The 72,089-nt window shown below is 43.4% G+C and overlaps 1 protein-coding gene, 1 long non-coding RNA gene and 1 pseudogene across 5 annotated transcripts in view; 1 reads left to right on the top strand and 2 right to left on the bottom strand.

Annotated features, from left to right (window-relative positions):
* Positions 1 to 7,458, top strand: part of LOC121450109 (carcinoembryonic antigen-related cell adhesion molecule 1-like) — a 13,104-nt gene extending 5,646 nt beyond the window's left edge. Inside the window, exons 5-9 of one of the 4 annotated variants that reach the window (XM_041654878.1) lie at positions 237 to 512; positions 1,589 to 1,864; positions 2,871 to 3,146; positions 5,355 to 5,480; positions 6,951 to 7,458. In XM_041654878.1, coding sequence (XP_041510812.1) covers positions 237 to 512; positions 1,589 to 1,864; positions 2,871 to 3,146; positions 5,355 to 5,470 — 944 coding nt within the window. In that variant the 3' untranslated portion in view covers positions 5,471 to 5,480; positions 6,951 to 7,458. The other 3 variants (XM_041654879.1, XM_041654880.1, XM_041654881.1) reach the window with 3 other exon arrangements.
* Positions 7,459 to 26,258: 18,800 nt separating this feature from the next.
* On the bottom strand, positions 26,259 to 28,220 carry LOC121450107 (annotated as a pseudogene).
* An 8,638-nt stretch (positions 28,221 to 36,858) lies between these two features.
* LOC121450128 lies at positions 36,859 to 68,006 on the bottom strand. Its single transcript, XR_005974549.1, has 5 exons — positions 67,847 to 68,006; positions 44,336 to 44,452; positions 40,200 to 40,329; positions 38,666 to 38,712; positions 36,859 to 36,910 (listed from the first exon to the last, which is right to left on the bottom strand). It is a non-coding gene; the product is annotated as an uncharacterized LOC121450128 (long non-coding RNA).
* Positions 68,007 to 72,089: the final 4,083 nt, after the last annotated feature.

Below are 72,089 nucleotides of genomic sequence, written 5' to 3'. Positions count from 1 at the left end.
CCACTATGAGATTTGTGAACATGTGGGCTGAAGGTTCTCTTAGTATGGATCTTGCATGCATACCCTGAGTATGTGATCTGGGTAGGAGGAAGATTTAGTTCTCTCTTTACAGATTGTTTCTTGAACCCAAACATGCAATCTTCCAGGGGGCCATGTCATTCTGTGGGCCCTGTGAGCTGGCTGAGATCTCTGAGGATGAAGGACTCTCAACTGTCCCCTCCACTGTTTATCCACAGAGCCAGTGACTACACCCTCCATCCAGGTCAGCAACTCCACAGTCAAAGAACTTGACTCTGTGTTCCTGAACTGCTCCTCAAATAACACTGGGATCTCCATCCATTGGCTCTTCAATGGCCAGAGTCTTGGGCTCACAGATAGAACGAATCTGTCCCTGGACAACAGCACCCTCAGCATAGACCCTGTTAGGAGGGAGGATGCCGGGGTGTATCAGTGTGAGGTCTCCAATCCAGTCAGTTCTGAGAGGAGTGACCCCATCCAGCTGGATATAATAGGTGAGTGACCTCCCCTCCCTTCTTACCTCACAGTGTTGGGGGTGGGGCAATTTCTTTATGAGCAGTGTGCAAAATGGGTAAAAGTCACAGGAGAAAAACATGGCTCAAGATTCAAATACAGTCAGCTTATTGATGGATGCATGTTAATCTTGTTACAAACACCACACAAGCTGAGCACGGTGCTGCCTGCCTTGAACCCCAGCCAGCACACTTGAGGCAGAGACAGTTGGACGTCTATGAGTTTCAAACCTCCCTGGTCTTTGTAGTGAGTTCCAGGTAAACCAGGGCTGCAGAGTGAGACCCTGTCTCAGAAAATACGTATCAGTATGGAAGATTAGAGCAGAAGGCTGTGGTCAACACTGGGGCCATTCATGTCTTCTCTGTAGTATTTAATCCATCTCTGTGCAGTAGGAAATAAATTTCTTCTCAAACAGAATTTATTTATTTATTTGTTTATTTATTTATTTATTTTGGTTTTTCAAGACAGGGTTTCTCTGTGTAACTTTGGTGCCTGCCAAGAACTCTCTCTGTAGAACAGGCTGGTCTTGAACTCACAGTACTTCACTTGCCTCTGCCACCTGAGTGCTGGGGTTAAAGGCATGAGCCACCATTGCCTGGTGCAAATAGAAATTCCTTAGTTTGGGATTTCTCATGGCCCCAATGTGTAGGCTTCAATACCTTTAAGATTAGCTGGGCCTTCTGAACCCCATGACACATTATTTAATGAAAAAGAAACAGAAGGCTGTTTTATAATGAAGGAACCTGACTGTTCACACTCACAGAAAGTGTGAGCAAGAATTTGCACAAAAATCAATGGGGATAACATTCTGCCAACCGTGAGATTTGTGGTCATGTGGGCTGAAGGGACTCCTAGTGTGGAACATGCACACATACCCTGAGTCGAGGGTCAATGTGGGTGGTCTGGGTAGGAGGAAGAGTCAGCTCTCTTTACAGGTTGTATCTTGAACCCAAACATGCGATCTTCTAGGGCGCCATGTCATTCTGTGGGCCCTGTGAGCTGACTGAGATCTGAGGATGAAGGACTCTCAACTGTCCCCTCCACTGTTTATCCACAGTGCTAGTAACTACACCCTCCATTCAAGTCAGCAACACCACAGTCAAAGAACTGGACTCTGTGTCCCTGACCTGCTCTTCAAACGAGACCGGGATCTCCATCCATTGGCTCTTCAATGGCCAAAGTCTGGAGCTCACAGACAGAATGAAGCTGTCCCTGGACAACAGCACCCTCAGCATAGACCCTGTCAGGAGGGAAGATGCCGGGGAGTATCAGTGTGAGGTCTCTAATCCAGTCAGTTCTGAGAGGAGTGACCCCATCCAGCTAGCCATATTAGGTGAGTGATCTCCCCTCCCTTCTTACCCCATAGTGTTGTGTGTGGGGCAAATTCTTTATAAGCAGTGTGTAAAATGGGTAAAAGTTACCAGGAGAAAAACATGAAAATACCATCAGCTTAGTCATGGATATATGTATATCTCTTGATAAACCCCACACTAGCTGAGCACAGTGCTGCATGACCTGAATCCCAGCCAGCCCACCAGAGGCAGAGACAGGTGGATGTCTATGAGTCCCAACTTCCCTATTCATTGTAGTGAGTTTCAGGTTAGCCAGAATAGTGAGAATCTGTCTCCAAAAAAAAAATTAGTATTGAGGATTAGAGAGGAAGGCTGTGGTCAATACTGTGGCCATTCACATCTTCTCTGTGGCATTTAATTCATCTCTGTGCAGCAGGAAATATGTTTCTCTTGAACGAGAAATTCTTTTTATGTATCTATTTGGTTTTTAGAGACAGGATTTCTCTGTGTAACTTTGGTGCCTGCCAAGAATTCTCTGTAGACCAGGCTGGCCTTGAACTCACAGAGATCCACCTGCCTCTGCCTCCTGAGTCCTGGGATTAAAGGTGTATAGTTTTAGAAATTCCTTAGTTTGTGATTTTACCAGCCCTGAAGTGCAGGCTTCAACACCTTTAAGATTAGCTGGGCCATCTGAACCCCATGACACATTATTTAACAGAAGGCTGTTTTATAATGGAGGGAACTGACTGTTCACACTCACAGAAAGTGTGAGCAAGAATTTGCACATAAATCAATGGGAAAAGCATTCTCCCTCCATGAGATTTGTGGACATGTGGACTGAAGGGTCTCTTAGTGTAGATCCCGTACACATACCCTGAGTCAAGGGTCAATGTGGAGGTCTGGGTAGGCAGAAGATCCGGCTCTCTCTTTACAGGTTGTATCTTGAATCCAAACATGTGATCCATGTCATTCTGTGGGCCCTGTGAGCTGGCTGAGATCTCTGAGGATGAAGGATTCTCAACTGTCCCCTCCACTATTTATCCATAGAGCCAGTGACTACACCCTCCATCCAAATCAGAAACACCACAGTCAAAGAACTGGACTCTGTGTCCCTGAACTGCTCCTCAAATAACACTGGGATCTCCATCCATTGGCTCTTCAATGGCCAGAGTCTGGAGCTCACAGATAGAATGAAGCTGTCCCTGAACAACAGCAACCTCAGCATAGACCCTGTCAAGAGGCAGGATTCCGGGAAGTATCAGTGTGAGGTCTCTAATCCAGTCAGTTCTAAGAGGAGTGACCCCATCCAGCTGGATGTAATAGGTGAGTGACCTCCCCTCCCTTCTTTTTCTATAGTGTTGGGAGTGGGGCAAATTCTTTATCAGCAGTGTGCAAAATGTGTAAAAGTTATGAGAAGAAAAACATGATTAAAGATACAAATACAGTCAGTTTAGTGATGGATGCATGTTAATCTCATGATAAACACCACACAAGCTGAGAAAGGTGCTGCACACCTTGAACCCCAGCCAGTACACAGAGGCAAAAACAGGAGGATGTCTATGATCCCAACCGCCCTCTTCATTGTAGTGAGCTCCAGGTTAGTCAGGGCTGCATAATGAGGTACTATTGAGAGAGAGAGAGAGAGAGAGAGAGAGAGAGAGAGAGAGAGAGAGAGAGGAGCAGGAGGAATAGGAGCACAAGGCCTGCACAGGTTACATTGTGAGACCCTGTCAATGATAACAACAACAACAATACATTGATCAATACAGCAATAGAAATGCAAAGTGATTAAGAGTTTGGGGTCTGAATCAAGCACACAGTGAACCCTCAGAATGTAGTAAAATATTCATGTTACTCTACAACCCTCCCATTCATTCAAATCTTCTTTTGATTATTTCTTACTCTTTAATATGAACACTGTAGACAGACACTGGTCTTATTGTGTTAAGTAAGGGATAAGGACAGGAAGAAACAGTACTTTTCTCACTGTAGACATATTTTTTCCAAGTAGCTTACTTCCAAGGTTTGTCTGATCCATAAATGTAAAATCCACAGATAGCAAGGACCTGAATTGATTTGTGATACATTTGCATATTCATTCACTTTGTGTGCATGACCCACGCCCATGTGTGGAGGTCAGATGGTGATTTGTGGGAGCCAATTCTCCAGGGACTGAGAACTGAACTAAGGTGGCTGAACCTGTCCTTTATCTGCTAAGGCATTTCACTGGCCCAAATTTGTTTGTACATTTACTTATGTGTGACATTTGGAGTAGACACTCGGGCAGGGGGGAGTATGGCAGGCTCTCCCACCAGATGGCCCATCTTGTTAGCCCATATACTCAGTTTCTAATCCTCATGCTGACATTTACACCATGACCTCCTTGCACAAGACTCTTTTTCCGTTAATTTTTTTGGTGGTGTATAATATGTGTGTGTGTGTATACATATATATGTGTTTGTATCTGTATATATACATATATATGCATATACATGTATATATATATATATATGTACACACACATATATGGATTGGAGATTTGACTCAACAGTTAAGAGCACTAGCTGCCCTTTCAAAAGAAGGGTTCAATTCCCAGCACCCATATTGCAACTTATTACTGTCTATAACTGAGTTCCAAGAAATTCAATACCGTCTATTGTCCTCCTCAAGTACCAAGCGTACATGTGGTACAAGGACATACAGAGCAAAATACTCATTTATAGATATCATCTTTAATTTTTAGATCTGCCATTGTAAAAATCTGAAATGGGCAGCTCAGTGGCAGAAGGTGTATTCATATTGCTGTGTAAACACCAGCATTGTTCATTTACAAAACTTCTCATAATCTATCCCACCCTACAATCCAGGATGTAGTTACTGGGTTGGCAGAAGGTATATTCATATTGCTGTGTAAACACCATCATTGTCCATTTACAAAACTTCCTGTAATCTATCCCACTCCCTACAATCCTGGATGTAGTTACTGAGTTGGCATAAGGTATATTCACATTGCTGTGTAAACACCATGATTGTTTCCAAAACTTCTCGTAATCTATCCCACCCCTACAATCCTGGATTCAGTTACTGAGTTGAATGCAATTCTCTAATCTTTTGAGGGGCCACAGTGCCATGTCTCATGGTTACATTTAAGCCTCCTATTGAGCAATGCCCCAGAACTCTAATTTTTTTATATATTCCAAAGCTCTTGCTTCCTGTCTGTGATTTTAATGGTGTGCGTCCTAAGTGATGTGGGTGGTGCTTTATGGAGACATTGATTTCCCTTTGGTCAGGGACTGAGAAGTGAAGTGGGGCCACAGGTGACCACTTATTCATGGCTGCCACAGCTGAGACACAGCGAGGGTGGAGAGACACTTGCTAAGAGACCCTCACTTCAGCTCACACTTCACCTTCCCACAGAAAACACATTCCCCAAGAGGGTGAACAGAAATCATCTCATGCTAAGAATTCCCCGGGCACACCACTGGAAAACATTTTTACTTCACAACTTCTTGTCTTTTCCTTCCCTGACAGCTGACCCAACACAAGGGAGTCCTGGCCTTTCGGGGGATGCCACTGCCGGCATCTTCGTTGGATCTGTGACTTGGGTGACTCTGATAGCAGCCCTGGCATATTTCCTTTGTTTCTAGAAGAAATAGGGTAAGACAGTCTTTCCTCTTTTGTGTTCTCCAACTCTTAGTGTAATGCTTGGGAGTGGGCAAAGACTTCTCTCCCTCTGCCTCTGAACTGGATCTCTTTGCCCCTCTGTTAACTCTCTGCTTCTCAGCACTGATCCTGTGGTTTCAGCCTCCCTGTCTCCATGCTCCCTGTCCTCCTGTTTCTTGAAGTCCATTCCCAAATATATAGAGAACAGATTGAATTATACCCCTTTATTCTTCAGACAGGAAGCCAAGGTCCGAGAAGAAAGGAGAGTGAGGGAATCCAAGGAGCAGCAGGAAGATACAGGTGGCATGTCCCTCTGACTGCAGCAGCAGCGGGGGGGGGGCAGTTAGAAGGAGGAGGACCCTAAGACCAAGCAACAGAAGCATTAAAGAGCTCTTGGTCAAGAAAATGAGTAGAAAAAGCCCAGCAGTGGTTTAGCATGCCATTAATCCCAGTACTCGAGAGGTAGAGGTAGGCAAGATCTATTTGAGTTCAAGACCACTTTTTCTACAGAGCGGGTTCCAAGACAGCCAGGGATACACAGAGAAATTCTGCCTCTACCTTTCTTCTCCCCCCCCCCAAAAAAAAACAGAAAAAAAGAAGGAAAGGAAGAAGGGAGGGAGAGAGGGAGGGAAGGAGGGAAGGAAGGAAAGGAGGGAGGGAGGGAGAGAGAGAGAGAGAGAGAGAGAGAGAGATTGTGTGTGTTTGGAAAACTCCCCACTCTGTGCTTAATTCCTGACCACAATTCCTTGTATTCTATGGCCCTTGTCAAGGGACTTGAACGTTTTGATCCTCGGTCTTATCACCTGTGAAATGGGCATTCTGCCCACCTCAGAAAAGAGACTCAAGGGAATAAACGAGTTGACACATGCACAGCACTGTGCACACAGAGACAACAGCGCATCTTTCTCTTCCGATCTGAAACTGCTCTGACCATAAAAAGGATGGATTCCATTCTAATGGGTCTGAGACCCTGTTTCCACCTTATATAACAATTTTACCAAAATTTTATCATTTCAGCATTTCAACTAAGTACAGGCATTGACTGAAGAGTGCTTTTAAATCATAAGGACACTTTCACAGTGTGAACTCTCGCAGGTTGAACACACTCATAAGCAGCAGGCAAGCTAAGTTACTTCACAACTACCCCCACCGCGAAAACACACTTTGCAGTCACTTCCCAACAAATAGCAGTGGCAGCCAGGATGGTCCATACCCTCGCTCTCTGTTCTGTGGCCCATCTGGATGTCTTTGTTGATTCCTCCTCTGTCCCCACGGCTGTCTCACCCTCTTCCTCAACCTGTCTCCTCTAGTGACCACACATCAGACTGTCAGACAGTGAGTGACGGGTGTCCTCTCCCATGGCTCACCCGGCACAGAGGCCACAGCACAGTGGGGCTGGATCACCAGCAAGGTGAGGCTCTGCCCTGCGGGACTGATGTCACTGACCAACACTCATACTTTCAGGGGGATGACGTGGTATACACCATCCTGAACATCAACGGCCAGAAACCCAAACCACCAACTTCAGCCTCCCCATCTCTAAGAGCCACAGAAACAGTTTATTCAGAAGTAAAAAGGAAGTGATCATGGCCTGTCATGCTGGCTGCACCAATGATGTATTTCCAGACTCTCATCCTCACTAGGAGATCTCTGTACCATGAGATGAGAAAACACATGTGTGTATGCGCACACACACACACACACACAGCTCCAGGCGGCAGTCTCTTCAGTATCAATAGAAGGAACAATGTATTCTGGAGCCTACAGGAAACCCAACTTTTCTTGGAATTGAAACTTGGCTGAGAAAAGGGCATCAAAGCTGCCCACCCTTCACTCCCCTAGCCATGGCTTGTTTAAATTGACCTATTCAGAGCACAGTCATTCTCCCCAGCTCCAGTCCTGTCCTAGCACAGTCTGACTTGAATTCCCATAACCCTGGACGTCACCTAAGTGCTAATGCCAAAAAACAAAGGACAAGCAAGAAATGGGCATTCCTGTGTCTTTAAAGCCCAATGTGAAGCCATGGTACATGGGAAGATCAAGGCTCAGCCAGAGGTCTCAGGAAATCCCCACGCCGACAACCATCATGCTTTCCTGGCTGTGGCATCAGGGTCTCTGAATGTTGTGCATTTACACCTGAGCCCACCTCTGAGCCTTTCTCCAGAAAACCCACTCAAAGCAGCTAGCAAAGCTCTTCGGCAGCATCCACTGCCATTGCTAACACAGAGGGCAGTTGCAAAGACAGCATCTCTAGCCTCTACCAGGAAGGAGTCCAGAAAAGCAGGGCTGGTGAACTGACAGTCTCCTGGAATCTGAAAACAGAACAGAAAGATACCCTATGTGGAGCATTGAGACTGTTTCAAAAGAAGCCACGTTTGGAGGTACTGGAGTTTTCTTCTCTGTAAGACAACCCACTATTTGAATTTTTGTTAACTGCTGACTTTGCTCAGTGTGTGAGCTGATAGGTCTGCCTTAGGGGCAAGAAGCCACTGCACCTCTGGCTCCCTTGGCCAGGATCAAAAGGCGTCTCAAGCCCTTTTGATCAAGAGTTCCAAAGAAAAATGAATAAATGAATAACAAGGCAAGTCACTTGCAGAACCACTGCCTAGTGTCGAGTTAAGGCTCGTACTTTCAAGAATTTGTCAGAAAAGACTGATATTTCCTTTCTCCATATTTTCACCTTTATTGCTGGGACTGGCCAGAGCCTACACAATATTTCTCTGACACTCTGGGCTTTCTTGCTCTCTCCCTGGAGCTCGCCCACCCCTACCCTCTGCAGGCCGCCAGCTGAACTCTTACCTGACTCAAAGGCCAGCCATTCCTCCTCCACTCCAACCCCTCTCCAGGTTGATACAGAGATTTCCAGCTTGTCTGCCTTGCTGTTTTGCTTTTAAACTCTAACAAAAACTGTCCTCGGCTTCAACAACTAACAACAGGCTTTCGTCATTCCCACCCCGCTCCTGGAGATCCAGGACCAGCCTCCAACTACAGTGTTTCTGCAGTGTCTCGGCCTGTGCATAGTTTGCCCTTTCTTTGGATTCTCGTGTTGACTTTTTTTTTTTTGAGACAGAGTTTTAGCATGTAACCTGAACAGGCTTCAATATCACAATAACAGTTTCTACAATCTCCCTCCTGCTGAGATTACAGCTCAGGCCACCAGGCCCAGCGGCTTGTGCATTCCCTGACTGCCCTACACTCTCAGGAATCCTTAGCCCCTGCTATGGTGTGTCTGGTCCACCATACACAGGCACTCAAGATGAAGACATTGTTTACATCCTAGAGAGCAGTGCACTGGTGCTCCCCTGGGAATGTGGGACACTTGCAGAGGGTTCTTTCCCAGCCCTGGGCTTTCAACAGCCTCAGAAACCTACTTTTCCCACCTGGGATGAATCCCAGCAACAGGAGAAGGAAAGGCCAATGTGCTCTAAGGAATCCTCTCTTCAAGATGTACCCCCACCCCAAGACATTTATTCTGGAGTTCTTGTACTCAGGGATTTCTCTCAGGGACTTCCAGCCTGTGTATATTTTCCTTCATTAGTTCTATTCTGGGTTATTTAAATTTGCCTGGCTAACGCCAAATCCGAGTTATTTGTAAATTTCCCCTATGTTCATAATAATATATCACATAGCTGGGCGGTGGTGGCGCATGCCTTTAATCCCAGCACTCGGGAGGCAGAGGCAGGCGGATCTCTGTTCGAGGCTAGTCTGGTCTACAAGAGCTAGTTCCAGGACAGGAACCAAAAAGCTACGGAGAAACCCTGTCTCAAATATCCAAAAAATAAATAAAGAAATAAAGAAAAATAAGATATCACATATTTCTGATTCTACTTTGTGGGTTTTTCTCTATTTTGTTTGTTTCTGCTTTTGCCATGCTTAGGGTGGATGCTAGGGTCTTGCATGCACTAGGCAAATGTTCTACACTGAGATACATCCCTACCTGGTACCACGTAGACAATGTCTTCCTTACATGTAGAAAACGACAACTGCTGGATGGGGAGCCAGAGTGAGCCTACTGCTGAGTAGTGTACAGTAGCTCTCTGACGTAGTTGTCTAGGAATTAGCTAAATGCACTGCACATTTATTGACAAAGTATATGTGCAAGCAACAAGCCAAGCCCTGAGCTGCCCAGAAAGAGCTGTTTACAGTCCTCTAAGAGAGGAGGGATTACAGGAACAAAGAGCCTCTCTGACAGAGCGGTGAGTGCCTGCCTACCGGGCAGGCCTCAGGGTCCCCTGTAAGGCAGCCTGGGCACCTTCAGCTCCAACGCCAGGCTTCCTGTGGGCACCTGGATACCCCCTCCCCTTGCTCCATTCATCCATTTGGCCCTGGATCATTGGGCTACCAGCGGCCCTGTTTAGTTGCTGAGGAATCCCATCAGGACGGGTGAGTGTGTGCTATCCAGGGGCGGACTGTCCCGGAAGAGAGCACAAACCCCCCTCCCCCAGCTCCTTCTGCAGGGCTGTCTTTCTTTTGCACGACCCAGCCCCCCCAGCACCCCTCCCCAACCCTGCCCTGCTGTATGCTAGGACCAGTGCTCAAGAACAGTTTTAAGCTCCTACACTAAGGCTACCCACCCAGAGCGGTGAGTGCCTGCCTACCGGGCAGGCCTCAGGGTCCCCTGTAAGGGAGCCTGGGCACCTTCAGCTCCGGTGCCAGGCTTCCTGTGCTCTTCTGGATACCGGCCCACCCCCTTGCTCCATTCATCTTTTTGGCACTGGAGCATTGGGCTACCGGCAGCCCTGTTTAGTTGCTGAGGAATCCCATCTGGACGGGAACGGTTCATGCTTCTACACTGAAGAGATATACCCAGAGAGTCAATCACAGCAAAGACTGGACCAAGACACCAGGCCTCTCCTGGCTCCATTTGAAGGAAGAGATGGGAAGGCGCCAATGCAAGAATTCCTCCAACAACCTGAAAGACAACATGACACCACCAGAATCCAGGGATCCCGAAATAAGAAGAATTGTACACCCTACTCCAGAAGAAATAGAAGATATCGACTCAAAAGTGAACTATATGAAAATAATAGAGGACCTTAAACAGGAGGTGAAAAACTGCCATAAACAATTAGAGATTACAAACAAAAAGGTAGAGGAAATGAATAAATCGCTCAAAGACACGCAAGAAAACCAAGAGAAACAAGAAAAAGCAATCAAACAGGTTAGGGAAGCGGTTCAAGACTTGAAGAATGAAATGGAAGCAATGAAGAAAGCACAAACCGAGGGAAGAATTGAGATGGAAAATCTGGGTAAACGAACAGGAACTACAGAGACAAGTACTAACAACAAATTACAAGAGATAGAAGAAAGAATGTCAGACACTGAAGATACCATAGAGAAAATAAACACACTGATCAAAGAAAACAGCAAAACCAACAAATTCTCATCACAAAACATTCAGGAAATCTGGGACACAATAAAAAGACCAAACCTAAGAATAATTGGAGTAGAAGAAGGAGAAGAAGGGCAGCTCAACGGTACAGAAAATATACTTAATAAAATTATAGAAGAAAACTTTCCCAACCTGAAGAAAGATATACCTATGAAGGTTCAAGAAGCATTCAGAACACCAAATAGGCTGGATCAAAAAAAAAATCCCCTCGCCATATAATAATCAAAACACAAAATATACAGAATAAAGAAAGAATATTAAGAGCCGCAAAGGAAAAAGGCCAAGTTACTTATAAAGGTAAACCTATCAGACTTACGCCTGACTTCTCTATGGAAACCATGAAAGCCAGAAGGTCCTGGATAGATGTACTGCAAAAACTAAGAGATCATGGATGCAAGCCCAGACTACTATATCCAGCCAAGCTTTCGTTCACTATAAATTTTGTTTAATTTTCCAGGATAAAAACAAATTTAAACAATACGTAGCCACAAATCCAGCCTTACAGAAAATAATAGAAGGAAAATCACTAACCAAGGAGTCCAACAATGCCCACAATAACTCAGTCATCTAGAGACCCTTCACCAGCGCAACTCAAAGAAGGGAAACACACAAATCCTACTACTAAAAAAATGACAGGAGTTAACAACCACTGGTCATTAATATCACTTAATGTTAATGGGCTCAACTCACCTATAAAAAGGCACAGGCTAAGAGATTGGATACGAAAACAGGATCCAACATTCTGCTGTTTACAAGAAACACACCTCAACCACAAAGACAGGCACCTACTCAGAGTAAAGGGCTGGGAAAAGGCTTATCAAGCAAATGGACCTAAGAAACAAGCAGGTGTGCCCATACTAATTTCTAACAAAGTTGACTTCAAACTTAAAACAATCAGAAGAGATGGAGAGGGACATTTTATACTCATAACAGGAACAATTCATCAGGATGAAGTCTCAATCCTGAATATCTATGCCCCTAATATAAAAGCGCCCACGTACGTAAAAGAAACATTACTAAAACTCAAGGCAGCCATCAAACCACATACACTAATAGTAGGAGACTTCAACACTCCTCTCTCACCAATGGACAGGTCAATCAAACAGAAACCTAACAGGGAAATTAGAGAATTAATGGAGGTAATGAAGCAAATGGACTTAACAGACATCTATAGATTATTCCACCCAAATAGGAGAGAATATACCTTCTTCTCTGCAGCTCATGGAACTTTCTCGAAAATTGACCACATACTCAGTAGCAAAGCTAACTTACACAGTTACAAAAAAATATTAGTAACCACTTGTGTCTTATCAGATCACCATGGATTAAAGTTAGAATTCAACAACAATGCTACCCCCAGAAAGCCTACAAATTCATGGAAACTGAACAGTCAACTACTGAACCATACCTGGATTAAGGAAGAAATTAAAGTCTTCCTTGAATTCAATGAAAATAAAGAAACAACATACTCGAACTTATGGGACACTATGAAAGCAAGGCTAAGAGGAAAGTTCATCGCACTAAGTGCCCACTTAAAGAAAACAGAGAAAGCACAGATTGGAGACTTAACAGCCCACCTGAAAGCTCTAGAAAAAAAAGAAGCAGACTCACCTAGGAGGAGTAGAAGACTGGAAATAATCAAACTGAGGGCTGAAATCAACAAAATAGAAACACAAAAAGCAATCCAAAGAATCAATGGAACAAAAAGCTGGTTCCTGGAGAAAATCAACAAGATTGAAAAACCCCTATCCAAACTAATCAAACGGCAGAGAGAGAATACGCAAATTAATAAGATCAGAAATGAAAAGGGGGAACATAACTACAGACACAGAGGAAATTCAGAGAATCATTAGATCTTATTACAAAAGCCTGTATAACACAAAACTGAAAAATGTAACAAAAAAATGGACACTTTTTTAGATAAATACCATATACCAAAGTTACACCAGGACCAGGTGAACAATCTAAACAGACCTGTTGGTCGCGAAGAATTAGAAGCTGTTATCAAAAACCTCCCTACCAATAAAAGCCCAGGACCAGATGGTTTCAATGCGGAATTCTACCAGAACTTCCAAGAAGAGCTAATACCTATACTCCTTAATGTATTCCACAAGATAGAAACAGAAGGGTCATTACCTAATTCCTTTTATGAAGCTACAGTTACTCTGATACCAAAACCACACAAAGACTCAACCAGGAAAGAGAATTACAGGCCAATCTCACTCATGAACATCGATGTGAAAATCCTCAACAAAATACTGGCAAACCGAATCCAAGAACACATCTGAAAAATTATCCATTATGATCAAGTAGGCTTCATTCCTGAGATGCAGGGCTGGTTCAACATACAAAAATCTATCAATGTAATCCAGCATATAAATAAACTGAAAGAAAAGAAACCATATGATCATTTCATTAGATGCTGAAAAAGCATTTGACAAAATTCAACATCCATTTATGTTAAAAGTCTTGAAGAGAATAGGGATACAAGGGTCATACCTAAATATAATAAAAACTATATACAGCAAACCGACAGCTAACTTCAAATTAAACAGAGAGAAACTCAAAGCCATCCCGCTTAACTCAGGAACACGACAAGGCTGTCCACTCTCACCATACCTCTTCAATATAGTGCTTGAAGTTCTAGCGATAGCAATAAGACAACATAATGGGATCAAGGGGATTCGAATTGGAAAGGAAGAAGTTAAACTTTCGTTATTCGCAGATGATATGATAGTGTACTTAAGTGACACCCAAAACTCCACCAAAGAACTTTTACAGCTGATAAACAGCTTTGGTAATGTGGCAGGATACAAGATCAACTCCAAAAAATCAGTCGCCCTCTTATACACAAAGGATATGGAAGCAGAGAGGGAAATCAGAGAAGCTTCATCATTCACGAGAGCCACAAACAGCATAAAATATCTTGGGATAAATCTAACCAAGGAAGTGAAAGATCTATTTGACAAGAACTTTAAGGCATTGAAGAAAGAAATTGAAGAGGATACCAGAAAGTGGAAAGATCTCCCTTGCTCTTGGATTGGGAGGATCAACATAGTAAAAATGGCAATTCTACCAAAGGCAATTTATAGATTCAAAGCAATCCCCATCAAGATCCCATCAAAATTCTTCACAGATCTGGAGAGGACAATAATCAACTTTATATGGAAAAACAAAAAACCCAGGATAGCCAAAACAATCCTATACAATAAAGGATCTTCTGGAGGCATTACCATCCCAGACTTCAAACTCTATTACAGAGCTACAGTAATGAAAACAGTGTGGTACTGGCATAAAAACAGAGAAGTCGACCAATGGAACCGTATAGAAGACCCGGATTTTATCCCACAAACCTATGAACACCTCATTTTCGATAAAGGAGCTAAAAGTGTACAATGGAAGAAAGAAAGCATCTTCAACAAATGGTGCTGGCACAACTGGATGTCAACCTGTAGAAGAATGAAAATAGACCCATATCTATCACCATGCACAAAACTCAAGTCCAAATGGATTAAAGACCTCAATATCAGCCCGAACACACTGAACCTGATAGAAGAGAAAGTGGGAAATACCCTACAACAGATGGGCACAGGAGATCGCTTCCTATGTATAACCCCAGAAGCACAGACATTAAGGGCAACATTGAATAAATGGGACCTACTTAAACTGAGAAGCTTCTGTAAAGCAAAGGACACTGTCACTAAGACACAAAGGCAACCTACTGACTGGGAGAAGATCTTCACCAACCCCGCAACAGACAAAGGTCTGATCTCCAAAATATATAGAGAACTCAAGGAACTAGACTTTAAAATGCTAAGTAACCCAATTGAAAAATGGGGCACTGAACTGAACAGAGAATTCTCAACAGAAGAAGTTCAAATGGCCAAAAGTCACATAAGGTCATGCTCAACTTCCTTAGGAATCAGGGAAATACAAATCAAAACAACTTTGAGATATCATCTTACACCTGTCAGAATGGCTAAAGTCAAAAACACCAAGGATAACCGTTGCTGGAGAGGCTGTGGAGGAAGGGGTACCCTCATCCATTGCTGGTGGGAAAGCAATCTTGTGCAACCACTGTGGAAGTCAGTGTTTCGGTTTCTCAGGAAATTCGGGATCAACCTACCCCTGGACCCAGCAATACCACTCTTGGGAATATACCCAAGAGATGCCCTATCATATGACAAAAGCATTTGTTCAACTATGTTCATAGCAGTATTATTTGTAATATCCAGAACCTGGAAACAACCTAGATGCCCTTCAATGGAAGAATGGATGAAGAAAGTATGGAATATATACACATTAGAGTACTACGCTGCGGTAAAAAACAATGACTTCTCGAATTTTGCATGCAAATGGATGGAAATAGAAAACACTGTACTGAGTGAGGTATCCCAGACCCAAAAAGATGAACATGGGATGTACTCACTCATAATTGGTTTCTAGCCATAAATAAGGGTCACAGAGTCTACAATAGGTGAATCTAAAGAAGCTAAGTAAGAAGGTGAACCCAAGGAAAAACATATAGTTATCCTCTTGGCTAAGGGAAGTAGACAAAATTACTGGGGAGAAAATTGGAATCTTGGGGGTGGGGTGGGATGTAGGCACGGGGAGATGGGGAGAGAAAAGTTAGAAGGGAAGGACGGGGGGGCCTTGGGGAAACAGGAGGATTGGGATAAAGGAATGTATCCGCGCAAAATAAACGCAATGCAGATATCAAAGAATATTTACCACTTTAATGATAAACTTACAGAACCAGAGTTCCAGCGTAGTACAGGAGGTAGGGAGGAAAAAAAGGGGCCGAGCTGTCCCCGCGAGCACGCGCCCATTTATTGGCAGGCATTCGCCTGAGGCAAACCCCGCCCCCTAAAGGGGCTGTCTTAACCCTACAAAGGAAGGTTGGATAGGGGAGCATGGAACCACAATTCTTAGTTAAGGGAGCCACCTTAGGGTTGGCAAGAGACTTGAACCTAGAGTGGCTCCCAGGAGCCCAAGGCAATGTCCCCAGTTAGTTCCTTGGGCAGCTGAGGATAGGGAACCTGAAATGACCCTATCCTAGAGCAATAATGACGAATATCTTGCATATCACCATAGAACCTTCATCTGGTGATGGATGGAGATAGAGACAGAGACCCACACTGGAGCACTGGACTGAGCTCCCAAGGTCCCAATGAGGAGCAGAAGGAGGGAGAACATGAGCAAAGAAGTCGGGACCACGAGGGGTGCACCCACCCACTGAGACAGTGGAGCTGATCTATTGGGAGCTTACCAAGGCCAGCTGGACTGTGACTGAAAAAGCATGGGATAAATCTGGACTCTCTGAACATGGCGAACAATGAGGGCTGATGAGACGCAAAGGACAATGGCACGGGGTTTTGATCCTGCTTAATGTGCTGGCTTGGTGGGAGCCTAGACAGTTTGGATGTTTACCTTCCTAGATATGGACGGAGGGGGGAGGACCTAGGACTTATCACAGGGCAGAAAAACCTGACTGCTCTTTGGACTGGAGAGGGAGGGGGAAAGGAGTGGGGGGAGGGGGAGAAGGGTGGGAGGAATGGGAGGGAAATGGGAGGCTGTGAGGAGGCGGAAACTTGTTTTTTTTTTCTCCTTTTCTCAATCAAAAATAAATAAAAAAAAAAAAGTGCCAAAAAAAAAAAAAAAGAGCCTCTCTGGTCCTTTCCATCACAGTAAACAATTCCTCCAACCCAAGTGGCTCCAGCCACTCAAAGGCAGCAATGCAGTGTTCAGCTCAGAAATCTCCGCATGTTGCCTCACACTGAACTGTCTCCAGCACTTCCTGTCCATTTCTCATTGCTAATTTCCTGCCTGTCCTCTTAAACCTCTGACCTGAGTAAGATCCGTGTAGTAATTCCATCAAGTGCTACCCTGGCATCTCCTTTTCCTCCCTGGCAAACAATGGCAATGCTTGTTTGGCCGGCTCTTCCCCTATCTCATTTCCATACCCAAGACACTGGAAGAACCATGAAGCCACTGTCACATCTTGGATCCAAAGGGCTATGTCACCCTCACACCATCTACAACCACAAGCAACTCTTCTTTTTGGGTCATCAGTGTTGCATCCACCACCAACACACAGCATCCTGACACAGGTCAGGCCTCAGACGCTTCGTGTGCCCACCCCTTACTCAGCTCCAAAGGTGTCTGCAGATGGCTCTGGCATGTGTATCTCTTCCTGGAACTCACGGTGCCTCCCTCCTAATAAATGCTCATGCAAACAGCTCATCACACTCAGCACACAGATTTCTTTGTTTTAGACTTATTTTGAGTGTGTGTTTATTTGTTTGTTTTTGAAAGAGAATCTTCCTGTGTAGCTCTGGCTGATCTGGAACTCACTATGTACACCAGGCTGGCCTCGAAATTACAAAGATCTGCCTGCCTCCACCTCCCAAGTGCTAGGATTAAAGGCATGAGAACCAGACCTGACTCCATTAATGTATTTTTTTTTAATTTTTCACCAACACATATGTTGTATGTCAAGCATATTCTCACTTCTCCACCACTCTCAATTCTCAATTCTCATTAGATGTATCTCCGACACATCCCTGTGCCTCTACCATATGTACTCATATAAATCTTAGTCCCAATCCTATGCCTACAGATGGACATCAAGCAGCACGATTTATCCATTACATTCATTGTGGTCACCCTTTATCATAAGCAACTTCAGACAGATCAAACACTAGAGCATTCAAATGAGGACATCAGATTCAGGAAGGACACAAGTGTGTGGTAGACAATGTTTTCATGGTGACTAACTTAGGTATTCCTGAAAGGTACAGAAAATCTCTATCTTCTCAGATGTGGTCCTTTCTCTAGGAAACATAAATTCTTAAGACAAAAGACACAGAAAATAACAATAACACAAATTTTGAAAGGGACAAATACCACACGTACACAGAGAAATAAGGGCTGAGGCACAGTGCAGGAACACAGCACATGCCCAGGGGCGTGAGGCTCTGTCTTTGATTCCCAAAACACAAAGGGAGAGTACAGAGAAATCCAATGGAAAACAGGAAAATATGGATATATGTTGGCATCCCTGAGGAATAGGTAGATATGCACAGGCCCCATTCATATCTTCTAATTGAATAGGCTGCAAGGGAATGCAAACACTGGTAACGTTAAATATGCTAATGTCATTATTGGGTAGTTGTGGTGGTTAGGGTCAACTGTCATCCTGAGAGAATCCTAGGAGACAAGCCCCCAGGCACACCTGTGAGATCATCTAATGAAGGCTAACCTACGAGAGTGTCTGTGAGGATTGTCTCATTACAGAAATCGACATGGGTAAATCAAATTACTTGTGAGGGGCCCATTCCCAGTGCCGTGTGCCCTGCACTGTGTGTGTGGGGGGGGGGGGGGGAGACAAGCTGAGTAACAGCATGCATTCATCATTCTCTGTTCCCTGAGTGTGTATGTGATATGTCCTGGTGATTCAAGTTCCTGCAACCTAAACTCCCACCATGATGGACTGTATCCCTCAACTGTGAGCCTGAATAAACACTGAAGTCGCTTTTCTGTCTTAGCACAGCAATGGGAAGAGAAACTGTGACAGTGGTCAAGAGCCCCTGCTGGAGTAAGTAGAAGCTGGGCAATGGCTTTGGTTAGGGCTGGACATCATTGAGGGAATTTCTCAACTTGCATGAACCTATATTCCATCCTGGGGAAGAAGAGACAGTATGTTCATGGGACTTGGGCTTGGGAATTCTGGCAAACTCCTGTGTGATTCCCACATCCTACACGTCAGGAAACAGTGATCTGAAGCACAGAGAAGACGGAGACATTAGAGGCTGAAAGAGAACTCAGTGTGACGGGCATGTAGTGAGCTGTTTCTGCAAGGTGCAAAGAGAAAGGTCCTCAGGAAGACATGACTGACAAATAGCTACCTTTTGAAAGACTGACAGTACCGGGGCTGTGAGCATGGGAATGACTAGCACACTCGTGGCGCTAGGAGTGCACACTGGTACAAGCACTCTGGAGGAAAGTTTGATAAGTTCTCATCAAGTCAAACACACACTTCTGCAACCCAGGAATCTCACTGCATCATGAGATATTTATCAAAAGACACATAAACAGGCACACAAAGAGTTGTACATGAATGTTCACAGCATCATAATTCATAACAACCAATAATTTTAAAACTCCATCAACAGAGAAACTGAACAGATCATCATATGTCCACAGGATAAAATTCTCAGCTACTGTTAGAGATAACTATGTAAAATGAAATTATGAATCCTGCTGGGTACTGAGGCATACACATGAGCACTTGAGCCCAGAAGGTCTAAGTCATCCTAAACAGAGGGGAACACCATCTCAAGAAACAGAAGATGCGGAAGTGGTGAGATGGCTCCAGAATTAAGAATACTTGTTGCTCTAGAAAAGAAGTTCCCAACACATGTGGGGGTGACTCACAACCACCTGTAACTCCAGTACCAGAGAATGAAACATCCTCTTCTGGCCTCTCTATATGTGTGCACACATGTATTGCACACACACACACATAAAATAAGTTTTTTTAAATAATGTTTGGCAATATTGCCCTATGCACATCATGCCACAAACAGAAAGAGTGCATGATAACATTTAAATTTCCAAGAGTAAATAATTCTAATTAATAGTGCTAAGAATTCACACTTGGGGGACTGATGAGATAGCGCAGGTTAATGGGTGTGGTGGTTCTTCCTAAGAAAGAACCCATGTTCCATTTCCAGCACCCACATCGTGGCTCACAGTCATCTGTAATTCCTGTTCTAGGGAAGCAAGACTCTTCTAAATTCCTTGGGCACCAAGGCACATAGTGGTGCAGTGCACAGGAGAACATGCACACAAAACACCCATACACATAAAATTTTTTTATGACTCTTAAAAAGAATTGACACTTGAAGGTGAAATATACTACAAAGGTATTCAAAGAGATTTAGGAGTCAAATCATACACCGTAATTCAGGTGGCAATTACACAGTTACCAACACTCAGGGTTTAAGCTGACATGGTGGTTAGTGAGGAGGCTAATGCAATACAGCAGGAATGCTTGAGCCCAAGTGTTTGGGACCAGCTTAGGCTACACAGCAAGGCCCTTGACACAAAACAAAACAAAACAAACAAACGATAAAAACACATAGACTGGAGAGTCCCCCGAGAGAGGACGCAGGATTGACATGATGAACCCTGGGAGACTGAGGCCAGAACCTCAGAACCAAAGTCACAGCACGAAGACAAAGGTATAAATCAACAGATTTGAATTTTATCTATTTTCTCTTTCTATGCACATATTTATATTGGAGGGAGACATTGTCATCCCACTAATGTGGAGGCCAGAGAACAGCTGTGAGACTCAGGACTCTTTCCACCATGTGGGCTCCAGGGATCCACTCAGGTCATCAGACTTGATGGTCCTCTATCTCAACGTTATTATGTATATATGTGCTGGGTAGCGGAGGGGAATATGCACACGTGAGTGCAGGAGCCTTTAGAGATCAGAAATCTCACATCCTCCTAGATCTGGAGATAAAGGTTGCTGTGAACTACTTCATGTGGGTCCTGGAAACCAAACTGCAGTTCTCTGGGAGAGCAGTTTTTACCTGTGAACTTAATGGCTAAGCCATCTCTTCAGCCCTTGCCTCAGTTTTTAATGACAAAATGTGTACCTAATTCAATCTATCAGATACAAACACCAATACTCACATTCTACTGCTGTGTAATAAATTATCATATTTGAATCAAAGTTTCCCTTTATTATTTAAAGAGTAGGTGAGCCTGATTCCTTAACATCCAGCTACCATCTCTGGAAGAACTAAGATTACAGGTCTGTGTACCTCCTCTGCCTTATTTGAGATAGTCCTGGGGATTGAACTCAGTGTCTCTGGTATGCCAGGCTGACCATCTACCCACTGTGCTACATAGTGTTTATAGTATCTTCCATGTGTAGATGCTTAAACACTTGTTAGTTCACCAGTTCAGAGAGTGAGTTGTCTTTGCCCTGACAGGTGGAGACCCATCCAAGGTCTTGTTAGCTTGGCCTATGATCACCTCCATTTAAGCAAAGGATAGCTTATGTAAGTAGATTATATCCACACAGGCCATCTCTTCTAGATTAAACAAAATCAGCTGATTTATAACCACAAATACATCTTTTAAATCCTGATCACCACAAGTTAATGTAATCATGGGCAGGAGGTGGGAGCTGAACAACATTCTAGTTTTGGGCAGAGGAGCCAGTTGAGGGTTCTGTGCAGCACCTCATGCACAGCCCTGCTCTGAAGGAGTTCTTCCAGGGTCCTGATCTGCAAAATTGGGACAAGGAAGCCAAACAACTGAGTGATGTAATGTGATACAGGAGACCACCGCTGTGTTCTTTTGCCATTCCAGAGTACATACAGCTGGGTGTAGGAGTATTCATTTGTGATCCCAGTATTTGAGAGGCTGATGCAGGAGGATTACCAAAAGTACCAAGCCATTTTGATCTACATAGTGAAAACCAAGCCAGTCTGAGCTACATGGCATGACACTGTCTCAAAAAACAAACAAAAATAACCTGTAGACTTAAGCAGAGAGTCTGTGTACACACGAGTGCGTGTTACACTCACAGTGCCAGAGCTAGGACACAAGACTGCACACGTGATAGGTTAGTGCTCTACCACTGAGTACAACCCAACCCTAACAACTGAGCTTATTCTCATCATAGATCAGGAGATACAAAACCAAAGTGTCAGGAGATTGTGTTGTTTACTTTTATTACTTTTGTTTATCTTTATTAAATATTTTTGTAATTTTTAAAAATAAAAATGTAATTAAATAATTCCCCCCAGTTCCCTCTCAAATTTCATGGCCTCTCTTAAATGAAACTTATTTTTAATTGATACAAAGACATAAAATTGTACAAATAATGGAGTACCATATAATGTTTTGATACACTGTACAATATTCAAATACAATAAAACAAATTCTCAAACAGTTAGCATTTTTTTAGGGTAACAACATTCAGTACTGAGGGAGACAGCTCGGTCTGTAAAGTGTCTGCCATGCACACATGAGGTCCTGAATTCAGAGCCCATGCACCTGTGATCCCAGCGGGATGGAGGAAGGGAGGCAGAGACAGGCAGATCCGAGGGACCCCCTGGTCAGACAGTCTGACTAAAACAGTGACCTCTGGGCTCACTGAAAGACCCTGTGTGTAAGGTGGAGGAGCTGGAGAGATGCTATACCTGGCCTGACTCCAGAGTCTTCACTCAGCCCCTATCCATCCTTTGTGTTACCTTTTGTTGCCCTATGTGAATCTTGTCTGTGAATTTCCCATGGATACAACTCACATGCAAAACTTTGTTTAGAGGATACCTGAAAAACCAATTTTCACCTGGCATTGTATGTTTGGAAACCTCATTCAGTTTGTTTAGAGATATGGAAATCTACTACCTAAAGTGTAAAGATAGGAAAAAATAAAGACGCCAAGAGGCATGGGAAAGTGCTTCAGTTCACAGAGACTATGCCTCCTGCAGCCAAAGAGGCTAAGTTAATTCTCATGTGTCTCTAATCTTCATTTCACAGACCCATGTGAATCCATACACCCGTGGCGAGTTACACATAAACATATGGTTCCATGGTGAAAGCACTTATTACTTAGCAGAGGACCAGGTTTGAGTCCCAGCCCCCATATGGTAGCTCATAACCATCTATCTCTCCAGTTTCAGGGATAATGATGCCCTCTTCTGACCTCTGCAAGCACCAGGCATGCACGTGATACATATGCAGACATACAGGGAAAACATGCATTCACATACAAATAAAAATAAACTTTTAAAAAAATATTTTAAGGTGTAGAAAGACACCCAGGCCAATCTTTGGCCTCTACACATGCACACACAGATGAGTTCACTTATACACACACGCATGTGCACACACACACACACACACACACACCATACAAACACACAGAAGAAAGAGAAGAAGGAAGACAAGAGGACTCCTTTCCTGTCACCCTATAAAAAGATCTGACAAAAATGCCCTCTAGGGAAGATCAAGACAGTGTTCACAGCAAGCATTTAAACTAACCCTGAAAAACCAAAGTTGTAAGAGGTTGAAAGGCATCCTGGGGGCAGGGCACTCACTTAGCAAAACAAAGACTTAGGTTTGGTCCCCATCACCCCAACAAACACAAAAAGAGGAGCTCAGTGCTAGCTCAGTGAGTGAGTGAGTACCACTAGTCATGTGAGCATGGGAACCCAAGTTTGTTCTCATGTCAAAAGCTGGACATTAGTGACTGTGATACCACTGCTGGGAGAGGTAGAGACAGGAGAATTGCAGGTCTCACTGATCAGTCTGTCTAGGAGAACAGGCGATTCCAAGTTCATGGAGAGATCCTGTCTCAATAAAAGAAGAAATAATAAAGAAAAATGGAGGGAGGGAGAGAGGGAAAGAAAGGAAGAAGGAAGGAAGGAAGGAAGGAAGGAAGGAGGAGAGGAGAGGAGAGGAGAGGAGAGGAGAGGAGAGGGGAGAAGAGGGATGGGGGATGGGGAGGGGAGAGGAGGGGAGAGGTGGGGATGGAGGGGAGGAGAGGAGGTCTCTATGAGTTCAAGCTCAGCCTGGTCTATGGAGTGAGTTCCAGGCCAACTAGAGAGATCCTGTCTCAAAAACAAAAGGTGAGAGAGTAGAAAGTGATGGCTCTACTTTCATCAAAGAGTTCCAATTCATCACCCAGTCTTACAACCTTATCTTCCATGACATCTATATGATTCTTATGAACAACCTTCTCCCTGAGAAATTCTGGTGAGTCTGGGAATAGACTAGAGCACATACAGAGGAGATCCACCAAACTAACACTGCCCACCTAACCTGGGTTGAGGTGGTCCCCTAGCTGGATCCTAATTAGAGCTATAACACCCCAGGGGTATCCTAGCTAGAGATCAATTCATGACCTGACTCCTGGCTGGTTTTATTAAGGCTGCCCTTAAAGCACTAAACTATGAAAAAAACAAGAGGTCGTCCAAGACAGACGTGAAAACTGGTCTCAGTTCCTGGAGTGCCTTACCAAGGCTCTCTTACAATATGCCAGATAGGACCTCATCACCACAGATGGAAAACAGCTCCTCATGAGCTACTTCTTTTCCCAGGGTTTCCCCAACATTAGGTTCAAACTTAGAAGTTAATAGGGGGGACTCCTAATCCACAAGCAAGAAATACTGGCACTGACCTTCCAAATGTACCCTGGAAGAAATGAGAGAGCAGGAAAACAAAATACCACATGCTGGTGAAAGCCTTCCAGCTGCCACAGTGACTGCCTATGCTCCTTTGCCTCCCAAAGTCTGAGGCCTGCCTGGTTCCTGGGCCTGCCCTAAGCATCACAAACACTCTGACCGTGTTCAAAGTGTCATCAAGAGGAATACTGGACTATCAGCTGTCCCTGTGTCCCTTGAAGTACAGGGACATCAAGCCCAGACTGCCCTCTGGCTGACCTCCTAGGTCTGTGCAAGGATGACTGAGGGGACACAGGCTCTCTTGGCACTATCACTGCCATTTCTGATAGGGAGCCTGGGTAGTCATCATGGTTGGTATCAGGGTTACCCATCTCCTTCCTCTGGGATACCAGGGCTACATACTAAGTCCTGATGGAAATTCATCATTTCTCATTTCCCTATTGTCAGGGTGGGGGAGCAGCCTTACAAACCTCTCCATCCCCCTCAACTCAGTCACATCTTTAAGGGTATCCCTCTTACTCATTCTTTCCTAGTGGTACCAGCATGTCCCATTGTCTTACTGGAAAGGGACCTTCTAGTTAAAGTGGGAGCTGCTATTTTCTTCACACCCCCAATTTGTTTGACCCCAGGCGAGCCAGTCATCCCCCTCCTCTCCAGGTCACACAAACCAACACACCATGTCCCTTACCAGTTTCTCAGGTAGGCCCCCAGGTCTGGGATAGCCAAACATCACCCCCCATCATCCGATTACAAAGTCCTACCTGGTACATCACCCTAACCCTATAACCACTCTTACTCCAAACTCTCAAGACACTTAATCGTCTGATCTCTGACCTCTTAAGAGAAACCCTTCTGCACCCATGTCTTCATCCTCTAGCATCCCCAGCCTTGAAGTTATAATAACCAGCAGAACCTACTGCTTGAATCAGGATCTCTGACTCATCAGCTCTGCAGTGGTTCCTCTTCATTCTGTAGTGCCTAACATCCATATGCTCCTCTCCACCTTCTCCTTGGAAACCTCTCATTTCCGACTTAGACCTCAAAGATGTCTTCTTCTCCATCCCTCTCAATCCCCACATCTTTCCCTTTACTTGGACTGATCTGGACACCCACCTCTCCACCCAGCTCACTTGTACCGTCCTATCCCAGGAGTTCTGGAACAGCTCACACCTATTTGCCCAGCATTTGGCCTTGGATTTACTCTCTTTGTCTCTCTCTAAACATAAATGTATATAATATGTAGATTACCTTCTCATCTGTAGTCCATCCAGACAAATTCGTCAAGCAGACACTACTAATCTTCTAAACTTCCTGTCTCCAGGGCTATAGGTTCTCACTCTCTAAGGTCCAGTTGTCCACCCCTCAAGTTACCTAACCTGGGACTAACTCTACCCAAACTCACAAAGCCATTACTTTAGACAGAAATTGTCTATTCTAACCAATTCCTCACAGTCTCCACTATCAAAGATGAAATTCTATCCTTAGGGGTCGATGGGATCCTAAACTTTTGGATTCCCTCTTTCTGCCTTCTTGCTTGTTCCTGTGGCCCTTATCCCCTTACATGAGCCCCTCCTCACAACTATTGACAAATTCTTTCATTAATTTCTTTTTGTTTTGTTTTTTTTTCCCGAGATAGGGTTTTTCTGTAGCTTTGGAGCCTGTCCTGGAACTCGTTTTGTAGACCAGTCTGGCCTAAAACTCACAGATATCAGCTTGCATCTGCTTCTCAAGTGCTGGGATTAAAGGCAAATGCCACCACTGTCAGCCCCCCCCCCCCCCCGTTCATAAATTTCATCAGGCCCTCCTCCATACCCCAGCACTCCTTTAAGGATACCCTTAAAGAAGTATATTTAACCTGTTTATCTATTTTTATAGACCTTTAACTGTTCTGAAACTGTAGTTGTTTTTTGCCAATTTAAATATTTTTATTAGACATTCCATTTCCCACCTGTTTTATTAGACATTGCATTTTCCACTTAGGATACAGTGCTTATAAAATGTAATGCTTACTTCACTCCCTGTGCACATGTTCCATGTTCAAGTATTGAGAATGCCCAGTAAATTTATTGTAGCAGTTTGAATTTGAAACCGCCATGTAACTTGCTAAATTTGGGTCCTTCAAATGTTTCCCTGTGGAACAAATGCTACTCTTCTACTTGGATTGACTTAATCTACCTCTTCAATGGTGGGCCCTGAAGAAGCACCACCAGATGGAGGAGCTCCCCCACCAGGGAAGCCGCCAGGCATTCCTACAGGCATCCCACCAGCAGTCTGGTACAGCTTGGTAATGATAGGGTTGCAGACTTTCTCCAGTTCCTTCTGCTGGTGTTCAAATTCTTCCTTCTCTGCAGTCTGCTTCTTATCCAGCCAACTGATGATCTTGTTACACTTGTCTAGGATCTTCTGTTTGTCCTCATCATTCATCTTTCCTTGAAGTTTCTCATCTTCAACTGTTGCTTTCATGTTGAAAGCATAAGACTCCAGAGAATTCTTGAAGGAAACCTTATCTCTCTGCTTTTCATCTTCAGCTTTGTATTTCTCAGCTTCCTGGACCATGCACTCAATATCCTCCTTGCTCAAGCGGCCCTTGTCATTGGTGATGGTGATCTTGTTCTCCTTGCCTGTGCTCTTATCTACAGCAGAAACATTGAGGATTCCATTAGCATCAATGTCAAAAGTGACTTCAATCTGGGGAACACCACGGGGCGCTGGAGGGATGCCTGTAAGTTCAAACTTCCCAAGCAGGTTGTTATCCTTGGTCATGGCTCGTTCACCTTCATACACCTGAATGAGCACACCTGGCTGGTTATCAGAGTAGGTGGTGAAAGTTTGAGTCTGCTTGGTAGGGATGGTGGTATTGCGCTTGATGAGGACAGTCACGACTCCACCAGCAGCTTCAATACCAAGGGAAAGAGGAGTGACATCCAAGAGCAGCAAATCCTGAACATTCTCAGACTTGTCTCCAGATAGAATGGCTGCCTGGACAGCTGCACCATAAGCAACAGCTTCATCAGGGTTGACGCTCTTGTTCAGCTCTTTTCCATTGAAGAAGTCCTGCAGAAGCTTCTGAATCTTGGGGATTCTGGTAGAACCACCCACCAGGACAATATCATGGATCTGAGACTTGTCTAGTTTGGTATCTCGAAGAGCCTTTTCTACAAGGTCCAGAGTACCCCAGAACAGGTCAGCATTTAATTCTTCAAATCGAGCATGGGTAATGGAGGTATAGAAGTCGATTCCCTCATAGAGAGAATCAATCTCAATACTGGCCTGGGTGCTGGAGGAGAGGGTGTGCTTTGCCCGTTCACAGGCAGTACGCAGACACCTGACAGCTCTCTTGTTCTCACTAATGTCCTTCTTGTGCTTTCTTTCTTCTTGTGCTTTCTTTTAAACTCAGCAATGAAATGGTTGACCATCCTGTTGTCAAAGTCTTCTCCACCCAAGTGGGTGTCTCCAGCTGTTGATTTGACTTCAAAAATTCCATCCTCAATTGTGAGGATGGACACATCAAAAGTACCACCTCCCAAGTCAAAGATCAGCACATTCCTTTCAGCTCCAACCTTATCTAGCCCATAGGCAATAGCAGCAGCAGTCAGCTCGTTGATAATTCGAAGGACATTGAGGCCAGCAATAGTTCCAGCATCTTTGTTGCCTGCCGCTGAGAATCATTAAAGTAGGCAGGCACTGTGACCACAGCATTGGTAACCGTCTTCCCCAGATAAGCTTCTGCAATCTCCTTCATCTTAGTCAGAACCATAGAGGACACCTCCTCTGGGTAGAAGCATTTTGTCTCTCCTTTGTACTCTACTTGGGCCTGCCCACATCGTTCACCACCACGAAGGGCCAGTGCTTCATGTCAGACTGTACAACAGCATCATCAAACCTACGTCCGATCAGACGTTTGGCATCAAAAACTGTGTTGGTGGGGTTCATCGCAACCTGATCCTTCGCAGCATCCCCAATCAATCGTTCCGTGTCAGTAAAAGCCACATAGCTTGGTGTGGTTCGGTTACCCTGGTCATTGGCAATAATTTCCACCTTCCCGTGCTGGAAGACGCCCACACAAGAGTAGGTGGTGCCAAGATCAATACCGACTGCAGGTCCCTTAGACATGGTTGCTCGCGTGTAGGCCCGACTGTGCTGGCGAGGACACCGCACCAATTTCCCCCAAAGCTGGCGCCGCGTTCAATGAGGAAACTAGTTTTTTGAGGCTGCCTTGTCTAAAACCTATCTGTCAGCTCCTAGCTGAAGTCATGCTGCATGGGAGGTGGCAGCACATGCGCTCTCGCTCTCTCTCTCTCTCTCTCTCTCTCTCTCTCTCTCTCTCTCTCTCTCTCTCTCTGTGTGTGTGTGTGTGTGTGTGTGTGTGTGTGTGTGTGTGTGTGTGTGTCTTTTTGCTGTACTAGGGACCAGCAGGGTCCCTTTTTTGTTTTTTGTTTTCCTGGGCATAAGCCATGCTCTTTAAGTTGAAAAGTCCCATCAGAGGTCAGTGGCTGATACTTTTAAAGGTTCTCTGGTGTCTGCCATTGTGGCTGCTCTAAGATAGTAGGGTGCCCTCACAAGCTCTGGCAGGTGTAGTCACACCAATTTTATTTTTATTTTTAATTTTATTTTGTGATCATACAATCAGGGGAACTCCTGAACCCTCTCCTCTGTTATATTGACTGACTCCGGGCTGCTGACTGTGTGGGGTTAAATTTATTCTGTTTCCTGCTCACCTTTTTGGCTCCACCGTGTAGGTGGATTAGATTTAGGCGGCTACTGCATGTGGGTCAAAACTCAGCTACAGCGCATGTGCATGGAACTACAGCAATCTCAGTGGTAACCTAGGTGATCGCTAGTTAAAAGGTACATTTTTATTTATGTTTTTACCCTTTGGGCAATGATAAAAGCTGTATCTCCTTAAACATCATGCTTACAGACTCTGAATATCTCTTTGTTCTTGCTTTATTTTAACTGTTTTCAACAAACACAACTGATTATTATTTACAAATTTTACTCCTGATTTTTATTTTTTATTTTTATGCTTCTTTAAATTTTATTTTTTATTTTTGAGTGCTCATTACTCATGTATCCACCTGTGGTGCAAATTTCTTGTTGGTTTCTCACGTTCTCCTCAGTATGTCTGGTTACTTTTCTGGTATATTTTAGGGTTCTACAATGAGCCCCATGTTGGGTGACACTATGTCGGGGTCCAGCCCCAATATAAATTATGTTTTAATCCAGAGTGGAGGTGTGGGAATAAAGACACAACTCACATGACTTTATCGGATAGGAGTTTTTAGGGATCCCTCATGAAATCCTGAGTTTTCATTTTGAAAATCCACCCGCATTCATTCTCCAAATATCTTTTATACCAAAACGTAAACCGAGGGGGAATTCATTAGCATTCTGTTTCCTAGGTAACAGGGAGAATGACTCTGGTCATGTCCACACCTTTTTTATCTATGTCTGCTCTGTCACATAGACTGCATTGACACCTTTTTCCCAGGTGACCTCCCAAATTACAAAGAAGGAATAGAAAAATATTAGCATATCCTGACCCTTTGTTTAGGATGGCATCAGTTTGTCTCATTATCAAAGGGCTAAGTGACCACTTTCTGTGTGGCAGGTGCAAACTGTGCCTTGAAGGTAAAAATATTGGCCTGTATAATACAGCCCCTAGAGTGCTTGACTGCTGGGAGGCAACACACAGGTCCTTATGCCTGTTATTTGCTGTGCTGAAATATTTTCCTGTCATCCCCAAGGACATGACTCCAGCCAAACTTGGGTATAGTCTCCAATTATCGCTACAATGGTATAGAAATGGGCTTGCATATTTAGGCAGAGCCAGCTCTCTCTGGTTAGATCAGGTTTAGAGGCATTTAACACTTGGAAGGTTTTTGAGACAAGCTCCCATGTGGGGTATTGGCTCTATGTAAATTTTTCATCCTGGGGCGTGATATCTGGGTGGACCATAAGAGTTAGGCCCATGCCAGACAGTGGTGGTGCACACCTTTAATACCAGCTCTTCTGTGTCAGCCTTTTGATGTCCAGGGCAGTGGATGATGGCCAATTTGATTGGTACCATAAGGCTTCCAGTAAGTCCAGGATCTCCTGTTTGGTTTTCATAGTCTTTTTCTTAGCAGTAAGGAGCCCCCATTCCTCATAGAGAGCTCCATGAACATGGGCTGAGGCAAAGGCAGAATGGCTGTCCATGTAGATATTCAGCCTCCTCCCTTTTGCCATTTCTTTGTTAAGGCTATAAGTTCAGCTCTCATGGGAGGGTCACCACCAAAACGGTCTCCTTGTCCACCATCACAACACCCACGGAACTTTGGCCATCCTGAGTGAAGCTGTTCCTGCCCATACACCAGTTAAGCTCTGCATCCAGCGGGGACTGATCTCATAGGTGCTTTCTCAGCCTGTGTACCTGGCTTTGGATTCCTGCACAGCCATGTAGTGGAGTGTCCAGGTCTGGGTCAGGGAGCAGGGATGCGGGGTTTAAGGCCATACTCAGAAGGAAATGGATATGTGGGGCAGGGAGAGGCTAAGGAGGAGGCTCTGATAGTGAGTCATGCTAGTGTTTCTCATTCGTCAGTCAGGTGGTTGTTAGAGCATCCTTCAAAGGTATGAGGGGTGGTAACGAGGAGCTTCAGTCCCATGGTTAGCTTGCCAGTATTCTTGACCAGCAAGACTGTGACAGCAATGATCCCTAAGCATGGGAGCCCACTGGCTGTCACTGGGTCTAGTCTTTTGAATAGAGAGGCCACTGGCCTATTCCTAAGGTCCTAGGGTTTGGGTTAAGACCCCTTTGGCTATGCCTTTTCTTTCGTCTATGTAGAGATGGAAGGCGTTGGTGGTGCCTGGCAGCCCTAGTGCAGGTGCCAAGAGGAGGGACTATTTGATTTTATTGAAAGCCTTATCTTCAGACTCAGTCCAGACTAATGATGTAGACATTTCAGCAAACCTGGGGATCCAGAGGTGGCAGAAGCCTGTGGACTCAAGGAATTCTTTAATTTTTCTCATAGTGGTTAGAGTGAATATCTTGAGCACTGTCTCCTTACAGACATCTGAGAGCCACTGCTGTCCCTCTCTGAATACATGTCCCATATAAGTTACTTCTGTTTGGCAGATTTGAGCCTTTTTACCGATGCCAGACTCCCCAAGTTCCCCAAGGTGGTTAGCAGATCACTAGTGCTTACCTGCAGTCTTCTTCAGTGCCAGCTGCTATCAGGAGGTAAGATGGTGACCCATGGGTGTCCCCTCCAGTATTCCCCTAGGTCCTCATATAGGACCTCATTGAAGATGGCTTGGAAATTTTTGAACACCTGAATCAACCTGGTCCAGGTTAGCTGTCCATTGTGCCCTTTTTCAGGGTCATACCATTCAAAAGCAAAGAAGGACTGATTTTGGGGGGCTAGCGGCAGTCTAAAGAAAGCATCTTTGAGGTCTAGTACCATGTACCAGACCCTGGTAGGGGAAAGTGAGCTCAGAGGGTTTAAGGATTGAGCACTGTGTGTTAAATGTCCATAACCCTGCTGATGACTTCCCAAAGGTCCTGCACAGGCTGGTGGTAATTATTTGAATTGGGTTTCTTAACTGGGAGCAGGGAGGGCATTCCAAGAGGACTGGCATGAGATCAGAATCCCTTGTTTCATGAGATGTCATATGTGAGGAGTGAGCCCCTCTTTCACTTCCTACAACATAGGTATAACCAAACCCGAGCAAGGTGGGCTCGTGTAACAAGTGTAACAAGCACGGGCGCTTGGTGCTAGCTATGTCCATTCCCCCAGTCTCTGCAAAGGCCTCAGGATATTGAGCCACCCTTGTGAACACGTCCTTGGGGTTAGGGTTAGTCTTTGATGTGGCCTATATTCGTTCTCAAGCTGGAGGGTGAGGACTTGGATTGACTGTTCATTTTTATTTGTAATTGAAATGCCTTTTTCATTGGATGATGTCTGAGTCCCAACTTTAGTAAGTAAATCTCTTCCCAATAAGAATTAGGAGCAGTTTGTTATGACCAGGAATGAGTGGGATATCACCAAGATCTGTCTCACTAAGTCAGGCTTCAGACGAGGTAGGGCAGGGAAAAGCACACAGAGGTAAGGAGAAGAGAACTCAAGTGAAGAGCAAGGCAGGCCTGAAGCAGATATTACAGTGGTGGCCGAGGTTACCACCTAAGTCCTATGTGCCTGGAACCATGGGAAGGGAGAAAAGTTCGCCTAATGAGGATTTCTGAAGATGAATGCACCAAAGATTAGTATCAATTTCAAAGCTGCTTGCATGACCTGATCTAGAAGGTGTATGATGCTCATAGCTAAACCATACACAATTCCCTCCTTCTAGTGCAGGTAAGAACAATACCCATATATACCACATAGCAGCTAGCATTGAGTGACATCAGGGGGTCCAGAACTTGATCTGTTTACAGCAGGAAGAGACTTTTGTCTTCCAAAGACTTCATGAAAAGGGCAGTGCTGAGGCTGGAGAGGAGGCTCAATGGGTGTGAGCCCTGGCTATTCGTGCAGAAGACCTGGGTTCATTTACCAACACCCACATAAAGACTCACAACCACCCGTAACTGATCTGGCACCAGGCACTGAACAGGGTGCACAAACATAATTCTGACAGAACACCCATACACATAAGATAAAATATATAAATCTAAAAGAAACAAAAATAACAGTATTCCAGAAGGCCATGGAAGTTTAATGATGACAACATCATAGGGAATATATTTTTTCCTCTTACTGAAATTTTTCCCTCATATAACATATCCTGATTAAGGTTTCCCCCTCTCTCTAATCCTCCCAGTTCCTCCCTATTCCCTCCCATCCAGATCCATTCCCTTTTGCCTCCCATTAGAAAACAAACAGGCTTCTAAGGAATAATAAATTTAAAATATGAGATAAAGCAAAACTGGCACATCAGAATAGGGCCCAATAAATAATCAGAAGGTATTGTGGGATATTTGTACACTGTGTGAAAACGTATTGTTGTGATTGGTGTGGTAAAATGTTGAAAGGCCAAGACCACCAGGAGAAGCATAAGCAGCACTGGGGTGGGCTGGGCCAGACCACCAGGAGGATTAGTGTGAGCAGAAACACAGCAGGCAGCGATGACAGCAGTGGCCTCCAGAAATTATCTGACCACCGGAGTCTCAGCCTTAGCCCTGCCAACACCAGGAGGAACCACCATCTGAGCTTTGGGCCTGTATTTTTTAGAAGTTATGGCCATCATGGGCATAACTGCATAGATAAAGACAGATAATGGTCAAGAATATGTCTCTAAGAAACTGAAACAGTTTTCTTGCTTATTATAATATAAAGGTATACCAAATAATCCTACAGGTCAGGCAGTTATAGAAAGATTAAATCAAACTATAAAGGATATGCTAAACAAACAGAAAGGGATGGAAAATACCCCATAAATACATTGCATAATATTTTATTTACCTTGAATTTTCTTAATTCTAATGAGAAAGGAACAATAGTAGCAGAGAGACAATGGAAAATATAAAAATCTTCTGAATTAAAGCAGCTGGTGTATTTCAAAGATGTGTTGACCTCATAATGGAAACCAGGAGATGTGCTACATTGTGGATGGGGTTTCGCTCTTGTTTCCACAGGAGTAGAAAAGCTATGGATACCATCAAAATTAATAAAGATTCACTTTGAAAAGAAGAAACCTCTTGAGAAAGAAATGACAGCTCATCCACAGAGGTGACAATCATATAGGTGGTAAGAAAACCTCATATGGGTGGGGCAAAATTCTGTTCTTGTCTTTGCAGGAAAATACTCATCTTCAAAAAGTCAAGAGACCTGGACATCTAGATGAAAAAAGGAAAAGATAACAATCCAGATAGGATCACAGAACAAAGAGGAATGTGACTTATGAGGACAGGTCATCTGCAGGGTAAAATTTCATTCTCTGTGCATATATATTTATGTCTACTGAGCAGTAGAAACATAGTCTCACTTAAACATCAAAGCTGGCTTTGGAGTTGGACAATGGTTATCCTTCTCTAAATCCAAGTGTGTTGTTAAAAAAAAATTCAGACTTTTTGTCTCATGTCAGGAGCCATCTGGTATGGGGCAGAAAAAAGAAAGATCTTAGGAAAAAATTTCTCCATACCTATTTTTGTCTATATTGTATCTTTCATTAAATATATGTCTATATGAATAATGTTTAAGTTTTCTACAATGAACAATAGATTTTCCTGCAGTAATCTTTGAAGTTTCCAGGAAGAAGATGAGGCCCCACAACAATGACTCCAGCTGGTTGATATGATGTCATGATGTTGATAGAGCTACTTTAAGATCAGTTTTGGATACCAGTTGCTCAAGATAGTTCCAACTTGGTTAGCTGAAATGGTGCAACTTCTTACAGTGTTCTGCCAGAACTCCAAATCAGAAATTCAGAAAAGCCCTACTGACTACTCAGAGACTACTTGCAATTATAGCAGACAGTAATCTTGAAACTTAACCATCATGTTAGTTTTACAGGATCCCATAGAAAGAACATTGCCCACACGACAGCTGGAAGTAATTCTAAAAGACAAAATCCCCTCTCCCACCAAAGTTTGTCCACAGGGTTAGGGACATCAATTAGGGGTTGATTATAATTGGTATAGGGTTGAGGGTTGGGATGGAAATTTTTTTTCTTTTTTTTTTATTTAAATTTATTTATTTATTAAGGATTTCTGCCTCGTCCCCGCAACCGTTTCCCATTTCCCTCCCCCTCCCCCGATCAAGTCCCCCTCCCTCATCTGCTCGAAGGATGGAAATTTTATAGGGAGGGAAATCGAATGTAATAATAGGTAGATTAGTGTGAGTAAGCTCACACTAATAATAGTGAGTAATATAGTGAATACTTGTGAGCTATAGTTTATAGACAATTTAGATTGCATAGATTCTTGTATATTGATACAAATTCAAATTATATTTGTTATTTTGAATATGCTCCTATTGCTCTTTATAATATTTGTACATCTATGCAAAGTTATTTTCTCAGATTGTATATTCATATTTCTACCTCTGTTTAAGACATGCAAATGATGAAACTATGAAGAGAATTTGTAGCCAGTGGCATGCACCTGTGTCCACAGCTACATGGTACTAAAAGGCAGGAATAGACCTTGAGCCTAGGATTGGGGACCGGCTGTATAACACCTCTTATTTGAAAGTTTCTACGTCGGTAAACTCTGTATCTGCAGAGAAACAATAAGAGGGAATGGTTATTTTTGTCCTTTTTGGATAACTGAAGAGCAAGAACAATATAAAACTGAAGTTCATCCAATTGCCACTTCTTCCTGGAGAGATGACTCAGCTGTTAAGAGCACTGGGGACTCTTACAGAAGTTGCGGATTCAGTTCCCAGCACCCATGTGGTGGCTCACAACCATCTATACCTTCAGTTTCAAGGGATCCAATGTGTACTCCTGACCTCCAAAGGCACCAGGCATCACACGGTGCACAGTCACGCATGCAAGCAAAACACTCTACACATAAAGAATAACAATAATAAAAAACATTCCTTTTCTGAAAAATTCACCAAGGTTCCTATTGCTCCAGATGCTCAAAGGTCATACGCCCTGTGGAGATATATTGCATAACTCAAACAGCTGAGGAGTTATCAGATCACAGTCTCTCTCAGATACACACACACACACACAAGCACATACAAACACATGCATACACAGACATGTGCAGAGCCTGACAATAGGAAGGAAGAGGTTCAATGGCTTCTTAAATGAAACCTCTACCTCCTCTTTCCCCAAAAACATTCTTTATGAGTAAAATAAAAATCCCTGTGTTTTAGTAGGACATGGTGATACATGTCTTTAGTCCCAATACTCAAGAGGCAGAGGCAGGAGGATCTCTGTGAATTGGGAGTCAACCTGGCATACAGAGGAAGTTCCAGGCCAGCCAGGGCTATATAGTAAGACTTTGGTTTAAAAAAATTCATATTTTACAATCAGACTTATTAACATGGGGAACTCCTCTACAATCAACACACAGTTCAAACTTCTTACTTTATAATCAAGTGTCAGAATAAGTGTCCAAATCAATGTGATTCTCGCCCTCAAAAGCCTTCTGAAGAACCCCAAGCCCCTTCACATGACATAAGCCCTTTAAAAGCTGACCTCACCTACACACTGACCTTGTTCCATACCTTGGAGGGCTTGCCTACCTTTCTTTCCAGCTCATGGGCAGATCACTTGGTCAAAAGGACTTCCATGAGGAGCTCTGCTACACCAAACCTCAAAGCTCTCACTGCCTGTGCTATGTTGGCCAGGGTTGTGCTAGGCCTGCCATTCTTTTTTTTTTGTAATTTTATTTTTTTTAATTTATTTATTTATTAAAGATTTCTGTCTCTTCCCTGCCACCGCCTCCCATTTCCCTCCCCCTCCCCCAATCAAGTCCTCCTCCCTCGTCAGCCAAAAGAGCAATCAGGATTCCCTGCCCTGTGGGAAGTCCAAGGACCACCCACCTCCATCCAGGTCTAGAAAAGTGACCATCTAAACTGCCCAGGCTCCCTCAAAGCCAGTACGTGCAGTAGGATCAAAAACCCATTGCCCTTCTTCTTGAGTTCTCGGTAGTCCTCATTGTCTGCTATGTTCAGCGAGTCCGGTTTTATCCCAGGCTTTTTCAGATCCAGGCCAGCTGGCCTTGGTGAGTTCCCAATAGAACATCCTCATTGTCTCAGTGTGTGGGTGCACCCCTCGCGGTCCTGAGTTCCTTGCTCGTGCTCTCTCTCCTTCTGCTCCTGATTTGGACCTTGAGATTTCTGTCCGGTGCTCCAATGTGGGACTCTGTCTCTGTCTCCTTTCATCGCCTGATGAAGGTTAATATTCAGGAGGATTAGGCATGCCATTCTTGACGTGTTAGCTCGCACCCTTTCTAAATCATAACCCGTTAAAGAGAAGGGATGGTATCTTATATTTCTCTGTTCATCTGCACCAACCAGACTCTAGGTGTTCACTGAGCACTGTAGTACGGAAGCTGCCATTCTAGGGGCTTTGCGCATTTCATTTCATTTGATCCTTGCAAATTTCTCACAAGTGAGAAAACTGAGGCTCAGAAAAGGTGAGAGGACTGCTAAGGCCACACAGCTGAAAAGTGGGGTATGAGTGATAGGAATTCAGGTCCCTCATACTCTGGCAAGCCAGGCTCAGTGCTGTAACCTGGCCAGTGCCTTGGATGGGGCAGCAGTGTCAGATGGCCCACTGGCCAAGCTGTCCCCTGGGCAGGGCAGAGAGTCAAAGCACACATGGCAAGGGAAACAGCTGGTGCTTGCTTGCTTGCTTGCTTGCTTGCTTGCTTGCTTGCTTGCTTGCTTTGAAGCCAACATGTGGGATTCCCCTCCTCCCTGCAGGTCTCCTCCTTTCCTGTACTGCTTGAGGTAGTGGCCCCACTATGCTGCACTGATGGCTGATCTTACCCCAAGCAAAGAGGCAAGATATTGGGAAATAAGAGTCCACAATCTCTGAAGGAAGGCTCAGAACGTGGTTCTTGAGCAACTGGTGTGGAGTGGGAGCCCCTCCCTAAAGCCGCTCAGTCGCAGTGCCCATATTTTCTTTTCAGGGTCTATCAGGCAGCTTTGGGATCAAGATGTTTGCCAATAAACCTGTCTGACAGAAGAGGATCAGAAACCCTAACACCTTGCAAACCCCAGCTTAGCTGAAAGAGCCATCTGACTCCCACCTCACCCTGTCTCGAGACAGCATCTGCCACACACAAGGTCAAAGCCAAGAGCTTCATGGAAGACAAGCCTCTACTCCGGTGGTAATAGCTGCCATTCATGGGTGACTGCTGTTTCACAAGCACGACGCCCAGCGCTTTAAGCCCGTTTTCTCTGCTAATCCTTGTTAACTGTCATGGGTTATGCAGTCTAACCTTTGGAGCAGTTGCAGACACAGGGCCTGGGTAGCCAGGCCTGTTCATAATCCCAACGCTGACCATCAAGAGTTACATCCATGTGGCCATGCTACTTACAACTTCTCTATATAAAAATGGACATCAATAACAATTCATCTCTAGAGATGCTGATGATCCATTCGCTGTCAAGTATTTGTTCCCAGTCAGCTGTGAGAACGGTTGGGGGTCTCTTCATCATGTTGTATTTCCTGGAACTGAGGCTCTGAGAGTCCATACCAACTGTCCACCATTAATAAACACTAAGGGGAATTAAATCCACATGCAGTCTTCCTGATTCCAAAGGCCCTCAACACCCAGTATGCGGACTCCCACCCTTCCCAAGGCTGAGTGTTATTTAAGGAGCAATTACACTGGTCAAAGGGTTACAACAGACTCAGATTAGAACCTATCCCAGGATCAACCTAGAGACACGGAAATTCAAAGGACCTACAAATAGCACAAGTATATGAGGGCCAAATCTGGGTGGTGGCAGTTCATGCCTTTAATCCCAGCACTCTGAGGGAGAGGCATACAGATCTCTGAGTTCAGAGCTAGCGTGGTCTATAGAGTGAGTTCCAGGAAAGCCAGGGCTACACTGAGGGGGAAAAAAAGTGTCTTGAAAAACAAATAGGAAGAAAAAATAATATAAAGTCAAGGAAGTTTTTTTATTTACCTTGCCTTCTGTAATTTTAGCTAGGTGATATCAGGTTAAATGAGTATCTAAGGAAGTAAAATAAGGATGAAATCACCAAACAGCATCATGAAATCTAAAATGGAGGGGAAAACAGAAAAGTGCCCAGCTTCTTGGCACCTCACTGTGATAGATAGGGCTCAGTGCAAGAATATCAGAAAAAAAACATAGCACCAGGTTATCTTTCAAGGTTCAAGATTACAACTTTAACTTTCTGGTGGAGTTGGGATCAAACCTAAGAACCTATGCATGTTAGGAAAGTACTCTAATCACTGATGATACTCCCAGCACTAGTTCAACTCTTTTAAAAATTATATTTATTTAGTTTAGCTTATGTTTATGAGTGTTTTGCCATCAGACCCCTGAAACAAGGGCTGTGGAGAGTTGTGGGTCACCAGATGGTGCTAAGACTCTAACCCGGGTCTCTACAACAGCAGCAAGTGCTCTGAATGACTGAGTCATATCTCCCGTCCCTAGGAGAGCTATTTTTAAAGATTGGTATGCCTAAATATTAAGCACATGAAAACAAAGCACAAATCCAACTCCTTTTCTGTTTATCCAATCTTCCTTCTGACACAGAAACTGTCAAATTCTCTACTTCCTACTCCCAGACCTACAGGTAGTGAGATCAGAACAATTAACACCCAGTTTCTGAGACTTCAGAATGTTCAGGAAGGTCTGGGTAAATCAACTCTACCTTCCTGGTGCTTCCTATAATACACATCCAAGAAGAGACACGGTAGATTGCATTTTGACAAGGAAACTTTAAACATCAACCTCTAACACCTGCAAGTTATGAGGAAGTTGCACAAAAAATGCAGAAAAAGCTCCTGAATCATTTTGGATCCACCTCAACTGCCACTGACCCACACCCTGACTACCCCGCAAACACCCAGACACCACCTTAAACCCTTATGTGGCTGTGATGTAGAAGACATTAGGATACTATGAGGGTTCACATAAGTGCTATGAAAGCTCCCCAGAAAATATTAGCCAGCACAAAAAAGTATAACTGCCAATTTCAATGTGCATGAGTGTTGAGAACCTAGTATCTTTACGGGACTTCTAAGGGAAGGAAAAATATGAATCATAGGCCCTGGTGGCAGTAAGAAGAACCTCCTGATGATTCTTTTGGGAAACCACAGGCTAAGAAATTAAAAAGCAATCACAACCCACTCTGGAAACTAAGTGCTTCAACCCAAGGACAGGAAGGCAGATGGTGTATACACCAAATATCAGGAGTCTGTACATTGGCGGGGAACCTTCAATGGTGCCTCCTTTCTCAGGGTCAGTGGCCCCACCCACCTCTGGAGACACCTCAGCACACCAGAAAGGTCATTTGCAGTTCACAGAGACAGAGCTGTTCAAAGAGTCACAAACATTAACAGAACTCAATCTTCTCATCAGAGCGAGGAAGTGCATGGGACAAAAACAACTTTCAGACAGCGCATGCCTTGCCTCTGCCTACTTACAGCTAAGCACAGCATGTGAACTGGAAACTAAGAAGAACACAAACCTTCACTCCAGTAGATCTCTAGATCCAACCATTTACAGAGGAGGAGGGCCTGGTACTGTGGCAAAGACAATTGGTAGCTCATCCACGGAAGCAGGCATCCCTTTCCTTCTGGATAAGAGTGGCAAACACCCTAGAAAATAAACTGCATAAGATAGTGTCCTCATCCAAGGGGAGAACAGAACTCCTTTGTCCTCCAAACTGCTACTGGACAAGGCTGCAGGAAAGAGATGCCTCATCCTCCTGCTCTTTTGGACTGCCTGGCCAGGGACCTTGGGGACACAGCCTGTGGCTACCCCGACAGCCATCTCTGGCTGCAATGTCACTGTTCCCCATTGACCTTCTGCAGTGCCTATGCTGAGAAGCAGCTAAGCTTCGTGTGCAACTCCACACTAGTGCAGGGAGCCCAGTGAAACCCACTGAAAGGCGTGTCCCTGGAACCCCCCACTGAACACCAAGCCCTGTGTGAGATGGTTTCTCTCCCTCCCCCACATTTGTCCCTATCCAGGTGATAAGGCCCCTTGGACAAGCAGAGGAGTGAGACTGCCCACAAAGCACAGTGGCAGGAAAGAGTGGAAGAGGGAAGGGTGAAATAGAAGTAAGAATGAGTGATGACATCTGGAAGGGCCTGCAGGGTCCCTCACTAAATCCCTGAAGCCCTGCAAGAGCCCAGTCATTTAAACACTGACCCTCTTGGTGACTTCACAGAGGAATGAGACCCAAGAAGCCCAGATCCCACTGTCTTCTCCAGCCCAGTCAGCCAGCTCAGTGGGTCTCAAACATCAGTGTTTGAGGAGCCTTAGCTTCAGCTGGTGCAAGGCAACACCCACAGATCTCAATCTTTACAAACGTGAGGCCAATTCTTAGAGAAGTCCTTCCTATCATCAATAGGAGGCTCTCTCTCTCTCTCTCTCTCTCTCTCTCTCTCTCTCTTTCTCTCTCTCTTTCACACATACACACACACACTTACACACTTGTTACACCCATATTGCACCCCACCTGTCCCATCTTAAAACAAAGCAATTAAATGTAGAACTGCCAAACCATGTACAACTATTGGGAAACAGCCTGACTTCAGGCTCTGACTAGAGCACACCAACTGTGAGGCCTCGGCCAATGATTGCTTAGTCCCCTCCTCTGCACGCTGAGGCTCACCAAATGTCCTTTTGCCACTGGGAGGACCACATGAGATCATGGAGTGTGGCACAGTGTCCAGTAGGCATGTGCTGTGCACACATCTGTTGACTGTTTGATGCAGTAATGTGAATCTATGAAGCTCATTGCACAGGAGGGCAAATGAACCGAGTGATGAGGGCAAGGAACCTTTGCAGATCTCAGCATCATCCTTCTAGGGGACTTTCCATTGTCCTCGTAGCCACACCCCACCTGGATCTGACTCAAGGACACTGTGTTCTCAAAAGGACTTTCACATTTACACTGGACTTTTTATGATTTATAAAGAACATTAAAAATTTTATAGTGTGTATTTTCATCTTCTCCTCTTCCTTGTTATTTTTTTTCTAGAACACCTGGTTTGTTTTTTGTTTGTTTTTTTTTCCAACCCTCCTCTCATCCTCTCCCTGCTTCTCCCTGGTAATGTGTGATGTTGGGTTAAGAATATCTGGTCATATTCCTAAAACTAATCACCCTAAATCACTAAAAAAAATGATTGGGAGAGGTACACAGCCACGTGCCTTATGGCTGGGGCCTGCAATTCCCATAAAACCACAGAGCCTCTGCACTCACCCTGATCTCCCTCAGCCTCCTAGAGCATCAGTGTCTCCTGGCTGCCTGGGAGCTCTGTGGCTAGAGAGCCCATAGGTTCCCCATCCAATATAAGCCAAATTCAGCTCACAAGTCAGTCCCAGGCATCCAAACCCTTGTCCTTATCTGATCCACACCTGAGCATAAAGCAGACAGCTCAGAGCCACCTTTACCCTTTCCCTGTGACTGTCTCTTCTTTCCTTCTTAGTCACAAAGACCTGCCAATTCCCAAATGGCCCTCACTGTCCCCTCTGCTTCATGGCTTCTGATCCTCCAGGCTGAGAGCTGTCTCTCAGGTGGACTGTCTGTAGAACACAGATCCCAGAAATGTCCTGGGAAACAGATCAAGTGGTCACTTCCCACTTAAAGCCCCTGATGACTCCCCATTCATAAGAGTACAAACTTCTCCAAAGCATCAGAATTGGGAGTCGGGATTTCCATAATTTGGCAGAATAAGACCTGTCCAAAGGCATCATTCCATCCTCCTACACGGCAGCCCATTGGTAGCACACTGACTGACGCTGGAGCCTCGGGCTCAGGATAGACACATCTCACTGAGGGAGAGCAAACATCACTGACAGTCATGCAATCACGCTCTGAGTCCAGAGTTCTTCTTCAGTCTCATCTTAAAGAAGTCACAGCTAAGGCCTGGAGAGGGAAATCTACTCAAATCAAGGTCAGAACTGGGTAGACCAGGTCCTGAACCCCAGCTCTTGTTTCATCTGCCAACAGCCTGAATGACTCTCCTCTACACAATGGCCGGGGATCCCCACAGCTTTCCCTCTGACTGGACACTTCACCCCACCCCCACACCTGCAGAGGGAGCTGGCCTAGAGGAGCAAACAGGAAAAAGTGAGCTTTGGCACTGCTTCAGGGCCAGACACAAGGGCTTTTGACACTGAAAAAAAAAAAATAGCCCATTGTCTCCGTGGGTGAGACCAAACCATAGCAGAAGCTAGAAAACCAGTTTCTTTGTGCCCAGAGCCATGAACTGTAAGAGAGCAGGTAGGAGGAGGGGAGAAAAGGCTGGGTCCTTTAAGAATAGAGCAACCACAACAAGCTCTACTCACCTACCCCACCCCTACCCACTACCCTGGTTTTGCTGGATTTGGATTTATTTTCCCTCACATAGTGCCCCACATGGACTGGGAAAGGTGTGGCCTCCTGGAGGACAGAGGAGTCAATGGAGCATCAAGGAACTGGATGGCTCCATTAGCAGGCTTTTAGAGAGAGCTGTTTCATCACTGCCCCACTTGCCAGGGAAAGACAACAACAACAACAAGCCCTGAGCTGCAAACCTCAGCAAACTGGGGGAGCCTGTCTGGAGACTGGGTGCCTGTCCACCTCAGCAATGCAGGAGACACTCTGGGGAGAGCACAAAAGGCTGAGCCCAAACAAGGATTTCAGAACTTCCTCCCATGCCAGCAAGTCCAAAGCCACTGGACATTAATTCCTGGTTGCTATAGCACGTCAGTTCATCTGCCAAAAATCTACAGACCACTTTCTTTAATGACATTCATGTGATGAACCATTCAGACCAGCAAGATCTACTTAAGTAAGGACAAAGACCTCCCCTCCTCCACCTGCCACAGTCTTCCTCTGGCTCTTTGAACTCATTTCTATCATCAAACGATGACTTTCAGAGACCCAGGAGATGTTCCTGGGGTGCACTGAACACATCTCTACTTACAACATGATGGAAACCAAATATAAATCAGAAGAGGAAACAATTATTCCCATATGCTAAACCCTGAAACACAAAGACTACAGGCATTCATTCCCCAGTTCTTACAGTTTCAAGTGAGTATCTAGGGCAAAATCAAGGCTTCAAGAAGAATCTTAAGAAAACTTTGCAGGTTGAGGGGTGATTCTGACTCTGCCTGCTACAGCTCCTGGAGCTTTCTGCATACCTTGGCTCATAGCTGCTTCAATTTTCAGAGTCAGGGACAGGTGGAAGACAATTCCTTATGCTTTCTCGTCTGTCCCTGATGTACTTTGAGACCCTCTTAACTTCATTTGAACCACTGATATATCCAGGGAGATTTCTGTCCCAACATATGGACTTCATTATATTTGAAATGTCCTACTCACCAGACAGACAGTGTTCCCAGGTTCCAATGGCTTGTGTATTTTAGGCAGCCATGATTGTACCTAACACAAATATGCTGTCTTTCTTTTTGTTGTTATTGTTGTTGTTTGAAGACAGGGTTCTATTGTGTAGCTCTGGCTGCTCTGGAACTCACTCTAGACCAGACTGGGGGGAATTCACAGAGATCTGCCTACCTCTGCCTCCCGATTTATGGGCTTAAAAACTTGCACCACCGCTGCCGACCCCACGGTGCCCTTTCTAATCTTCATCAGGGGTGTAAACTCACCTGCTTTCCTCCTCTACCTTTCACTTGACTGGTAGAGAAAGAGAACAGACTTGGAGGCAATGCTCTGTAGCTCTGGCCAGACGACCCTGGGCAGCACCATCACCTCCTCCATCTCATCTGTAACACAAGGGTCATTCTTACTGCATCCGAAGGTGACAGGAAGAGAGCAAATAAAGCCACGCAGGTGCCTGGGCTGTGATCGTCCCCCATAAGCATTTTTGTAGCCCTCTCCTCTCGCCATTCAGTTCTCTCTTTTTCCCTTTGCCTTAAACGACATCCTTGGTCTACCCTGCCTTGTGGCACAGTCCTGCCTCTGCCTCCTGATGTGACTCCGCTCCAGGGTTTTCTCCAGGGAGTCTGCTGTCATCTCAGGTTCCCAGTGTGTTTATATGAGGGGGAATCCACCTTTAAGAAGTCCTTTTTATGTTCAAATAAAACACATGCTCCCTCTGCTTACAAACATCAACCCGAAAACTGTTCTGATGCACACATCCATTTCCTTATTGGAGCCTTCTTCAGTCCTTCTCTTTACACCTTATAAATGAGGACAGTACAAAGATAAAAATAATGGCTCTGGCCACAATAGGAATTCTCTTAGCAATATGAATGGTCTTTGCAAGGCATTCCCTGAAACCTGTGTCTTGGCCTTGCATACTTATTTGATTTCAGGCTACGCACCTAGACCTCCAGGAGATTGCAACTGTTTCCACACCCCTTACAACCTCCTTTTGGCGAAGGTGTCTTCCTAGAACTGCCTAGTGAGATCTGGAATGTCCACCTTCCTGAACCATTTCAACCCCAGCTTGCCTGCCAATGTCCAGCCACAAGCAACCATTCCAGCCTAGACACCCGGGCTGGCAGCTTTGCTGTTCCCATAATCACAAGGGCTCACAGCCAGCCCCACTGTGTGCAGTTACTGCCTAAGGTTCTGCACGTAACTGGAGGTTTCTCAAGAGGATCTGTTGTCATGCCCATTTTTACAGCCTGAAAAAGTCAACATGGGGGAGTTAAGCATTGTGCCCAATGTGGACAAATTCTATAATTTAACTTCATATTCACTCAATCTGGGCAGAGGGAATCTTAAAATTTTCTGTAGTCTCCTAAACAAAATCCATCTTCCAGAATGATTTTTGGACTCCCTCTACTTTGATTCGACAAACACCTGCCTCCTAACACCACCTGCACAATTTCAGGCCCTTCTTTAACCTGTGTTCATGAATGGTTAGTCTTTTTTTAGGGTCCCTGCCTCATAAGAAGTCATTTTTACTGAATTGTTATTTGCACAGCCATTCTCAGACCATAAAACAGATGCACCATGAAGAAATGCAATAAGGAAGCAGAAAGAGGGAGAGTTCCTGGAACAATCACAAGGAAGAAGAGACTCTAAGTCCAGTGTTTGTGGCCTTGAACAATGGCAACCCCGCCTGTCCCTTTCCATGCCTCTTGGCACCTGACTTCCTTCTCAGCTGTCCCTCTAGCCTCACTTTCATAGACCTAAGGAGTGGAGGAGGCAGGAAGGAATTCATGAGAGAATTGACTCACTTATGTACACATCCCTGTGCCAGAACGGGATTAGTAAAAAGGTTGCCATTCAGGATGCCTAGTTTAAGAACAGTTAAGGAGCTGTACTTCCCAGAAACTATGACGTTATCTGAGACCAAAGGTGGGCCCTCGCCCTTAGGAACTCACTCCTCTCCCTTCTCCCTGGGTTGGGTTACATTCCCCTTCCAGTAGGTCTCTTGTTTGCTGAGTTATATTTAAGGAAAGCGAAAAAATCTCAGTTGGATTCCTTAGAGTCCCAAGCATTCCATTCCATTCAAAAGGGTCTATCATTTTATTAATGAGCCAGACACAAAATAAAGATTAAAGGCCATGCAGGATTTTGATAGCAAGAAACTTTAACCAAGCAACCATGAGTAACAACCTACAAATTGTCTCTAGGAACCCCTGAACTATAATAATGAAAATGATGGAGCCTAGCAATGGGACTTTTCTGTTTGTGCCTCATCTAAAGGTCACCACAGCTCTCATCATCACAGCATTGGCCCTTATCTCAGAACCTGTAGGTTTACAGTATTCAGATACATACATACTCATAAGCTTGCTCCTTCCTTCCTTCCTTCCTTCTTTCCTTCCTTTGAAACAGAATCTTATTATGTAGCCCTGTCTAGCCTGGAATTCACTATATAGAACTTGCTGGCTTTGAACTCACAGAGAAGAATTCAGGAGACTAAACAGGAAGACAGGTGCCTTTCAGGACATAAAATATGGGTCAGGACTGACTGCAGATCAAGGAGCAGAGGGCCAGGCTAGAGGGCCTATGAGTGGTACCCTCAGGAATCTGAACTCAATCTATAAAATACAGGGATAGCTGGAAATGTGGATAAACAGCATTTCAGAAAACAAAAAGCTACCTGTTTTTAAGTATTATAATGCAAATTTGAGTTTAAAGAAGGGGTTCTTAACTTTGACGATACATTAGAATGATTTGGAAGCAGTTTTTACCTTTTTATTTCTTTGTTTGGTTTTTCAAGAAAGAGTTTTTCTGTATAAAAACCCTACCTGACCTGGAACTAGCACTTGTAGACAGAGATTCACCTACCTCTGCCTCCTGAGTGCTGGGATTAAAGGCCTGTGCCATTACCATCTTTTTTTTAAAAAAAAAAAAATTCCATGGTCTGTAGCCCAGACTGGCCTGGAATTTGCTATACAGCCAAGAATGACTTTGATTCTGCTGACCTCACCTTCAATGGTGGGATTACAGGCATGGGCCACAGAACCCAGTTTATGCGGAGCTGTGAGTTTGTGGATCAAGTCCAGAGCTGCATATATGCTGCACATCACACCCTCTTGATTACTATTATTATCACCAATGTTTATGTATATGGATGTTTTGATTACTATTACTATTATCACCAAAGTTTATGTATGCATGTATTGATTACTATTATCAATGTTTATGTATATGGATGTTTTGCCTGTGTGTGTGTCTGTGCACCTGAAATTATTTTGTTCATGGCTAAAGCTTATTGTTTCTTGATAGAAAAAGGAGGAGTTTGCTCCTGATTTGGACCTTGAGATTTCTGTCCGGTGCTCCAATGTGGGTCTCTGTCTCTGTCTCCTTTCATTGCCTGATAAAGGTTAATATTCAGGAGGATGCCTATTTGTTTTTCTTTGGGTTCTCCTTCTTATTTAGCTTTTCTAGGATCACCAATTATAGGCTCAATGTCCTTTATTTATGGCTAGAAACCAAATATGAGTGAGTACATCCCATGTTCCTCTTTTTGGGTCTGCCTTACCTCACTCAGGATAGTGTTTTCTATTTCCATCCATTTGCATGCAAAATTCAAGAAGTCCTTGTTTTTTACTGCTGAGTAGTACTCTAATATGTATATATTCCATACTTTCTTCATCCATTCTTCCACTGAAGGGCATCTAGGTTGTTTCCAGGACCACGAGGGGTGCACCTACACACTGAGACAATGGGGATATTCTATCGGGAACTCACCAAGGCCAGCTGGCCTGGGTCTGAAAAAGACTGGGATAAAACCGGACTCGCTGAACATAGCGGACAATGAGGACTACTGAGAACTCAAGAACAATGGCAATGGGTTTTTGATCCTACTGCACGTACTGGCTTTGTGGGAGCCTAGGCAGTTTGGATGCTCACCTTACTAGACCTGGATGGAGGTGGGTGGTCCTTGGACTTCCCACAGGGCAGGGAACCCTGATTGCTCTTTGGGCTGAGGACTTGATTGGGGGAGGGGGGGAAATGGGAGGCGGTGGCAGGGAAGAGACAGAAATCTTAAATAAATAAATAAATAAATAAATAAATAAATAAATAAATAGAAAGAAAGAAAAAAGAGGAGTTTGGACTTGGAAACTGTCCTTTGCCACAGCCTTACAAGTTCCTCTCTGGCTGTGGTCTCAGCTAGCTGATGAGCTTTTTGTACCCCATGGAGATTTATTTTGTAATTTTTTTTTTCTGGAATAAGGTTTGCTTCTGGTATAATAGACTTTGGTGGTCTGTCCCCCACCTTTGCATGACCCTCTGTTGGACCTAACATTTTTGTTGCAGAACCCAGGACCTCATGCAAACCTCATCCTGGGGGGACACCCGAGTCTCTGGCAGACTTTACTGTACTGTTTTTACCAATTGGTAAGTTTCTGGGTTTTATCTGGTGTCTAGTGTCTGGACAATATGGGGCTCAAAGGAGATCTGGTGGAAGGCTTTTAATTTCAGAGCCAGAGGAAAATAGTGGAAGTTTCAATTCCTCCTCTGGTAAAAGGGTCATGACCCTTTGGGACTCATATGGGGGTCACGTGATCCAATGCACAGCATCTCCCCATCTGTGTCTGCCGACTTTATGTCTCCTCATTTTTGTTTGCTTGTTGTGAGTCTCCTTGTTGTGGTTATGAATGAAGTAATCTCCACTATGGGAAAAGCTTCTTCTAAACCTAAGGCTCCCCTGGATCTTGTCCTCTCTCAGTTCCAGGACGTCAAGGATACTGCTGCAGTCCCTGCCACCTATGTGAAATCAGAGCAACTCAAGACCTGCTGCTCCCTAGAGTGCCCAGCCTTTGGGTTACTGGCCTCCTGCAGGCTCCTTTGATATTTTTTAGATTGTTTTTGTTGAACTATATATTTTTCTCTGCTCCCTGTCCTTTCTCCTCCGTCCCATTCTACCCTCTCCTGTGATCCCTATGCTCTAAATTTACTCAGGAGATCTTGTCTTTTTCTCCTTCCCATGTAGATTAGATCCAAGTATGTCCCTGGCTCGGGCCTGTTCCCATAGAGGTTCCTGACTCAGACCTGCTCCCACAGAGGTCTCTGGCTCCACTTGCTTCTTTGGTGGTCGCTCCCTTGTACCTGTTCCTGCAGAGGTCACTTCCTTGGGCCTGCTTCTGTGGAGGTTCAAACCTTTCTTATTTTTTATACTTTTATTGAGTTTTATTGATCTCTATATTTTTCTCTGTTCCCCTCCTTGCCTCTCCCCTTCCCTTCAATCCTCTCCCAAATCCCCTGGTCCCAGTTTACTCAGGAGATCTTATCTTTTTCTACTTCCCAGGTAGATTAGATCTATATAAGTCTCTCTTAGTGTCCTCATTGTCATCTAGGTCCTCTGGTACTGTGATTTGTAGGCTGGTTTTCTATTCTTTATGTTTTAAAACCACTTATGATGAGTGGTTTTAAAGACATATGATATTTGTTTTTCTGGGTCTGGGTTACATCACTAAAACTGATGTTTTATAGCTCCATCCATTTGCCTGCAAATTTCAAGATGTCATTATTGTTTTCTGCTCTGTAGTACTCCATTGTATAAATGTATCACATTTTCCTTATCCATTTTTCAGTCAAGGGGCATTTAGGTTGTTTCCAGGTTCTGGCTATGACAAACAAAGCTGCTATGAACATAGTTAAACACATATCCTTGTGGCACGATTGAACATCCTTTGGATATATACCCAAAAAGTGGTATTACTGGTTCTTGAGGAAGGTTGTATCCTAATTTTCTGAGAAATCGCCATACTGACATCCAAAGGGGCTGTACCAGCTTGCATTCCCACCAGCAAAGCAGAAATGTTCCCTTTTTCTCACAACCTCTCCAGCATAAGTTGTCATCAGTGTTTTTGATCTTGGTCATTCTTACAGGTGTAAGATGGAATCTCAGAGTTGTTTTGATTTGCATTTCTCTGATGACTAAGGATGTTGAACATTTCCTTAAGTATCTTTCAGCCATTTTAGATTCCTCTGTTGAGAGTTCTCTGTTTAGGTCTGTACTCCATTTTTTCATTGGATTATTTGTTATTTTGATAACCAATTTCTTGAGTTCTTTGTATATTTTGGAGATCAGACCTCTGATGTCAGGTTGGTGAATATCTTTTCCAATTCTGTAGGCTGTCATTTATTAATTGTTGCTCTTAGTGTCTTGTTGCAAGGAGTGGGCCGCTTGTTTGTCCCAGCCACCTGGCTAGCTTACACCCGAAATAACCACACAGAAACTGTGTTCTCCTTTTGTTGTCTTATTGCTATAGCTAGGACCTCAAGAACTTTATTAAATAGATAAGGAGAGAGTGGACAACCTTGTCTTGTTCCTGATTTCAGTGGCTGTAAAGGGGGACTCAGACCCTTTATCTTCTCAGGAAGCTCACCCCTGAAGCTCAGGCTTCTCTTGCCTTAATTATCAAGGCTTATATGGGACCCTCTGTTCATATCCTGCTGGCCAGGATAGGATCACTGTTAGTTTCACTACATTTAGCTTGATGTTGGCTGTTGACTTGCTGTATGTTGCCTTTATTATGTTTAGGTACATTCCTTGTATCCCTGCTGTCCCCAAGACCTTTATCATAGGGATGTTGTATTTTGCTGAAAGCTTTTTCTGCATCTAATCATCAAGTTGGGAGCACAGGCCCCAGTTCCTCACATCTATCCCAGCAGGCCAGGTCCTGACCCCTCCCTAGGGGTGGGGTCAGGACCACTCCCAGGGTATTTAAATGATCCCCCAAAAGAGGAACACGTGGTCCCCCTTTCTTCCTCCCTGGGTTCACAGTCCTGCGGCTTCCTGGTTCCCCCTCTGGGCCACCTGAGAGCACAGATCTCCCATTAAACCTGGATATTTCTTAATTTGGCTTGTTTTGATTTGGCTTGATTGGGAATTTTTGCGTTGGCAGGGAGCTCGTGTTTAAGAAATATTCCTAACATTTTAGAGGTTCCACTGAGCTAGGGCAGGCCCTTTCCACGTGTCAGGCCACGTGTTGAAAGGCTCCTAGTCTACAGTTAGAGCTCTCTACACCATGCTTAAAACCTGCTTCTGGGCTACAGCGGCTGCGTCTTGATGAGTCCCTTTTCTTGTCTATTCTATAGGGTTTTGGGGGGACCCATTTGTACTTATTTTTGTTGTTTTCAGATTCCTGCTGAAGTTGTGAGCTCACGCCAGGAATTCGAATCAGGTTGTGGTCAATCCCGTGGGATCGGGCTTGGCTGAGGTGGAGATCTGTCTGTCTTGGGATGCCAGGCATTCAATCTCCGTGGCCCCTTTTGGACCTAAGAGCCATTTTGGAGGACGCTCTGAAATGGACTTGGGCCACGTGGTTGGGCATAGACTCTAAAATGGGCACTTACAGTTCAAAGCCAGGTCTGTTGTCGCCCCTATAAGCCTCTTACAAAAATCTTTTAAAATTGAACCTGTCTGATACAAATAAACAGAGCTTACATATATATGTCCATGGTTTTTGGCCTCTGCACTCTTGACCCTCCCAGTGTTTCACAGCACCAGAGGCACTGGACCCTCCCCCACTCCTTCAAGCCCACACTTCCCAATCCCCCTCCTGCAGAACAACATTCTTTCCCCTCCCTTTCCCAATTCAGAGGTCCAAGGTCAACTTCCACCTTCCCCTCCCCCTCCTACCTCACACTCCACTCCTGGACCCCCTCTGTGCACTGGGCTAGCCCCGCCCATGTTCCCTTTTCTCCTCCAAATCTCTCTCAGGTACCAGATATTAGGAAAGCGTAAAAATTTAAAAAAGGTTGAGGATGGTCCCCAAACTCCTATATGGGAATTGGTGAAAATGGCTTTTAAAGTTTTTAATGGCTGAGAGGAATCAGCTAAGTCGTCCTGACAGACAAGACTACAGCAGGCAGCCAATCTACAGGCCCAGGCCTTACCAGCTGCCCTAAGGTCACAGGAAGGGGGACAAGGGAAGCCAATCACAGGGCTCTATCAAGTGTGGCCTAAATGGTCACATGGCATGATATTGCACTACACCTGCTCCGAGGTTGTGCCCTATCTGCCTGCAACCTGGACACTGGAAATCACAGTGCCCCCATGTGGGCTTGTCTTCTATGCCAAGCCACAGAGGTCCGGCCTCATCACCATCGGCAAGTGAAACTGTGCCAGCCTTCAAACGTCTCAGCCTTGCAGAAGATTGACGGTGCCCAGACTTGGTAAATCCCATAACCTTCTCCTAGCCTAGGGTCATGCTACAAGTGGCGGGTAAGTCCATTACTTTTATTCTCCCTCGGGCCTTAAGTTTCCCTCACCAATTGCAGCTATGGTGGTAGACGGGACCCATTCCTCCCCCACTTAAAACTTTGCCACTGCCCTACATTCTTGCAGAAAATTTTTTTCTATCGTTCTTTCTTAGTGATACCGGCTTTCCCAGCACATTTACTGGGTGGAGATATCCTTAGCTGTTTCCCCAAAGCTTTGTTCCGCTTCTTGGAGCCCCTTTTAACCCCACCCATCTCCAAGATTCTATTTTACAGGTTCACTCCTCCTGCCAGACGGGTGCTAAGGCCAACCCACAAGGAGCTCTCCACATACACCAGCTTCGTGGACACCAACCGAGCAAAGATTGACAAGTTAATTTTACCCATATGCCTACTCGTAAAAAACTCTGTTATCTCTTAACACTTGTGGACACTTTTACAGGATGGATAGAAGCGTTTCCAGTATCCAGGGAAACAGCAGATGTGGTGACTCAGGGTCATGGAGCTGATGTCAAAAGCTCTCAACATCTCCTGGACAATGGGACTCATCAAACAACAGCTAATTAAGCTCTCCATTGAACTCAGGTTATCTTGGCCCTCCCTTCTCCCCATTGCCCTGACTCATCTCAGGGACAGCCACCCCACTTTCCTCTATGGGCCTGAGCCCTTTTGAGTTGCTTTATGGCAGGCCCTTTCTCCTTAACCATCACTTTCCAGTTCAAACTCCTCCACTGGCTGGGTAACCTACCCTACCTCTCCCTCTTAAGGTTCCTTCTCCATTCACACGCTGACAATTGTCTTCCTGCCACCACACCAGTGGACCCTAATGCCCCTAAACCTGCCCCGCTCTCCCCAGAGGACAGAGTACTCCTCAAACAGTTAACTCCTAGGTCTCTTGAGCCTCGATGGACAGGACCTCACACAGTAATCCTCACCACACCCTCGGCTGCCAAGCTCTTGGGATACTCATGCTGGTACCATCTCTTCAGGCTCAAGTGGGCGCTTACTCAAGACACTTGGTCTGTCCAGCAGACAGGACCTTCCACCCTCCGGTTTTCCAGGATGCCACAATGAAGGGCCTATCTACTCCTCATTCTAGCACACTCATCTTTAGCAATAACAATTTTTTTTCCTAGACATCTGCCTTCTCATCTCCCCCAAGGAACAGATGCCTGCCTTCTCCAGGATGACAGATCATGGGATGCCTTTCCAGTGACACCTCTCTCTAAACATGGACACCTGGCTCTCCCATTCCCCACGCCACCCTGTGCCCGCAGGAAGTAGCCATATTTGAGTCTATGCCTTTATTTTCCCAAAGAGAGCCTAAATGTCATAATTACCATTCCAATTTTCTGTCACCCCTATATCCAAAGAGTCTGGAATGTCAAGTTGGAAGCATAGGCCCCAGTTCCTCGCATCTATCCCAGCAGGCCAGGTCCTGATCCCACCCCAGGGTATTTAAGTGATTCCCCAAAAGAGGAACATGTGGTCTCCCTTTCTTCCTCCCAGGGTTCGTGGTCCCGCGGCTTCCCAGTTCCCCCTCGGGGCCACCCGAGAGCACAGATCTCCCATTAAACCTGGATATTTCTTAATTTGGTTTGTTTTGATTTGGCTTGATTGGAATTTTTGCATCGTCGGGGAGCTTGTATTAGGAAATATTCCTAACACCAATGAGATGATCATGTGATTTTTATTTTTCAGTTTGTTTATATGGTGGATTACATTGACAGACTTTTGTATGTTAAACCATCTGTGCATCTCTGGGATGAAGCTTACTTGATCATGGTGGATGATTTTTCCGATGTGTCCTTGGATTTGATTTGCCAATATTTTATTGAGTATTTTTGCATCAATGTTCATGAGTGAGATTGGTCTGTAATTCTCTTTCTTAGTTACGTCTTTATGTGGTTTGAATATCAGGGTAATTGTAGCTTCCTAAAAAGAGTTTGGTAATGTTCCTTATGTTTCTATTGTGTGGAACAATTTGAGGAGTATTGGTAATAGTTCTTCCTTGAAAATCTTGTAGAATTCTGAGCTGAAACCATCTGGTCCTGGGATTTTTAGGGGTGGGTGGGAGACTTTTGATGACTGTTCCTATTTCTTCAGCAGTTATAGGTCTATTTAATTTGCTTCTTTGGTCTTGATTTAATGTGGTAAATGTTATTTGTCAAGAAAGTTGTTCGCCCGGGCGATGGTGGCGCACGCCTTTAATCCCAGCACTCAGGAGGCAGAGGCAAGCGGATCTCTGTGAGTTCGAGACCAGCCTGGTCTACAGAGCTAGTTCCAAGACAGGCTCCAAAGCCACAGAGAAACCCCGTCTCGACAAAACCAAAAAAAAAAAAAAAAGAAAAAAAAAGAAAAAAAAAAGAAAGTTGTTTGTTTCCTTTGAGTTTTCCAATTTTGTGGAGTATAGGTTTTTGAAATAGGACAGTGATTTTCTGGATTTCCTGTGTCTGTTGTTATATCCCCCTTTCATTTCTGATTTTGTTAATTCGGATACTCTCTCTTTGCCTTTTGGGTAGTTTGGATAAAGTTTTGTCTATTTTGTTGTTTTTCTCAAAGAACCAACTCATCTCATTGATTCTTTGTGTTTTTTTCTTTGTTTCTATTTTGTTGATTTCAGCTCTCAATTTGATTATTTCCTGCTGTCTAGTACTCTTGGGTGAGTTTGTTTCTTTTTGTTCTAAAGTTTTCAAATGTTCTGCTAATTCAAGAGTGTGGGATTTTTCCAGCTTCTTTTTTTTATTATTTATTTATTTATTTATTAAAGATTTCTGTCTCTTCCCCGCCACTGCCTCCCATTTACCTCCCCCTCCCCCAGTCAAGTCTCCCTCCCTCATTAGCCCAAAGAGCAATCAGGGTTCCCTGCCCTGTGGGAAGTCCAAGGACCACCCACCTCCATCCAGGTCTAGTAAGGTGAGCATCCAAACTGCCTAGGCTCCCACAAAGCCAGTACGTACAGTAGGATCAAAAACCCATTGCCATTGTTCTTGAGTTCCAGCTTCTTTATGTAGGTGTTTAGTGCTATGAGCTTTCCTCTAACATTGCTTTCATTGTGTCCCATAAATTTGGGTATTTTTTTGTGATTTTCATTGAATTTTAGGAAGTCTTTAATTTCTCTTTTTATTTCTTTCTTGACCCATTGATGATTCAGGTGAGCATTGTTTAACTTGCGTGTGTTTGTGGGATTTCTAGCATTAGTGTTGCTGTTGAATTCTAGTTTTAATCCATGGTGGTCTGATAAAATATATGAGTTATTCCAATTTTTTTTGTAACTGTTGAGGTTTGTTTTGCTACCAAGTATGTGATCAATTTTTGAGATGGTTCCATGAGGTGCTGAGAAGAAGGTATATTCTTTTCTGTTTGAATGAAATATTCTATAGATGTCTGTTAAGTCCATTTGAGTCATAAAATCTGTTAGTTCCTTTATTTCTCTGCTCATTTTTTGTCTGACTGACCTGTCCAGTGGTGAGAGTGGAGTGTTGAAGTCTCCCACTATTGGTGTGTGGGTTTAATGTATGATTTAAGCTTTAGAAGTGTTTCTTTTACATATGAGGGTGCATATGTATTTGGGGCATAGATGTTCAGTATTGAGATTTCCTTTTGATGGAATTTCCTGTGATGAATATGAAATGTCCTTCTTTGTCTCTTTTGATTGATTTTTGTTTGAAGTCTATTTTGTTAGATATTAGGATAGCTATACCTGTTTGTTTCTTAGGTCCATTTGATTAGAAAGTTTTTTTCCCAACATTTTACTCTGAGGCAACGTTTGTCTTTGAGGTGGAGGTATGTTTCTTGTATGCAGAAGAAGGATGGTTTCTGTTTTCATATCCAATCTGTTAGCTTGTGTCTTTTTATAGGTGAGCTGAGTCCATTTATATTAAGGGATATTAGTGACCAGTGGTTGCTATCTCCTGTTAATTTAGTTTTCATTGTTGGTGATGTTAATTTGTGCGTTTTTCCTTTCTTTGGGATTTGCTGCGATGAGACATCAATTGTTTGTTTTTGTTGATGTAGCCAACTTCCTTGGGTTGGAGTTTTCCTTCCAGTATTTTGTGTAGGACTGGGTTTGTGGATATTGTTTGGTTAAATCTGGTTTTGTCATGGAATATCTTGCTTTTGTCCTTCCATGGTGATTGGAAGTTTGCTGGGTATAATAGTCTGGGCTGGCATTCATGGTCCCTTAGTGTTTTCATAATGCTTGAACATCACCTTCTGGCTTTCATTATCTCCAATGAGTTGTCACGTGTAATTCTGATAGGTTTGCCTTTATATTTTACTTGGTCTTTTTCCTTTGCGTCTCTTAATATTTTTTCTTTATTCTGTGTGTTTAGTGTTTGATTATTATGTGGCAAGGGGACTTTTTTTTTGATCCAGTCTGTTTGGTGTTCTGTAAGCTTCTTATGTCTTCATAGGCATATCTTTCTTTAGGTTGGGAACGTTTTTGTCTATGATTTTGTAAAATATATTTTCTATGCTTTTGAGTTAAAATTCTTCTCCTTCTTCTATACCCATTATTCTGAGGTTTGGTCTTTTCATGGTGTGCCATATTTTCTGGATATTTTGGGTTAAACTTTTATTAGAGTTAATGTTTTCTTTGACTGATGAGTCTATTTCCTCTATTGTATCTTCAGCACTTGAGAGTCTCTCTTCCATCTCTTGTATTCTGATGTTCATTCTTGTGTTTGTGGTTCCTGATCATTTTCTCATGATTTCTGTTTCTATAAATCCCTCAGCCTGTCTTTTCTTTATTGTCTCTATTTCCATTTTCAAGTCTTTAAAAGTTTCTTTCATATGTTTGATTGCTTTTTCTTTGTTTTTTAAAAGGGATTTGCTGATGTCTTCTCATTTGTTGTTTGTCTTTTCCTCCATTTCTTTGAGGGAATTTCTCATTTCCTCTTTAAGAGTTTCAAACATTTTCCTGAAGTTATTTTTAGGTCATTTTTTTCTGCTTCATCAATATTTAGTGTTCAAATCTTGCTGTTGTAGGGTCTCTAGACTTTACTGGTGTCGTGTTGCTTTTTGTGGTGTTGTGTGTGCTCTTACCTGGTCTACTCATCTTTTCCTCTAATTTGTGTGGTTAGGTCTGTCTGTGATTCTGGTGATTAATCTTCTAGGTGTCAGTGAATCCAAGGCTCAGATGGTTGTTTCATATGGTATGATCAGTGCCACAGTTCTAATTACTCTATTGGTCACTCCAAGTTCCTGGAGGTCACTCAGTGCTTCCGGGCTTTGCTCTGCTCCCATGGTGTTTGCTGTCTCAGGCTTGCTCTTGCCTAGGTTGTCGCCTCGACCTGTTTCTGTAAATGTCCCTGGTCTGGATTTACTCCTGCAGATGTCCCTGGCTTGGGGTTGGTCCTGCAAAGGTCTCTGGCTCTGATCTACTCCCTCAGAGGTCCCAGACTTGGGTGTGCCCAGACCCACAGAGGACCTGGCTCAGGCCTACTCCCTCAGAGGTCCCAGACTAACACCCAGATCCACAGAGGTTTCTGGTTCCTGCCCACTCCCTTTGATGTCCCAGACCAACACCCGAACCCATAGAGGTACTGGCTCAGGCCTACTCCCTCAGAGGTCCCAGACTCATGCTTGGACCTGCAGAGATCTGTGGTTCCTGCCTATTCCCTCAGAGGTCCCAGACTCACACCTAGACCCACAGGGGTCCTGGCTCAGGTCTACTCCCTCGAAGCTCCCAGATTCATGCTCAGACCCGCAGTGGTCTCTGGCTCTGGCCCACTTTCTCAGCGGTTGCTCACCTGTACCTGCTCCTGTGGAGTTCACTGTCTCAGGCCTGCTCTAGCCCCAGTTGCTTGCTCAGTCCTACTCATTTGGAGTTTGCTGCCTCAGACCTGCTCTGAAGTCACTAGCAGAGGAGAAGAGATGCAAGGATTTTAATTTTTTTCCAATAATCGAGCAAAGAGACACACAGGAAATTTGCTTGGAATAAATACTCCTATATCATTTAAGTTACTTGAAGAATTAAAAATTCCTTGTGCTCAAAAAGGTCCTTTTGTACCATTTACCCAGACACTGTTAGAAAATATAGCAGCAGAAGCTCTGCCCCCAGGAGACTGGAAGCAGATAGCCAAGGCTGGCCTGTCAGGAGGAGATTATCTATTGTGGAAAATTAATTTGCAAAACAATGCCACAGCTGAGAAAAGCAAGCTCAGAAAGTTTCTATTTCATCTGAAATGCTTGTAGGTGAGGGACCTTATAAGGGAACAGATCAACAATTAGAATTTGATACGGCAGCAAATGTCCCAAATTAATGCAGCAGCCAAGAAGGCCTGGAGTAAACTTCCATCATCAAAAGAACAGACTGAGGCATTATCTAGTATAAGTCTGGGACCAGACGAGTTATATCAGGACTTTGTTTCCAGACTAACACAGGCATCTAATAGGTTGATTTTAGACACAGAAGCAGGGCGGTTAATAACTGAACAGCTAGCTTTTGAGAACACCAATGCTGTTTACAAGGCAGCTCTAAGACCTTTTAAAAAGCAGGGTAATATTGCAGATTATGTCTAAATTTGCTCAAATATCGGCCAATCATATATACAGGGAATGCCCATAATTGCTGTCTTACAGGGAAAGACAATTAACAACGTCTTATCCCAGCAAAGAGACCTAAGCCCAGAGAAAATGCAAACTACAGGAATTCCTGGAGGCTATTTCAGATGTGGTCTTATGGGGCATCAGGTCCAACAATATCCTGATAGGTGAGTAAGCCCAAGGAAAAAAAGGAAACCAGGATTATGCAGGAGATGCAGGAGAGGAAAGCATTGGACTAGTGAGTGCAGATCAAAAAGAGATGATCTAGGAAATCCCCTTCCAGGAAACGGATGCAGGGACCAGCCTCAGGCCCCGAGATAAAATTATGGGGAGATCCAGCAATCTGTTCACCCACAAGGAAATCTATACAGGACTTTTTCAGAGCAATCCCAGGAAGTACAGGGCTTGACCTCAGCTCTTCTGTATACACGGTTCTAACACCTGAAGTGGGGATGCAACTCTCCCCATAGGGGTTTATGGGCCTTTACCAAAAGGCACTGTAGGATTATTGTTAGGGAGAAGTAGAACAACTATGCAAGAAATTATTATTGCTCCTGGAGTCATTGATGCTAATTTTGAGGAAGAGATCAAGGTGATGACTCAGTCACCAAGTGGAGTTTCTGTAGTAAAAGCAGGTCAGAGGCTTGCACAATTAATTTTACTTCCTGCTGTGCAAACCCAAAATCAAAGCAACGAGAGAGAGAGAGAGAGAGAGAGAGAGAGAGAGAGAGAGAGAGAGAACAGATTTGGTTCATCTGATGCCTATTGGCTATGAGCCATAGATCCTCAGAGACCAAAACTCACTTTGTTCATGAATGAAAAACAGATTTTTCTGGTCTTCTAGATACTGGTTGGATATTTCAATTATAACCAAAAGCCAATGACCTTCAAGTGGCCAAAAACGGAGACTATTACACAATTACAAGGAATTGGTCAGACAAGAAATCCTGAATAGAGTAGTAATGAGCTACATTAGAAAGATGGGGAAGGCCATGAGAAAACTTTCTGGCCATATATGATTCCTTATTTACCCATAAATTTATGGAGCTGAGATATTATGTCCAAAATGGGGTTATATTTATATTCCCCCAGTATAACTGATACTGACCAAATGTTTCAACAAGGATTATTACCTAATCAAGGTCTAGGCAAGGATAATAAGAAAAAGATTGATCCTATCGTACAAGATGGTAGTCTTACTAGGGCAGGATTAGGGTATATTTAAGAGGGGGTCACTAAAACACCTGCACTCCATGCAGACCCAAGTATGAAAAGTGATGATCCTGTATGGGTGAATCAGTGGCCTCTAACAAAAACACTTACAAGCTGCCCAGTCTAGAAAAGTTGGTATTGACCTAATAATACTGAGAATTATAGTACTGACCTGATAATATTTGTAACCACATAGAAGATGTTGAGAAAAGTTGGTAGTGATCTGATGATGTTTGTAACTGCTTATAAGATGTTGAGATAAGTTTGACTCATTCTGTAAATGTTGGGATTTAATGCATATGTTAAAAATTTTAGATATTGATACAGTGTAAAGAATTTAAGATGTGGTCTAAACTAGCTAAAAAAAAACATTTTCAACTCAGGTGATTCTCTTCTCCTTTAAATAGGAGACTATAGCCCTTACAAACATGACTTATCTTAAAACATTATAATTTATCCTGACAAAAAAGTATGGCTCCAAGACACAGAGCCCAAAGGTATTTCTCTCCCCTAATCTCTTTCCTTCACAAAGATCACCAGTCAAAGATGGGTTTGAAGTTTCTCCCCACCAGAAACCTAAGACAGAAACTTATATAAAAGAAAATATGCCTGATTTCCAAGGATGGATAATTTTGGGTAAAGGGAGAAATCTTTGCCCAAGGCAGATGTGATCATCTGTCCGGTAGCAGCATGGCTTTTTATTTTAAAAATATTAAGAGAGAGTAAATTGTGGGGCAATATTATACAGGCCACATATTTGTACATGGTGGCCAGGTTCTCACACTGCAGTTCACACCTGAGTGGTCACCTAGCACCTACAGACAAGCTGTCTTCAGGGTCAGGATATGCTAGTGCTGTTCTGCTCCTTCTTTGTAATTATGGAGATTGCCTGGAAAAATGTGTTAATCCAAGCTAGTGACAGAGGAGCCATAGTTGCAGGTGTGACTTTAGTCCTGCTACCCCGAAAAAAAAAATGCTAATGAACTTCCCCCTCAGTTGACCTTTGGATATAAAAACTGGAGAATAAAAGTGGGTGATCTTCAGGATTGGAATGTATCCTGAGACTCCCTTCCAATGTTACTGTGTCTCAATTATTCCCACACTTCCATGACAGTGCAGAGAGATAATTTATGTTGGGGTTGGACCCAGACAGTACTAAAGGTCTATTGTCAGATTCTCACAGGTGGTCTCCAAGCAGCTGCTAAGCAGCCCACACATTTGTCTAAGGTAGTCAAGAAGTGCAGGGAAAGGATGAGTCACCAGGAGCATTTCTTGAGTGCTTGATGGAAGCTTATCCCACCTACCCTCCATTGAATCCAGAGGCTCCTGAGAGTCAGATGGCAGTCAACCTGGCTTTCATCAACCAAGCAGCCCAAGTATCAAGAAGAAGCTTCAGCAGCCTGAAGGATTTAAAGGTAAAAATCTGACTGAATTGATTGCTATAACCACTAAGGTTTATAACAACAGAGAAGAACCTGAAGATAAGAAAACGTGGGGCTGGCTGAAGTCTTACTGGCAGATAAGAGATGGAGCCCTGACAGACAGAGGGAATGTAGGCTGTCCCACATAGCCAACGGCCGAGGACATGATAAAGGCCATGAGCATCCCCTCCTCAGATTGAATCAATGTGCTTATCACACGGAAAGGCACCATTGGAAGAAGAACTGTCTACAAAGAAAGAGAGGACAAAAGGGGCTGGAATGGCAGATCCAGACAACTGAAGGAGACAGAGTTTGAAGTTTCTCCTCAATCCTTGAGTACTCCTAAAAGTGAAGGGGCAACTTGTTGATTTCTTAGTGGATACTGGTGCTCACCATTCAGAGTTAAAGACTCCACTGGGACCTCAATCAGACAAACAGGGACAGTCCTACAACCATGGACCACAAAATGGACCATGGATTTGAGAAGAAAGTTATGCATTTCTTCATAGTTATCCCTAAATGCTCCTACCTGCTCCTGGGAAGAAACTTACTGGCCGAGATAAAAGCCCAAATTCATTTCACTGAGAAGGGGGTGACAATCTCCTCATGGCCTGAAGTCTATGTCTTATGCCTGTACCTAGAAGAAAAATACAGGCTCCTCTAATGGCTGAACTCCAGTGCTCCATCCCAGGAGTGTGGGCAGAGACTAACCCACTGGGGCTAACAATAGCCCCCAGTTGTAGTCACCTTAAAATCCAATGCCCAACCAGTCAGGGTGAGGCTGTAGCCCATGGCCCCGGAGGCTAAGCTGGGCATTACTAAACATATTAATTGGCTCCTGAAGCATGGAATACTAATGCCTTGCCAGTCTCCTTGGAATGCCCTGCTTCTGCCAGTTAGGAAGTCAGGGACCAATGACTATCAACCAGTGCAAAGTCTTAGGAAGATTAATAAATGTGTTAAAGACATTTACACTACAGTTCCCAACCCTTATAATCTCCTAAACTCCATCTCTCCAGAGCTCCAAGTGTGTTCAGTTCTAGACCTTAAAGATGCCTTCTTCAGCCTAACCCTGGAAGTCAAGAGTCAACCAATCTTTGTCTTCGAATGGCAAGACCCAGACTGGGGCTTCAGTGGACAGCTCACCTGGACCCACCTGTCATAAGGATTAAAAAGTTCCCTAATCATCTTTGATGAAGCTTTACAGCAGAACTTGAGGGATTATCAGACCCCACACCATGAGGTAAATCTCATCCAGTAGGTTGATGATCTTCTGATTGCTTCTAAGGACCAAGATTCTTGCTTACAGGCAACTAGAGACTTGCTACAGACCTTATGCCAAGTAGGGTAGAAGGTGTTGGAGAAAAAGGCCCAGATCTGTGTCTCTGAACTCATATACCTAGGATATATACTGAAGGAAGGCAAGGGATGGCTGTTGCCTGCTCAAAAACAAACTGTTCTGGACATTCCAACCCTCCAAACCCGGAGACAGGTCCGGGAGTTTTTAGACTCAGTCGGATTCTGCCTTCTCTGGATACCAGGATTTGCTAAACTGGCAAAACCCTCATATGAGGTTACCCATGGGGCAGAGGAATCCTTCCTCTGGACTGACACTCAAGAAGGAGCTTGCAGAGCTGTAAAGAAAACTCTGCTAAAGAACCTCCCAGTACCCTCTCCTGTTACCTTTGTTTCAGTCAAATCTCAGAGCAGCCCCAATCTTTCTAGTGTCTATCCTGGGGCTGTAAGACATGGGTCCCCACTTAGAATGTTGATAAGGACCCCAAGGTAGCTGTCTGAGCAACCAGCAAGTAAGTCTCTGTCATTTTTTTAATCAATAACTCAGGTAAAATTTATTCCTCTCAGGACTTTGATGCTGTTTGATGACTAATAGCTTTGCCAGCTTAAAAGCAGCAACCAAGGCTCAGTTCTCTGTAAAATTCAGGTTACAGGTCTCATTCTCTTAGAGACAATACAGAGTCTAGACACAGATCATCTTGCTACCAGACTTGAAAGACAGACAGACAGACAGACACACACACACACACACACACACACACACACAGAGAGAGAGAGAGAGAGAGAGAGAGAGAGAGAGAGAGAGAAGAGACTCACAAAACAGATTTCAATATAAGTTCTTACCATTCCTTTGTTTAAAGGAACTTACTTTACAGTGACTGTTCTCACTGGGCAGCCACCTGTACTTACAGGCAAAGTAGATAAAAGATGTTTTATGATGTAGAGCTTAAGATGTGAGGATCTGAAAATGTTTGAAGGTGTTTTAAGATGTGCAAATAAAAGTTATTAGGGTGTATAAAAGCAAGTCATAAAGGTCTAAGGATGAAAAGGCTTAAATGCTGATAAGAAAAAATGATTTGAAATGTTTCCACAAGCTCAAGATTTCAAATTCCCTTTGGTTGCTTCCTGACTATAGAACTCAAAGATTCTTTTCATTGTACAGAAAACATGTCACAGCTTTCTGGGGAAAAAAGATGTCAATGCTTTCAACCAGATTAATTTCTGGCACAAGTATACTGCCATCTCTACAATGTAAATGTCAGTAGAGATTATAAACTGAGGGATGTTAGTATGTCTAAAACATATCTTTTCACAAACTTAAAAAAAATCATTTAAACTGGCTTAAAATTATATTTTAACAGCAACACTAGTTCCAGGAAGCCCACAAAATTAAGCAATGTTCACCTGAATCATCTATGAGTCAAGAAAGAAAGAAATAAAGAAATTAAAGACTTACTAAAATTCATGAAAATGAACACACAACAACCCAAATTTATAGGACACAATGAAAGTAATGTTAGAGGAAAGTTCATAACACTAAAAACCTACATAAAGAAGCTGGAAAATCCCACACTAGTGAATTAGCAGAACATTTGAAAACTTTAGAACAAATAAAGCAAACTCACACAGGAGGACTAGACAGCAGGAAATAATAAAATTGAGAGCTGAAATCAAACAAATAGAAACAAAGAAAACAATGCAAAGAATCAATGAGTAGGTTCTTCGAGAAAATCAACAAGATAGACAAAACTTTATCCAAACTAACTAAAAGGCAGTGAGAGAATATCCAAATTAACAAAATCAGAAATAAAAAGGGGGATATAAAAATCGACATAGAAAATCCAGAGAATCATTAAGTCATATTTTTCAAAAACTCCACAAAATTGGAAAACTTAAAGGAAATGAACAACTTTCTGGATGAATATCACTTACCAAAATTAAATCAAGACCAGAAAAGCAAATTAAATAGACCTATAACTGCTGAAGAAATAAGAACAGTCATCAAAAGTCTCCTAAGCAAAAAAAAAAAAAAAAAAAAAAAAGTCCCAGGACCAGATGGTTTTCAGCTCAGAATTCTACAAGATTTTCAAAGAACTATTACCACTACTCCTTAAATTGTTCCACACAATAGAAACATAAGGAACATTGTCAAATTCTTTTTAGGAGGCTACAATTACCCTGATATTCAAACCATATAAAGACATTACTAAGAAAGAGACCAATCTCACAAATGAACATTGATGCAAAAATACTCAATAAATTATTGGCAAATCAAATCTAAGAACACATCGGAAAAATCATCCACCATGATCAAGTAAGCATCATTCCAGAGATGCACAGAGAGTTTAACATACAAAAGTCTGTCAATATAATCCACCATATAAACAAACTGAAAAATAAAACCACATGATCATCTCATTTGATGCTGAAAATGTCTTCGACAAAATACAACACCCCTTTATAATAAAGGTCTTGGAGATAAGAGATAGAAGGAATGTACATAAATATAATAAGGGCAATATAGAGCAAGCCAACAGCTAACATCAAACTAAATGGAGAGAAACTCCCAGCAATCACACTGAAATCAGGAACAAGACAAGGTTGTGCATGTTCTCCATATCTATTCAATACAGTTCTTGAAAGTCTAGCTAGAGCAATAAGACAACCAAATGAGAACAAAGGGATGCAAATCAGAAAAGAAGTCAAACTCTCATTATTTGCTGACGATATGATAGTTTACATAAGCAACCCCCAAAATTCTACCAAGGAATTTCTACAACTCACAAACACCTTCAATAATGTAGCAAGATACAAGACTAACTTTAAAAAAATCAGTAGCCCTCTTGTACACAGATGATAAATGTTCTGAGAAAGAAATCCTAGAAATAAATAGCATAAAATATCTCGGAGTATCTCTAACCAAACAAGTGAAAGACCTGTATGACAAGAACTTTAAATCTTTGAAGAGAGAAATTGAAAAAGATCCAGAAAATGGAAATATCTCCCATGCTCTTGGGTAGGTAGAATTAACATAGTAAAAATGGCAATCTTACCAAAAGCAATCTACAGATTCAGTGCAATGCCCATCAAAATTTTTCACAGACCTCTAAAGAACAGTACTCAACTTCATATGGAAAAGCAAAATACCCAGGATATCCAAAACAATACTGTACAATAAAGAAACTTCTGGAGGCATCACAATCCCTGACTTCAAACTCTACTACAAAGCTACAGTACTCAAAGTAGCCTGGTATTGGCATAAAAATAGACAGAAGGACCAGTGAAACTGAGTTGAATACCAAAATATCAATCCACACTCCTATGAACACATGATTTTTGAAAAAGAAGTAAAAAAATATCAAATGGAAAAAAAGAAAGTATATTCAACAAATGGTTCTGGCATAACTGGATATCAACATGTAGAAAAAGGAAAATGGATTCATATCTATCACCATGTATAAAACTCAAGTCCAAATGCATCAAAGACCTCAACATAAAGCCAACCACACTGAACATCACAGAAGAGAAATTGGAAAGTACCTTGAACACTTTGGCACAGGAGACCACTTTCAAAATATAACCACAGTAGCAAAAACACTAAGAGCAACAATTAATAAATGGGACCTCCTGAAACTATAAAGCTTCTGTATAGCAAAGGACACAGACAAAAAGACAAGACGGCAGTTTAAAGAATGGGAAAAGATCTTCACCATCCCCACATCAGAGGTCTGATCTCCAAAATATACAAAGAACTCAAGAAACTGGCCATCAAAAGAACAAATAATCCAATTTAAAAAATGGCGTACAGACCTAAACAGAGAACTCTCAACAGAGAAATCTAAAATGCCTGAAAGACACTTAAGGAAATGCTCAACATCCTTAGTTATCAGAAAAATGCAAATCAAAACAACTCTGAGATTCCATCTTACACCTGTAAGAATGGCCAAGATAAAAAACACTGATGACAACTTATAGTGGTGAGGACGGAGGATAAAGGGAACACTCCAGCATTGCTGGTGGGAGTACAAACTGGTACAGCCACTTTGGATATTATTGTGGTGATTTCTCAGAAAGTTAGGAAACAACCTTCCTCAAGATCCAGCAATACCATTTTTGGGCATATGCCCAAAGTATGCTCAATCGTACCACAAAAAAATGTGCTCAACTATGTTAATAGCCGCATTGCTTTCCATAGCCAGAACCTGGAAAAAACCTAAATGCCCCTCGACCAAAGAATGGATTAGGAAAATGTGGTACATTTACACAATGGAGTACTACACAGCAGAAAAAAATAATGACATCTTGAAATTTGCAAGCAAATGGATGATTTAGAAAGCATAATATTGAGAGAAGTAACCCAGACTCAGAAAGTTAATTATTATATATACTCACTCATAAGTGGCTTTTAGACATGAAGGAAAGAAAACCACTCTACAAACCACAATCCCAGAAAACTTAGACCACAATGAGGACTCTAAGAGAGACATACATGGATCTAATTTTCATGGAAAGTTGAAAAAAAAAAGATCTCTAGAGCAATTTGGAAACATAGGGACCATGGGAAAGGGTGAAGAGGAGAGTATAGGAAGGGAGGGGAACAGAGAAAACTGTATAGCTCAATAAGATCAATTTTTTAAAAAAAAATAAAAATTTATGTAAGCTTTAGAGAACCAAGAAAATCCTAAGACTTTCTCACAGATCAAAAGGAATCCAGACAAGTACAACCTAAATTTCCTAATCTGTCTATTCCTAAGAATAATCCCTCTCTTTAGACTTCACTCCTTCTCTGAAAGTTCCAATTGTGATTTTTTCTTTAAATTCCTAAGATTTAATTTTTGCTTCTAGTCTTTATCTGTTCATCAGGTTTCAGCATGGCTGACAGACATGTCTAGGCACCAGCTGCTGACTTCAGCCTCTGAGTATTGGAATTGCTAAAAACAGATAAGGACCAATCCAGTCAGTATAAATGCAGCTTGTCTCCAGCTAGGTCAAATCAGATGCTTCTGATAAGTGTCCCCTAAATTGCTTAAATTCCCTCCTTACCTTTGACTAACTTTTCAGCCTTTCTGGGCACTGTCCATTTCAGCTTGAAGCTGCTACAGAAGAAAGTACATTGTCCCTGCCCTAAAATAGGCTGAGAAAATGTCAAATCAGAGACTTTAAGATAATCAAAATGAATCAAAGATTTGATTCTAGTTACAAATCCAAGAGGGGAATGAAGAGTCCAAGAATAAGAATATAGAAGTATAGGTTCCAGAAATAAGAATGTAGAAATAAGGAAATATGAAGTTGTAATCCTAGGAGAATGAGAGCAGGCTGTCAGCAGCTTTCTAGCAGCTTAAGGATTAACTATTAACTATAAACACTTTGATTTACAATCGATAGCTCTGTCTGCAAGACTGAAATGACCCTCTGCAAACTGAGGGGCAGCTTTTAGATAACCTCCTACTACCTCATGACCAGCAATTAACGTGGGCTGAGTTAACTTTTAAATGATGGGATGTATGTGACTTTTTGGTTGTGCATTTTCCCATACCCTTCCCTGCTACACAAAACTGGCAGTATCTAGGGAATATAGAGCTTTGGTAAACACCATCAGAAATAGCCAGAGAAAAACAATAAAGTAAATACAAATGCTAGTTTAACTAAAAGCCCTGTTCATGGAAATTGTAATGAAGTAAAAAGCAATTTGTATCTCAGTTTTACCTCGATTGTAAAAATTCTTTTTCTCATGTCTAATGCTTGTTGCTTCTTGATATAAAGAAGGGAGTTTGGAAACCGTCTTTTGCCACAGCCTTACAAGTTCATCTCTGGCTGTGGTCTCAGCTAGCTGATGAGCTTTTTGTGCCCCATGGAGATTTATTTTTTTTTATTTACCAGGAATAAAGTTTGCTTCTGGTGTAATAGGCTTTGGTGATCTGTCCCCCATCCTTTCACAACCACCATGGACCCATCACACCCACATATATACAGTGCCTACAGAGGTCAGAAGAGGCTACCAGATAGGGTGTTGGATCACCTAGAACAGTTACAGATGGTTGTGAGCCCCAAGTAAGTGATGGGAATTGAACCTGGACCTCTGCAATAGCAGCCAGTGCTCTTAACCACTGAGCCATCTCTCCCAGCCCCTGGCTTGTTTTTTTAAATGTTACATTTGGAAATAATTTCCAACTCTTAAAGATATTCCAAAAGTAGCTCTCATATGCTCTGTACTCAATTATCTAAAATATTAACATTTTAGTGACTACATTGTGGTTCTCACAATCTATACATGTCCATGGTATCATACAAAGAACTATACATATGTATAGACCTTACCCAATAAACCTGAAATAGGGTTTCTGAAATAGAATCTAACCTAAGCTTATATATTGTATTTAACTGCTTTGTCTCTTTTGAGGTTATTTTTGGTAATGGGTATTTTTGTTTTGATTTGGTTTTTGTCTTCACAGTCCTGGTGATTGAACTTAAAGTCTGGCACATTCTAGGGAAGTGTTCTACCTCTGAGCTGTATCCTCAGTCCCCTTAGTCTTCTCTAATCTGGAAGAGTTCTTCAGAATTTTCTCTACATGACCATAGCATTTTGATTTTTGGTTCTATTGTTGTCTGATTTGTTTTTGAATCTAGGTCTCTTTTTGTAGCCCAAGCTGGCCTACAAATCACTCTGAAGCTAAGGCTGGACTTGGAAGTTGTCCAGCTAACCCTTGGGAATTTATGAGGTTTTTGGCTAATATAGTTGGTGTTTTTGTTAAACTAGGTTTTTATTGTTGCTGTTGCAGGGGGTAGAGGGAGCTGTTTAGGTCTCATTTAGCCCAGGCTCCTCTCAAATTGCCCAGGTGGGCCTGGAACTTCTGATCTTCCCACCTCCACTTCCCAAGTGCTGAGATCATAGACCTGAGCTACTGTGCCCTGCTTAATCTTTTGCTTTTGCTTTTGCTTGAGACAAAGCCTCACTACATAGTTCAAGCAGGCCTGGGATTTGTAAGCCTCCTACCTCTAGTTCCCTGGTGCTACCCCCACTGAAAGTATATTAACCAGCTGTTGGTTTGTTTGTTTGTTTGTTAGTTTTTTAATAACCCTCCATTTGAGCTCATCTAATATTTCTTCATGGTTAAGCTCAAGCTGTGCTCTTCATCCAGGTAGCACAGGAACAGCACTGTGCCTCCAGATCAGCATGGGAGGAGCCAGGGTGACAAGGTCTTTCACTGCTGCTCAGGGGAACTTGGAGCACCTGGCTAACACTTCTCCCCTATAAAATGACTACATCACTTGGAAACGTCGTTTTATATTATTTATTTCATCTTATTTATTGGGAGAGGCGAGCAAACTCCAGCAAACCTACGGTGGTCAGAAGACAGCTTGGAGGAGGAGGTTCTTTCTGTACATCATGTGGATCCTGGGGATCCAACACAGGTCATCAAGCTTAGTGACAAATGTCTTCACCCATTAACCCATCTTGGAAGCACTCTTAGACTATCAGTGCCTGGGACACCACAGGTTAATCAAATGAGACACATTTGGAGTTTGGAACAGACCCTGAAAGATGGTTCAATGCCTCAGATTCTAACAAACATCCAGAACTGAAAAACAACAGTAAAAATTAGTCCTGGAAAGCAGCAGAGAAGCCATTCTGTGGGCCTCTCTTCTCAAAGCATAACAAGTTAAGCAGAGATAACTAAACACAGACTTTGGTGGGGACCCATGGTAGAAGAAAAGGACAAAGTTCCCTTGGTTGGGAAAGGTTTGAGTGAGCAAACAGCTGTCCAAGAAAAAGGGAAGGTCACGCCTGACCCCGTCTTCCTGCTCTTTTTCCGCACCAGACCTCAGGGAAATCTTTGCTACACTGAAAGTGTACAGCACATAATTGCTATAATTGCCACCAACAGGAAAGAACTCAATTCTGTTATAAAGATCCAGCCTCCCATACCAATGTACTGCATCTGACTACGGTTGAAAGCACAACCCACAGAGCCCATGTCAGAGGCACAGGGCCTCCCTTGAGCAGCTCCAGTTGCTGTTCTGCCCTCAGTGTCTTCTGAAGAGAGAGGGTAAAGACTCTGCTCTAAGTTCACAAAATAGGAAAGTGCACCCATCTCCCATCACCTGACTGCTGAAGCAACTCTCACTGTGCTCAGGTTCTCACTGTGCTCAGGTTCCTTGTGGCATTTCTGGGGGTTTCATTAAAAATTTCATCAGGATGGAGGGAAAGTTCAGCAGTTAAGTGCACCTGCTGCTCTTGCAGAGGACCTGGGTTCAGTTGCCAGTGTCCACATCTGGTGGCTCACAATTGCCCGAAATTCCCCCTCCAGTGAATCTGATGCCTCTGGCCTCCTTAGGCATCTGCAGTCACAGACAAACACACACAACCTTATTTTTAGCCTTTTTTGAGACAGGGTCTCACTCATTAAGTAGCCCTGGCTGGCCATGAACTCAGAGATTCACTGGCCTCTGCCTAGCAATGTGGTGGAATTAAAGTCTTGCACCACCAAATGTACAGCTAAAACTTTTTAAGATAATAACTTAAATGTTTTCTTCAATCCCTCCCAGAGAGGGAATATCTCATTACATGCAAAAGAGAATTCCAAATTGAGAAGGACCCTGTGAGAAGGACTACCACAGGGTCTGACTGACACTGGATCACAGAAGGAGCTGATGCAGTATTAAAATAACTCTCAACCTCTCTCTCTCTCTCTCTCTCTCTCTCTCTCTCTCTCTCTCTCTCTGACACACACACACACACACACAAAAAAGATTAGCTGCTCGGGACTGACCTAGACACTCTGCTTATATGTGACAGCTGGGTAGATTGTGGTCTTCTTGTAGGACTCCTAACAGTAGGGAGCAGGAGCTGTCTCTGATTCTTTTGCTGGCTCTATTCCTCATACTGGGTTGCCTTTCCCAACCTTAATACAAGGTGGGATGCTTAGTTCTTACTATAATTTCATATGCTATATTTTGTCGATATCCATGGGAGGCCTGCCCTCTTTTGAAAAGAAACAGAGGAGGAATGGATGGGGGGAAGCAGAGGGGAAGTAATGGGGAGAAACTGGGAAGGAGGAAGAAGGGAAAACTGTGGTCAAGATGTAAAAATAAATAAATAAATATTTTTTTAAAACTGCCCTTCACATAGCTAATATACTTCAACTATCTCTTGAGAGGGTTGGCACACTAGATGCTAATACTTGGGTGAAATAATTCACAAAAGAGTGGGGTCAGGCTAGGCAGTCGTGGCACAGGCCTTTAATCCCAGCACTCAGGAGGCAAAGACAGGTTTATTTCTGTGAGT

The sequence above is a fragment of the Microtus oregoni genome, unplaced genomic scaffold (genome assembly GCF_018167655.1).
Source record: "Microtus oregoni isolate MIOR12 unplaced genomic scaffold, Mior012 000006F_ref0000085, whole genome shotgun sequence".
Classification (NCBI taxonomy): Eukaryota; Metazoa; Chordata; class Mammalia; order Rodentia; family Cricetidae; genus Microtus; species Microtus oregoni.
The sequence above is the reverse complement of the archived record's forward strand: the minus strand, read 5'-3'. Positions and strand labels throughout refer to the sequence as shown.